We start from the raw sequence: 72,089 nt of genomic DNA on the forward strand, positions 1-72,089 counted from the left end.
CGAAATCATCTTGCATTATAATAAAACCAAAGGAGGAGTGGACAAGATGGACGAAATGATTGGAGAGTATACGTGCAAGAGGCAGACAAAACGTTGGCCTGTAGTTCTTTTTTATAATATGCTAGATGTGTCAGCCCTCAATACCTATATTGTTTATAGTGAGAATCATCCAGAATTCCATGCCAACAGAAAGGACAAGACACGTCTATACTTGACAGAACTTTGCTATGAACTTTTAATGCCTAACGTGATGGAGAGAAGCAGAACAAAATGCTTACAAAGGCAAACAACAGAAGCTATGATCCGATGTGGTATACGTTTTCAGGAACATCCAGAGCCAAGAGATAAAAAAAGAAAGCGATGTTATATTTGTCCAGCAAAGAAGGACAGGAAATCCGAGCATGTCTGTACTACTTGTGGACAAAATGTCTGCAAGGAGCATTCTTCCGAACAGATAACGTGTAAAAGTTGTTGCGGTCATTAGTAAAGTAGAAAAGGAACCTTTGAAAAGAGATATTCCTGCAGCATGTTTACTGCAACTTTTATATAACAAACTTTTAGACAAAAAACATTATTATAAGGAGTTATATCGAATACGTATATTGGGCGTTTTAAGCCCGTTCAGTTACTCTTTTCTTTTTTTTTTGCACATAGTAATGTTTTGAATTATTCACATCTTAGGCTGTGTTCCCACTGGCGCTGGGGTCTGCCAGGAGGTGATCCGTAATGGATCTGATCTCTTGGTAACTCCAGTTAAGGCTGCTGGAATGCCGGGATTCCGCCAGCCTTAGCTGGGGTCACCAGGAGGACAGATCCATTACAGATCTCCTCCTGGCAGACACCAGCGCTAGTGGGAATGCATCCTTACCTTGCAATTTTCAAATAAACTTTGAAACTTATTTTTGTTTGAGTTATTCCATGTTATTTGCACACGGGCCTAAAAGGCCCCAGGTATGTGAAAGTGTAGATTTTTATGGTCATGCGTTCTAGGGTTAACAGAACAGGAGAAATTGCAAACTCGTTTTTTGCTTATCTCTTAGCTCTGCTGTATTGCAACAATATTACAACCCTGTCTGACGGACACCTATTGTCCATTACCGAACCCCGAACATGGACTTTTTACTGTATGTACAGTTTCCTGTTTGGGTTTGCAGTCTAATAAGGGTATGTTCACACCTAGTTTTTTTGGTGTGCGGATTTTGGAGAGAAAACCACAAGTAAATCAGCAGGTCAAAAGTCCTGCGGTTTATCTGCGGTTTTGCCTGCGGTTTTGCCCTGCGGTTTTACACCTCATAATGGATGAGGTGTAAAACTGCAGCGTTTCTGCACCAAACAATTGACATGCTGCGGATTGTAAACCGCAGCAAAACCGCTCTGAAAAATCCACAACATGTGCACTGCGTTTTTGAATTTCCATAGGAAATAAAGGTACTGTACAACGCAGCAGAATCTGCTGTGGACCTGCAGCTGCAGAAACGCTGCGGAACCGCAGCAGAATCCGCACCGTGTGCACATACCCTAAAGCTTTTAGAAAGGGTGCAGCACATCCAATCAACATGCTTTTAGACTGTGGGCACTTCTGGAGCCATCATAACCATGACAAGTATGTAGAAATGTACACCAGACCACTGAATACTGTATGGGTGAGTAATTTAATCCAAAAAGACAGTGAATCACAGGCAATCCTTGCATGCTTATTGGCTGTGTAACAGGTACCAAACATGCAGGCCAAGGTTTCGAGTTTGAAATGAAGCATCATCCAATGCTCGTCTGCTCACCGAGTAACGAGCACATCGAAGTGTAACACAGGTACACAGATGCAGTGACACAGACACACATAGCAAGGGTTAAACAATTATTCACTTTTATCTATACAGGAATAAACCCTGGCAGGGAGTAAACAAGGGGAAATACAGTCAAAGGGTTGAGGGTTAAACATGGTAACAGTTATTCAGGTTAACAGTCTATCAGTTTCATTTTTCGTGACTCGGTCATCCGTCTGTTTCTCTCTCAGAGTACAATGGCTGTTTGGCTGCCGGCTGAGGCCGGTGCTGAGTCTTCAGGCTTCCCTGTCTAACAAACGGTCCTACTTCTGGTGGAGCGGGAGGTCACCAGTTTTGCCCACTGAGCGCCTAGTCACTTACGCTGCTCCTGCAGCCGGGAGCCTTTCCCAACAATATCCCGCTCGGAGTGCTCTGCAGTTAGGAATCTTGCACAACAATCTCCTGACCAGCACGCTCTGCAATCAGGAGTCCCGTACAACAGTCTCCCGCCCGGTGTGCTCTGCCCTGCACGCCTGGAGGCGCTCTCCAGTCCTTCTTGCGCTCATCCTCTTTTGCTGCCGAGCGGTCTAACGCTGCCCGTAGCATGATGCAAGTCTGCCCTCTTGCCTCTCGCTGGTGGGAACTCTCTCGCTTCCCGCGCACACAATCCTTATCCCCCTTCGGTTCACCATGCCTCCGCTCTGAAGGTCATGGGTCTCCTCCATTCTCAATTTCCTTCCCCCCCCTGCAACAAGAAGCATGGCCCCAGCAGTTCCAGACCCGGTGCTCTGTCAGCACCCACGGCCCGGTCTTCCTTCTTACACAAGCACCAAGACACTCTAGTGATATCTGAGTATCATCGAGCACATTCGCTTATCCCTAATGAAAAAGTGTCTGGAGGAAGTAGTATGTTCAGGCTTATACACGTGATGTACTTGTATATACTTTTTCCATTTCTTTAATAGTTGTGCTGCTTTATTTTTTTCTGTTTAATTGTATAGAAGCCACCATGGTGTGAGAAGTAAATCTCAATCACAGTTTTGTCTATCAAGTATTGTACATTTGAATACTTGTAATTATCAGAACTGCTGTAAGACAGGATGTTATGTAAACTGCTTGACACATTGGCATATTATGTACTGATGACAAAATATCATTTTGTGCAACTACTGAAAGTGTGGCACGCTGCTTTTCTTTATGTGGTACTTAAATAATTATTTCCAAAACCAATTTTTAAAAAAAAAACTGTATTCTTGAAGTAAAATGAATTTTGCACTATTACAAAGAATATGTAATACGTGCTATTCAGAGGAGCATTTTTCTACCATCGCCTTTTCAAAGTACAAAATGTTTTGTTCCTAAAGAGCCGGAAATCATTACTGTGCAAAGTTTGGTCATATAAGTTGTGCAGATAAAGAATATAAAACGGTTTTGCCGTTTTACATAGTAAAGCATTGCTTTGGCATTTCCTTCGCTGTTTGTCCTACACAGTAACCCTCCCACCACCCAGTATGGCAGCACTTCAGCACTTCAAAGGCCAGTAATTTGGAAATGCTGTCTTTTAGGACCATGGTTCGTGGGTGGGTAGGGGGTGATCGCCTCATTCTCTCGACGGTTTGGGGGATGTAGAGCTGAACACTTCAATAGGAGGATGTGGAGGTGGACGCTCGTGACAATGATGCTGTCACATCCTCTCTTTGCAGGAAGGCAGGTGTCCCTGTTGATCATGAGCAGGAGGAAGAGGCTAAGACTGCAGCACAAGAGGGAACAGGAGGAGGCTCAGATCTGTCATGCTTTTTAAGGTGTGTACTCAACTGCACCTCGTACTTGGAATTTTGATGCCTCTTTATGCAGGTGGTGCTCAGGTTCACAACATTTATACCTTGCTTCAGGTTCTGATGTCACAAAGCATAGAAGCAGCCAATGTACTGGTTAGGGGCAGCGAGTTGTGCCTTTGCACCTAGCTTCCTTATTTGCTGTGCTGCTGGAGCAACGTGACAGTCTCCTCTTCCTTCAAACTGTATGTGTCACTAGGATGCAGTAGCGTAGCTACCGGGGGGCAGAGGGGGAGCTACAGATGCACTTTGCGGCAGAGCAGGGAGAGTCTGGCCGCTATGGGCCCTTGAGCAGGTGGGGGGGCCCGGAGCCAGCAGTGGGCCCCACGCCCGTCATCGCAGGGTCAGCGGTGTTGGCTACATGCCGACACAGCTGACCGCATTGATGACAGAAGGAGCGAGCGCTCCTTCTCTCATCATCCCCTTGTCAGCGTCTGACGTCACCGACACCGACAGGGGGCGCGATGACAGTACCCATCGCCTGCAGTCGGAGATGAGCGGGATCAGCGCAGGAACCAGGAGGAAGAGAGGTGAGTATTTAGTTTATGGGGGAGTGGTGCATTATCCTACAGAGGGTGGCTATGGGGGTGCATATGTATAGGGTAGCTAGGGTGCATATACAGAGGATGACTATGGGGGTGCAATACAGAGGGTGGTTATGGGGGTGCATATACAGAGGATCGCTATGGGGGGTGCATATACACAGGATCGCTATGGGGGTGCATATACAGAGGATGGCTATAGGGGGTGCACATACAGAGGGTGGCTATGGGGGTGCATATACAGAGGATCGCTATGGGGGGTGCATATACAGAGGATCGCTATGGGGGGTGCATATACAGAGGATCGCTATGGGGGTGCATATACAGAAGATGGCTATGGGGGTGCATATACAGAGGGTGGCTATGGGGGTACATATACAGAGGTTGGCTATGGGGGTGCATATACAGAGGGTGACTATGAGGGTGCATATACAGAGGGTGGCTATAAGGCTGCATATACAGAGGGTGGCTATGTGGTTGCATATACTACAGAGGATGGCTATGGGGGTGCATATACTACAGAGGGTGGATATGGGGGTGCATATACAGAGGGTGGCTATGGGGGTACATTATACTACAGAGGGTGGCTATGGGGGTACATTATACTACATATGGTGGCTATGGGGGTGCATTATACTACAGAGGGTGGCTATGGTGGTACATTATACTACAGAGGGTGGCTATGGGGGTACACTATACTATAGAGGGTGGCTATGGGGGTGCATATACAGAGGGTGGCTATGGGGGTGCATTATACTACATATGGTGGCTATGGGGGTGCATTATACTACAGAGGGTGGCTATGGGGAGTGAATTACACTACAGAGGCTGCCTATGTGGAATTCATTATACTATAGAGTCTGCCTATGGGGAGTGCATTATACAATATAGAGTAAAAAAAAAAAAACATTATTACATTCTAGGGGACGAAATGTGGACACTGTTTTCTAGGGCACTTGCACCCAGCTTTAGTATTTTCTAGAGGGTTGCTTTAAAATTTAGAGGTCACACAGGGCCACACAGCAGGTGCATTAATAGGGTCACATACGATAGCAGCGGATCAGCATTGGGGCATCAGCAGGTTGAGGAGTTTGTGCAGGTTGGGGATAGTCCCGTTTTGGACAGTGCTGAAAATGTGAGAAGTGAAACATGTCTTTGTTGTATTCTCTGTAGCCGAGTCCTGGCTGGAGAAGTTGTCATGTCGGTCTGGGCCAGATGGAAAAGATGTGAAAAGTGAACGGTTCCTTCAGAAAGACAGTCAGCGGTAGGTCATTTTCTGTAGCTGTGCTGTGATCTCTTATACAGTATGTTCTGTAGGACTGGTATCTACCACTGACCATATGGCGGTAATATCAATGTTGGTCTTTATATAGCAATTATTTTCAGTAACAGCGCGGTCATCTGCTGAGGTTCTCCTCCACTATTAAGGTGCGTCACCCAGTTAAAATCAAGGTTACCTGGTTAGGGGCCCACTCAGAAGTTTGGCCCCCCTGAACCAAAACCCTAGCTACGCCTCTGCTAGGATGGCATTTGCTTCATGTGGGGTCTAGGATCTCATCGTCTCCCTCACCATCTTCCACCCAGTCCTCACCTCTGCTTTCCTGCCACAGCTTCAGTGACTTGTGGTAACCTCAATGACGTCACCGCAGGTCACTGAAGCTGTGCTCTGATGCTCAGCTCAGTGTCTACTGGATGTTATTCTGAACAGTCGCATCATGCTACCATTCAGCAAGTCATCCAGATGAAGTAGAGATGGATTAGGCATATTACAAATGGATTATCATCGGACAGGAGAGGAATATGATGTTTTTTTTACATTTAGTTTTACACTAATAAATAGGTAAAAGAGGGTGGGGATTGCTTATTTCAAATAAAGAAGTCTGTGTCTTTCTTTCAATTAAAGGACTTTATTCTGGCTATGTATTTCTTCAATCTATGAGGTTAGTAATGAGGAGTCTTATAGACTGCCATAAAAAATCTGACATCAACTTCAACTCTGTAACTCCACTTGACACTGCACCACGAAAAGTGGGAATAGTGAGGCCTAGCACCAGATTTGATGCATCTTATTAATGCGCCAGTTCCTGGGCCACTGAGGGCTGATGCTATAAGCCTCGGAGGCACCTTTCCTGGTTATTAGTATCAGCATACAGCTGTCTGTTTAGCCATTGATGGTGAGAACTTATAGGGGAGCCCAACTTCATTTTCTTTCTGGGATCCCCCTATAAACTAACCAGTATAGGTTAAGTAAACAGCTGTGAGCTGTTATTAATAGCCTGGGAACATTTAGGAATAATGGCCCGTTTCCCAGCTTGTTACTGTCATCCTCCAGCAGTGAGCTTTCCTTTTGCTGGTTATATGGTTATAAAAAACTAGATGTGTGCCCGATGATATCGCATTGGGAGGGCAGTAACATCATGATGGGGGCAGCTTTGTGGCACTGGGGGTGGTGGCCCACCCACCTCCGTGCAGTCACAGCCGGCAGGAAAGATGGTGCTTTGCGGCCTGTGCTGGAGATGGTGTGTGGCACCACCACAGGGTGACCACACCCAATCTCCATCACAGAACTCAAGCCGCGGTCTTTCCTGCCGGCTGTGATTGCACGGAGGTGGGTGGGCAGGCAGCGGTGGGATCCAGCGCGTGTAGTCAGGTGGTGGGTCCTGGCGGGGGTCCGGCGGCGGCATCCTTCTCATTACTCCCCCCTCATTACACCCTCTCATTATACCCTATTCATTACACCTCTCTTGTTATATCCTCTCATTACACCCCTTTCACAGCCTCGTAATCGCAGCGGCGGCTGGGAACCAAGCAGCGGCCGGGATCCCAGCGGCGGTCGGGATCGCAGCGGCGTTTGGGATCTGAGCGGCATCACTTGGGTGTTCCAAAATGGCGGTTGGCGTACTTCTGGTGCGGCGCAGTGGATTGTGGGATTCAGGGCCATCCAGACGGAAGTGGATGACGGACAATTTAAGGAAATTATATATATAGTTACGTGGAAGCTTACTCTGTTTTTATTTAATACACACTAGACACATGCTGGCTGATGACAAAAACTATCAGTGTCGCCTGATCGCAGTGACAGCAGTTGACAATGATGACAGATGTTAGTGAGATACACACACCGGCCGCTGACTACAGCATTCATCAGAGTATCCTGCTCTTGCAGATCGCAGGGTGATCAGGCAACAATGATGACAGTTGTAGTAAACGAAATATGAAGAGAGAAGGAAGATCCGGCACTGGAGACTTAATAAAATCCACGATAAGTTTTATTCACATAATTTCATGATAAAACCATAAAGGGGAAAACAGACCCCCCCACGCCTGACGCGTTTCGAACCTTACACCAGGTTCTTCCTCAGAGACATGAAACAAAACAGTTCACAAAATGATTATAAACATTCCTAATCAGCAGAGGGACTCCACACATGTGTATAATCAAAGAGGCAGACAACTAAGCCCTCAAATCACTGGTGGAGTCACTCCCTTGCAAGAAGAAAGAAAAAAAAAAAAAAAGGAAAAGACCAATACAACAATGGACAAGACATAGAATAAATAAAAACATGTGCAATACACACGTATAAATGCATAAATACATAGCAACTATCAAATGACAAACAGAAAAAAAAAAAAAAAAACCCCAAAAAAAAAAATAAATAAAAAAAAAATATATTTTTTTATTTTATTTTTATTTTTTTTTTGGGGGGGGTTTTTTTTGGGGTTTTTTTTTTTTTTTTTCTGTTTGTCATTTGATAGTTGCTATGTATTTATGCATTTATACGTGTGTATTGCACATGTTTTTATTTATTCTATGTCTTGTCCATTGTTGTATTGGTCTTTTCCTTTTTTTTTTTTTCTTTCTTCTTGCAAGGGAGTGACTCCACCAGTGATTTGAGGGCTTAGTTGTCTGCCTCTTTGATTATACACATGTGTGGAGTCCCTCTGCTGATTAGGAATGTTTATAATCATTTTGTGAACTGTTTTGTTTCATGTCTCTGAGGAAGAACCTGGTGTAAGGTTCGAAACGCGTCAGGCGTGGGGGGTCTGTTTTCCCCTTTATGGTTTTATCATGAAATTATGTGAATAAAACTTATCGTGGATTTTATTAAGTCTCCAGTGCCGGATCTTCCTTCTCTCTTCATGTTTGCAACACATGGTGGTCAGCCATTTGATCCCTAGGCACGACCGGCTTACAGGACTATTTTGGTGAGCACAAATTTCCCTTTCCCCTTCCTAATTTTCTAAGTAAACGAAATACACACATGCCAGCTGCTGACTACAACTATCATTAGAATTGCTTGCTCTCGCTGATCGCTGGGAGAGCAGGCAACATTGAGGAGAGCAGCCTTTAGCACCTGGCACCTGGGAACAGCTCGAACTGTACTGCTTTCCCAGCCGCCGCTACGTGTCACACTGATCACCCACTGATGTCTTCCATATGTCATCAGGGTGCACGTGCGGCATGCATTTCGTCCATGGCGCTGGTTATGTCTATGGGTTTTTCCACACAGAAACATGGTCTAAAACCTGAAATTTGCGCACCGCCTTTGATTACATTGCGGTCCTTAAAAAACATACCGCACACGGACATTAAAAATGGACGTGTGTAGGGGGCCTTATTCTGTTTATATACACTGCACAGTACCGCTTCTCCTGTCCAGTATACTGGGTGTAATGCTCAGTATCTGTATTACTCTACATATACACTGCACAGTACCACTTCTCCTGTCCAGTATACTGGGTGTAATTCTCAGTATCTGTATTACTCTACATATACACTGCACAGTACCGCTCCCCTTGTTTTGGATAATGGTTGTAACTCTCAATATCTGCATTATTCGGTATATGTACAATGCACCGTACCACTTCTGTAATTCTCAGCATTTGTATTATTCTCTATATATACACTGCACAGTACCACTTCTGTTGTCCTGTATACTGGGTGTAATTCTCAGTATCTGTATTATTCTGTATATACACTGCACAGTACCACTTCTGTCCTGTATACTGGGTGTAATGCTCAGTATCTGTATTATTCTGTATATACACTGCACAGTACCACTTCTCCTGTCCTGTATACTGGATGTAATGCTCAGTATCTGTATTATTCTGTATATACACTGCACAGTACCGCTTCTCCTGTCCTGTATACTGGGTGTAATGCTCAATATCTATATTATTCTGTATATACACTGCACAGTACCACTTCTCCTGTCCTGTATACTGGGTGTAATGCTCAGTATCTGTATTATTCTGTATATACACTGCACAGTACCGCTTCTCCTGTCCAGTATACTGGGTGTAATGCTCAGTATCTGTATTACTCTACATATACACTGCACAGTACCACTTCTCCTGTCCAGTATACTGGGTGTAATTCTCAGTATCTGTATTACTCTACATATACACTGCACAGTACCGCTCCCCTTGTTTTGGATAATGGTTGTAACTCTCAATATCTGCATTATTCGGTATATGTACAATGCACCGTACCACTTCTGTAATTCTCAGCATTTGTATTATTCTCTATATATACACTGCACAGTACCACTTCTGTTGTCCTGTATACTGGGTGTAATTCTCAGTATCTGTATTATTCTGTATATACACTGCACAGTACCACTTCTGTCCTGTATACTGGGTGTAATGCTCAGTATCTGTATTATTCTGTATATACACTGCACAGTACCACTTCTCCTGTCCTGTATACTGGATGTAATGCTCAGTATCTGTATTATTCTGTATATACACTGCACAGTACCGCTTCTCCTGTCCTGTATACTGGGTGTAATGCTCAATATCTATATTATTCTGTATATACACTGCACAGTACCACTTCTCCTGTCCTGTATACTGGGTGTAATGCTCAGTATCTGTATTATTCTGTATATACACTGCACAGTACCGCTTCTCCTGTCCAGTATACTGGGTGTAATGCTCAGTATCTGTATTACTCTACATATACACTGCACAGTACCACTTCTCCTGTCCAGTATACTGGGTGTAATTCTCAGTATCTGTATTACTCTACATATACACTGCACAGTACCGCTCCCCTTGTTTTGGATAATGGTTGTAACTCTCAATATCTGCATTATTCGGTATATGTACAATGCACCGTACCACTTCTGTAATTCTCAGCATTTGTATTATTCTCTATATATACACTGCACAGTACCACTTCTGTTGTCCTGTATACTGGGTGTAATTCTCAGTATCTGTATTATTCTGTATATACACTGCACAGTACCACTTCTGTCCTGTATACTGGGTGTAATGCTCAGTATCTGTATTATTCTGTATATACACTGCACAGTACCACTTCTCCTGTCCTGTATACTGGATGTAATGCTCAGTATCTGTATTATTCTGTATATACACTGCACAGTACCGCTTCTCCTGTCCTGTATACTGGGTGTAATGCTCAATATCTATATTATTCTGTATATACACTGCACAGTACCACTTCTCCTGTCCTGTATACTGGGTGTAATGCTCAGTATCTGTATTATTCTGTATATACACTGCACAGTACCAATTCTCCTGTCCTGTGTACTGGATGTAATGCTCAATATCTATATTATTCTGTATATACACTGCACAGTACCACTTCTCCTGTCCTGTATACTGGATGTAATGCTCTGTATCTGTAGTATTTTGTATATACACTGCACAGTACCGCTTCTCCTGTCCTGTATAATGGATGTAATGCTCTGTATCTGTATTATTCTGTATATACACTGCACAGTACCACTTCTGTCCTGTATACTGGGTGTAATTCTCAGTATCTGTATTATTCTGTATATACACTGCACAGTACCACTTCTCCTGTCCTGTATACTGGATGTAATGCTCAGTATCTGTATTATTCTGTATATACACTGCACAGTACCGCTTCTCCTGTCCTGTATACTGGGTGTAATGCTCAATATCTGTATTATTCTGTATATACACTGCACAGTACCACTTCTCCTGTCCTGTATACTGGATGTAATGCTCTGTATCTGTATTATTCTGTATATACACTGCACAGTACCACTTCTCCTGTCCTGTACACTGGGTGTAATGCTCTGTATCTGTATTATTCTGTATACACACTGCACAGTACCACTTCTCCTGTCCTGTATACTGGATGTAATGCTCTGTATCTGTATTATTCTGTGTACACTGCACAGTACCACTTCTCCTGTCCTTTATACTGCACGTAATCCTCAGTATCTGTATTATTCTGTTCATACACTGCACAGTACCACTTCTCCTGTCCTGTATACTGGGTGTAATGCTCAGTATCTGTATTATTCTGTACATACACTGCACAGTACCGCTTCTCCTGTCCAGTATACTGGGTGTAATGCTCAGTATCTGTATTACTCTACATATACACTGCACAGTACCACTTCTCCTGTCCAGTATACTGGGTGTAATTCTCAGTATCTGTATTACTCTACATATACACTGCACAGTACCGCTCCCCTTGTTTTGGATAATGGTTGTAACTCTCAATATCTGCATTATTCGGTATATGTACACTGCACCGTACCACTTCTGTAATTCTCAGCATTTGTATTATTCTCTATATATACACTGCACAGTACCACTTCTGTTGTCCTGTATACTGGGTGTAATTCTCAGTATCTGTATTATTCTGTATATACACTGCACAGTACCACTTCTGTCCTGTATACTGGGTGTAATGCTCAGTATCTGTATTATTCTGTATATACACTGCACAGTACCACTTCTCCTGTCCTGTATACTGGATGTAATGCTCAGTATCTGTATTATTCTGTATATACACTGCACAGTACCGCTTCTCCTGTCCTGTATACTGGGTGTAATGCTCAATATCTATATTATTCTGTATATACACTGCACAGTACCACTTCTCCTGTCCTGTATACTGGATGTAATGCTCTGTATCTGTAGTATTCTGTATATACACTGCACAGTACCGCTTCTCCTGTCCTGTATAATGGATGTAATGCTCTGTATCTGTATTAATCTGTATATACACTGCACAGTACCACTTCTGTCCTGTATACTGGGTGTAATTCTCAGTATCTGTATTATTCTGTATATACACTGCACAGTACCACTTCTCCTGTCCTGTATACTGGATGTAATGCTCAGTATCTGTATTATTCTGTATATACACTGCACAGTACCGCTTCTCCTGTCCTGTATACTGGGTGTAATGCTCAATATCTATATTATTCTGTATATACACTGCACAGTACCACTTCTCCTGTCCTGTATACTGGATGTAATGCTCTGTATCTGTATTATTCTGTATATACACTGCACAGTACCACTTCTCCTGTCCTGTACACTGGGTGTAGTGCTCTGTATCTGTATTATTCTGTATATACACTGCACAGTACCACTTCTCCTGTCCTGTATACTGGATGTAATGCTCTGTATCTGTATTATTCTGTGTACACTGCACAGTACCACTTCTCCTGTCCTGTATACTGCACGTAATCCTCAGTATCTGTATTATTCTGTTCATACACTGCACAGTACCACTTCTCCTGTCCTGTATACTGGGTGTAATGCTCAGTATCTGTATTATTCTGTACATACACTGCACAGTACCACTTCTCCTGTCCTGTATACTGGGTGTAATGCTCTGTATCTGTATTATTCTGTATATACACTGCACAGTACCGCTTCTCCTGTCCTGTATACTGGGTGTAATGCTCAGTATCTGTATTATTCTGTATATACACTGCACAGTACCACTTCTCCTGTCCTGTATACTGGATGTAATGCTCTGTATCTGTATTATTCTGTGTATACACTGCACAGTACCACTTCTCCTGTCCTGTATACTGGGTGTAATGCTCAGTGTCTGTATTATTCTGTATATACACTGCACAGTACCACTTCTCCTGTCCTGTATACTGGATGTAATGCTCTGTATCTGTATTATTCTGTATATACACTGCACAGTACCACTTCTCCTGTCCTGTATACTGGGTGTAATGCTCTGTATCTGTATTATTCTGTATATACACTGCACAGTACCGCTTCTCCTGTCCTGTATACTGGGTGTAATGCTCAGTATCTGTATTATTCTGTATATACACTGCACAGTACCACTTCTCCTGTCCTGTATACTGGATGTAATGCTCTGTATCTGTATTATTCTGTGTATACACTGCACAGTACCACTTCTCCTGTCCTGTATACTGGGTGTAATGCTCAGTGTCTGTATTATTCTGTATATACACTGCACAGTACCACTTCTCCTGTCCTGTATACTGGATGTAATGCTCTGTATCTGTATTATTCTGTATATACACTGCACAGTACCACTTCTCCTGTCCTGTATACTGGATGTATTGCTCTGTATCTGTATTATTCTGTATATACACTGCACGGTACCACTTCTCCTGTCCTGTATACTGGATGTATTGCTCTGTATCTGTATTATTCCGTATATACATTGCACAGTACCGCTTCTCCTGTCCTGTATACTGGATGTAATGCTCTGTATCTGTATTATTCTGTATATACACTACACAGTACCGCTTCTCCTGTCCTGTATACTGGATGTAATGCTCTGTATCTGTATTATTCTGTATATACACTGCACAGTACCGCTTCTCCTGTCCTGTATACTGTATGTATTGCTCTGTATCTGTATTATTCTGTATATACACTGCACAGTACCACTTCTGTCCTGTATACTGGGTGTAATGCTCCGTATCTGTATTATTCTGTATATACACTGCACAGTACCACTTCTGTCCTGTTTACTGGGTGTAATGCTCAGTATCTGTATTATTCTGTATATACACTGCACAGTACCGCTTCTCCTGTCCTGTATACTGGGTGTAATCCTCAGTATCTGTATTATTCTGTATATACACTGCACAGTACCACTTCTCCTGTCCTGTGTACTGGATGTAATGCTCTGTATCTGTATTATTCTGTATATACACTGCACGGTACCGCTTCTCCTGTCCTGTATACTGGATGTAATGCTCTGTATCTGTATTATTCTGTATATACACAGCACGGTACCACTTCTCCTGTCCTGTACACTGGGTGTAATGCTCTGTATCTGTATTTTTCTGTATATACACTGCACAGTACCACTTCTCCTGTCCTGTGTACTGGATGTAATGCTCTGTATCTGTATTATTCTGTATATACACTGCACGGTACCGCTTCTCCTGTCCTGTGTACTGCATGTAATGCTCTGTATCTGTATTATTCTGTATATACACAGCACGGTACCACTTCTCCTGTCCTGTACACTGGGTGTAATGCTCTGTATCTGTATTATTCTGTATATACACTGCACAGTACCACTTCTCCTGTCCTGTATACTGGATGTAATGCTCTGTATCTGTATTATTCTGTGTATACACTGCACAGTACCACTTCTCCTGTCCTGTATACTGCACGTAATCCTCAGTATCTGTATTATTCTGTACATACACTGCACAGTACCACTTCTCCTGTCCTGTATACTGGGTGTAATGCTCAGTATCTGTATTATTCTGTACATACACTGCACAGTACCACTTCTCCTGTCCTGTATACTGGGTGTAATGCTCTGTATCTGTATTATTCTGTATATACACTGCACAGTACCGCTTCTCCTGTCCTGTATACTGGATGTAATGCTCAGTATCTGTATTATTCTGTACATACACTGCACAGTACCACTTCTCCTGTCCTGTATACTGGGTGTAATGCTCTGTATCTGTATTATTCTGTATATACACTGCACAGTACCGCTTCTCCTGTCCTGTATACTGGGTGTAATGCTCAGTATCTGTATTATTCTGTACATACACTGCACAGTACCACTTCTCCTGTCCTGTATACTGGATGTAATCCTCAGTATCTGTATTATTCTGTATATACACTGCACAGTACCACTTCTCCTGTCCTGTATACTGGGTGTAATGCTCAGTATCTGTATTATTCTGTATATACACTGCACAGTACCACTTCTCCTGTCCTGTATACTGGATGTAATGCTCTGTATCTGTATTATTCTGTGTATACACTGCACAGTACCACTTCTCCTGTCCTGTATACTGGGTGTAATGCTCAGTATCTGTAGTATTCTGTATATACACTGCACAGTACCACTTCTCCTGTCCTGTATACTGGATGTAATGCTCTGTATCTGTATTATTCTGTATATACACTGCACAGTACCACTTCTCCTGTCCTGTATACTGGGTGTAATGCTCTGTATCTGTATTATTCTGTATATACACTGCACAGTACCGCTTCTCCTGTCCTGTATACTGGGTGTAATGCTCAGTATCTGTATTATTCTGTATATACACTGCACAGTACCACTTCTCCTGTCCTGTATACTGGATGTAATGCTCTGTATCTGTATTATTCTGTGTATACACTGCACAGTACCACTTCTCCTGTCCTGTATACTGGGTGTAATGCTCAGTGTCTGTATTATTCTGTATATACACTGCACAGTACCACTTCTCCTGTCCTGTATACTGGATGTAATGCTCTGTATCTGTATTATTCTGTATATACACTGCACAGTACCACTTCTCCTGTCCTGTATACTGGATGTATTGCTCTGTATCTGTATTATTCTGTATATACACTGCACGGTACCACTTCTCCTGTCCTGTATACTGGATGTATTGCTCTGTATCTGTATTATTCCGTATATACATTGCACAGTACCGCTTCTCCTGTCCTGTATACTGGATGTAATGCTCTGTATCTGTATTATTCTGTATATACACTACACAGTACCGCTTCTCCTGTCCTGTATACTGGATGTAATGCTCTGTATCTGTATTATTCTGTATATACACTGCACAGTACCGCTTCTCCTGTCCTGTATACTGTATGTATTGCTCTGTATCTGTATTATTCTGTATATACACTGCACAGTACCACTTCTGTCCTGTATACTGGGTGTAATGCTCCGTATCTGTATTATTCTGTATATACACTGCACAGTACCACTTCTGTCCTGTTTACTGGGTGTAATGCTCAGTATCTGTATTATTCTGTATATACACTGCACAGTACCGCTTCTCCTGTCCTGTATACTGGGTGTAATCCTCAGTATCTGTATTATTCTGTATATACACTGCACAGTACCACTTCTCCTGTCCTGTGTACTGGATGTAATGCTCTGTATCTGTATTATTCTGTATATACACTGCACGGTACCGCTTCTCCTGTCCTGTATACTGGATGTAATGCTCTGTATCTGTATTATTCTGTATATACACAGCACGGTACCACTTCTCCTGTCCTGTACACTGGGTGTAATGCTCTGTATCTGTATTTTTCTGTATATACACTGCACAGTACCACTTCTCCTGTCCTGTGTACTGGATGTAATGCTCTGTATCTGTATTATTCTGTATATACACTGCACGGTACCGCTTCTCCTGTCCTGTGTACTGCATGTAATGCTCTGTATCTGTATTATTCTGTATATACACAGCACGGTACCACTTCTCCTGTCCTGTACACTGGGTGTAATGCTCTGTATCTGTATTATTCTGTATATACACTGCACAGTACCACTTCTCCTGTCCTGTATACTGGATGTAATGCTCTGTATCTGTATTATTCTGTGTATACACTGCACAGTACCACTTCTCCTGTCCTGTATACTGCACGTAATCCTCAGTATCTGTATTATTCTGTACATACACTGCACAGTACCACTTCTCCTGTCCTGTATACTGGGTGTAATGCTCAGTATCTGTATTATTCTGTACATACACTGCACAGTACCACTTCTCCTGTCCTGTATACTGGGTGTAATGCTCTGTATCTGTATTATTCTGTATATACACTGCACAGTACCGCTTCTCCTGTCCTGTATACTGGATGTAATGCTCAGTATCTGTATTATTCTGTACATACACTGCACAGTACCACTTCTCCTGTCCTGTATACTGGGTGTAATGCTCTGTATCTGTATTATTCTGTATATACACTGCACAGTACCGCTTCTCCTGTCCTGTATACTGGGTGTAATGCTCAGTATCTGTATTATTCTGTACATACACTGCACAGTACCACTTCTCCTGTCCTGTATACTGGATGTAATCCTCAGTATCTGTATTATTCTGTATATACACTGCACAGTACCACTTCTCCTGTCCTGTATACTGGGTGTAATGCTCAGTATCTGTATTATTCTGTATATACACTGCACAGTACCACTTCTCCTGTCCTGTATACTGGATGTAATGCTCTGTATCTGTATTATTCTGTGTATACACTGCACAGTACCACTTCTCCTGTCCTGTATACTGGGTGTAATGCTCAGTATCTGTAGTATTCTGTATATACACTGCACAGTACCACTTCTCCTGTCCTGTATACTGGATGTAATGCTCTGTATCTGTATTATTCTGTATATACACTGCACAGTACCACTTCTCCTGTCCTGTATACTGGATGTAATGCTCTGTATCTGTATTATTCTGTATATACACTGCACAGTACCGCTTCTCCTGTCCAGTATACTGGGTGTAATGCTCAGTATCTGTATTATTCTGTATATACACTGCACAGTACCACTTCTCCTGTCCTATATACTTGGTGTATTGCTCTGTATCTGTATTATTCTGTATATACACTGCACAGTACCACTTCTCCTGTCCTGTATACTGGATGTATTGCTCTGTATCTGTATTATTCTGTATATACACTGCACAGTACCACTTCTCCTGTCCTGTATACTGGATGTATTGCTCTGTATCTGTATTATTCTGTATATACACTGCACGGTACCACTTCTCCTGTCCTGTATACTGGATGTATTGCTCTGTATCTGTATTATTCTGTATATACACTGCACAGTACCGCTTCTCCTGTCCTGTATACTGGATGTAATGCTCTGTATCTGTATATACACTGCACAGTACCACTTCTCCTGTCCTGTATACTGGGTGTATTGCTCTGTATCTGTATTATTCTGTATATACACTGCACAGTACCAATTCTCCTGTCCTGTATACTGGGTGTAATGCTCAGTATCTATATTATTCTGTATATACACTGCACAGTACCGCTTCTCCTGTCCTGTATACTTGGTGTATTGCTCTGTATCTGTATTATTCTGTATATACACTGCACAGTACCACTTCTCCTGTCCTGTATACTGGGTGTAATTCTCAGTATCTGCATTATTCTGTATACACACTGCACAGTACCACTTCTCCTGTCCTGTATACTGGGTGTATTGCTCTGTATCTGTATTATTCTGTATATACACTGCACAGTACCGCTCCACTTGTTTTGGATAATGGTTGTAACTCTCAATATCTGCATTATTCGGTATATGTACACTGCACCGTACCACTTCTGTAATTCTCAGCATTTGTATTATTCTCTATATATACACTGCACAGTACCACTTCTGTTGTCCTGTATACTGGGTGTAATTCTCAGTATCTGTATTATTCTGTATATACACTGCACAGTACCACTTCTGTCCTGTATACTGGGTGTAATGCTCAGTATCTGTATTATTCTGTATATACACTGCACAGTACCACTTCTGCTGTCCTGTATACTGGGTGCAATGCTCTGTATCTGTATTATTCTGTATATACACTGCACAGTACCACTTCTGTCCTGTATACTGGGTGTAATTCTCAGTATCTGTATTATTCTGTATATACACTGCACAGTACCACTTCTCCTGTCCTGTATACTGGGTGTAATGCTCAATATCTATATTATTCTGTATATACACTGCACAGTACCACTTCTCCTGTCCTGTATACTGGATGTAATGCTCTGTATCTGTATTATTCTGTATATACACTGCACAGTACCACTTCTCCTGTCCTGTACACTGGGTGTAATGCTCTGTATCTGTATTATTCTGTATATACACTGCACAGTACCACTTCTCCTGTCCTGTATACTGGATGTAATGCTCTGTATCTGTATTATTCTGTGTACACTGCACAGTACCACTTCTCCTGTCCTGTATACTGCACGTAATCCTCAGTATCTGTATTATTCTGTTCATACACTGCACAGTACCACTTCTCCTGTCCTGTATACTGGGTGTAATGCTCTGTATCTGTATTATTCTGTATATACACTGCACAGTACCGCTTCTCCTGTCCTGTATACTGGGTGTAATGCTCAGTATCTGTATTATTCTGTATATACACTGCACAGTACCACTTCTCCTGTCCTTTATACTGGATGTAATGCTCTGTATCTGTATTATTCTGTGTATACACTGCACAGTACCACTTCTCCTGTCCTGTATACTGGGTGTAATGCTCAGTGTCTGTATTATTCTGTATATACACTGCACAGTACCACTTCTCCTGTCCTGTATACTGGATGTAATGCTAAGTATCTGTATTATTCTGTATATACACTGCACAGTACCACTTCTCCTGTCCTGTATACTGGATGTATTGCTCTGTATCTGTATTATTCTGTATATACACTGCACGGTACCACTTCTCCTGTCCTGTATACTGGATGTATTGCTCTGTATCTGTATTATTCCGTATATACACTGCACAGTACCGCTTCTCCTGTCCTGTATAATGGATGTAATGCTCTGTATCTGTATTATTCTGTATATACACTGCACAGTACCGCTTCTCCTGTCCTGTATACTGGATGTAATGCTCTGTATCTGTATTATTCTGTATATACACTGCACAGTACCGCTTCTCCTGTCCTGTATAATGGATGTATTGCTCTGTATCTGTATTATTCTGTATATACACTGCACAGTACCACTTCTGTCCTGTATACTGGGTGTAATGCTCAGTATCTGTATTATTCTGTATATACACTGCACAGTACCGCTTCTCCTGTCCTGTATACTGGGTGTAATCCTCAGTATCTGTATTATTCTGTATATACACTGCACAGTACCACTTCTCCTGTCCTGTATACTGGATGTAATGCTCTGTATCTGTATTATTCTGTATATACACTGCACGGTACCGCTTCTCCTGTCCTGTATACTGGATGTAATGCTCTGTATCTGTATTATTCTGTATATACACTGCACGGTACCACTTCTCCTGTCCTGTACACTGGGTGTAATGCTCTGTATCTGTATTATTCTGTGTATACACTGCACAGTACCACTTCTCCTGTCCTGTATACTGCACGTAATCCTCAGTATCTGTATTATTCTGTACATACACTGCACAGTACCACTTCTCCTGTCCTGTATACTGGGTGTAATGCTCAGTATCTGTATTATTCTGTACATACACTGCACAGTACCACTTCTCCTGTCCTGTATACTGGATGTAATGCTCTGTATCTGTATTATTCTGTGTATACACTGCACAGTACCACTTCTCCTGTCCTGTATACTGGGTGTAATGCTCAGTATCTGTAGTATTCTGTATATACACTGCACAGTACCACTTCTCCTGTCCTGTATACTGGATGTAATGCTCTCTATCTGTATTATTCTGTATATACACTGCACAGTACCACTTCTCCTGTCCTGTATACTGGATGTAATGCTCAGTATCTGTATTATTCTGTATATACACTGCACAGTACCACTTCTCCTGTCCTATATACTTGGTGTATTGCTCTGTATCTGTATTATTCTGTATATACACTGCACAGTACCACTTCTCCTGTCCTGTATACTGGATGTATTGCTCTGTATCTGTATTATTCTGTATATACACTGCACAGTACCACTTCTCCTGTCCTGTATACTGGATGTATTGCTCTGTATCTGTATTATTCTGTATATACACTGCACAGTACCGCTTCTAGTGTCCTGTATACTGGATGTAATGCTCTGTATATACACTGCACAGTACCACTTCTCCTGTCCTGTATACTGGGTGTATTGCTCTGTATCTGTATTATTCTGTATATACACTGCACAGTACCAATTCTCCTGTCCTGTATACTGGGTGTAATGCTCAGTATCTATATTATTCTGTATATACACTGCACAGTACCGCTTCTCCTGTCCTGTATACTTGGTGTATTGCTCTGTATCTGTATTATTCTGTATATACACTGCACAGTACCGCTTCTCCTGTCCTGTATACTGGGTGTAATTCTCAGTATCTGTATTATTCTGTATATACACTGCACAGTACCACTTCTCCTGTCCTGTATACTGGGTGTAATGCTCAGTATCTGTATTATTCTGTATATACACTGCACAGTACCGCTTCTCCTGTCCTGTATACTGGGTGTAATGCTCTGTATCTGTATTATTCTGTATATACACTGCACAGTACCACTTCTGTCCTGTATACTGGGTGTAATGCTCAGTATCTGTATTATTCTGTATATACACTGCACAGTACCGCTTCTCCTGTCCTGTATACTGGGTGTATTGCTCTGTTTCTGTATTATTCTGTATATACACTGAACAGTACCAATTCTCCTGTCCTGTATACTGGGTGTAATGCTCAGTATCTATATTATTCTGTATATACACTGCACAGTACCACTTCTCCTGTCCTGTATACTGGGTGTAATGCTCTGTATCTGTATTATTCTGTATATACACTGCACAGTACCACTTCTGTCCTGTATACTGGGTGTAATGCTCAGTATCTGTATTATTCTGTATATACAATGCACAGTACAACTTCTCCTGTCCTGTATACTGGGTGTACTGCTCTGTATCTGTATTATTCTGTATATACACTGAACAGTACCAATTCTCCTGTCCTGTATACTGGGTGTAATGCTCAGTATCTATATTATTCTGTATATACACTGCACAGTACCACTTCTCCTGTCCTGTATACTGGGTGTAATTCTCAGTATCTGTATTATTCTGTCTATATATACTGCACAGTACCACTTCTCCTGTTCGATATATATACATTGTAAGCTACCACTTCTGTCCTATTGTTGGAGAGGTGGCATTGGACTTCAAGAAGGTCATTATTGGTTTATTATTTTCTATAATCCTATGGGCAAACAAAAATAAGGTAAATGTTAGGTGCAGGGATTCTCCCTCTGCACAGGGTACTGTAGATCTCAAGCCTTGTCTGCCTTTGCGGTGTCCCGTTCTGCTCCGGCCGCAGTGGAGGCTCTTCAGCAAAGACGTCAGTCTCAGCGTCTTGCTCAGACCTGTGTGGTTCGCTTGGGTACTGCTGCTCTTCCAGCCAAAGCTATGGTAATCAGCAATAGGCAGAGGCTAACAGATGCTCCGAAGGCTAGGTTCAGAAATAACTCTACTGAGCATGCTCGTCAGGTGGCGAGCTCTCATTGATGGTCGGTTGTCAGCTGCTCAGGTGATGTGGCAGTTCCGGATTGGTCCGTGTGGCGCCCCTGAGGATTCAGTTGCCACAGAGGTACTGCACCTCCTCCTGAGGTGTGGTACCCCACCATCCAGGTAGTTTGGAGGCTCCTGACCACGCTCCAACACCTGCACCAATCATCACAAAGTAGTGTAGCAAAGCCACATTGCGGCTCCCTGCTTGGAGTGTAGCAGAGCACCTTTGGTGGCTCCCTGCTTGGAACACAAAACGTGCTGGGAGGCAGGTGGAGTTAGTATACATAAAAGAGCGGGAAGGTTTAGGATTTCAGTCAGTGAGTCAGTGAGTGAAGTGAAGTGAGGAGAGAGGATCCCTGAGAGGGATGGAGGAAGGAGGGGCTGCAGCAGATCACAGTGACCTGGGTCTGCTGGCACGGGAAAGGAAAGAAGGAGAAAGACATTGAACTGAAACCTGATCTTCTATAAGAAGGAAAGACTAGTACGGAACATAGGAGTAAAAGAGAACAGAGGACGTGGGTTAGAGGAGAACCCTACCTAGAAGTTCTAAGCGCAAGGCCGGGGCCAGATCCCCGAGGTTGTATGGATACTAATGGTCCTGCAGCAGACACCGGAGGAGTAGTGGGCTGTAAATGCACTACTCCCATATAATAATAATAATAATAATAATAATAATAATAAATTTTATTTTTATAGCGCCGACATATTCCGCAGCACTTTACATTTCAGAGGGGATTTGTACAGACAATAGACATTACAGCATAACAATAATCACATACAGTAGATTATAACAAATACCAAGAGGAGTGAGGGCCCTGCTCGCAAGCTTACAGTCTATGAGGAAAGAGGTAGACACGAAAGGTGGGTGGTAACAGTTGCCCTGATTGTATGGACCAGCCATAATGTTAAGTGTGTAACAGTACAGACACAGAGGGCTAATGGATGCATAAAGCATGTGGGAACATGATGCTGGGAACCTGGTTATGGTAAAACTTTTGGCTCTGCCACACAGGGATAGGTTAGGTTAATGTGTTGAGGCGATAGGCCAGTCTGAATAAATGCGTTTTCAGGACACGCTTAAAATTGTGGGGATTGGGGACTAATCGTATTGACCTGGGAAGTGCATTCCAAAGAATTGGCGCGGCACGTGTAAAGTCTTGGAGACGGGAGTGGGAGGTTCTGACTATTGAGGATACTAAGCTCAGGTCATCAGCAGAACGGAGGGCGCGGGTAGGGTGGTATACTGAAACAAGGGAGGAGATGTAGGGTGGTGCTGAGCCATGGAGGGCTTTGTGGGTGAGGGTAATAAGTTTATACTGAATTCTGGAGTGGATGGGTAGCCAGTGTAATGACTGGCACAAGGTAGAGGCATCGGTGTAACGATTGGTGAGGAATATGATCCTGGCTGCAGCATTCAAGACAGATTGGAGAGGGGAGAGTTTTGTAAGAGGGAGACCGATTAGAAGAGAGTTACAATAGTCGAGACGAGAATGAATAAGAGAAACAGTAAGAGTTTTTGCAGAGTCAAAAGTAAGAAAAGGTCGAATTCTAGAAATGTTTTTGAGGTGCAGATGACAAGAGCGAGCCAGTGATCGAATGTGGGGGGCAAAGGAAAGCTCGGAATCAAGTATGACCCCAAGACAGTGGGCATGTTGCTGGGGAGTAATAGTGGAACCACAGACGGAAATGGCAATGTCGGGTGTAGGTACATTAGTAGCGGGAGGAAACACAAGGAGTTCAGTCTTTGACAGGTTCAGTTTCAGATATAGTGAGGACATGATATTAGACACAGCGTTTAGACAATCGCCAGTGTTTTCTAGAAAGGCTGGCGTGATGTCAGGAGAAGAAGCGTATAATTGGGTGTCATCAGCATAGAGATGTTACTGGAAACCAAATCTACTGATTGTTTGACCAATAGGGGCAGTGTACAAGGAGAAGAGGAGGGGGCCTAGAACCGATCCTTGAGGAACCCCAACAGTAAGGGGAAGGTGAGAGGAGGAGGAACCGGCAAAAGAAACAGTAAAGGAGCGGTCGGAGAGATAGGAGGAGAACCAGGAGAGAACGGTGTCCTTGAGGCCAATGGAATGGAGCATAGTGAGGAGGAGCTGATGATCCACAGTGTCGAATGCTGCAGAGAGATCCAAGAGAATTAGCATGGAGTAATGACCATTTGATTTAGCTGTTAGCAGATCATTAGAGACTTTAGTGAGGGCAGTTTCAGTGGAGTGTAAAGAGCGGAAACCGGATTGGAGAGGGTCGAGAACAGAGTTTTCTGAGAGATAGCGGATAAGACGGGAGTGGACCAGGCGTTCCAGGAGTTTAGAGATGAAGGGAAGATTAGAGACAGGTCTATAGTTAGCGGCACAGTTTTGGTCGAGGGATGGTTTTTTAAGTAGTGGATGTATGATGGCATGCTTAAATGAGGAGGGAAAAATACCAGAAGATAGAGAGAGAGGTTAAATATTTTAGTTAGGTGAGGGGTGACAGCAGGGGAAAGGGACTGGAGGAGATGTGACGGAAATGGGTCACTGGTGCAAGTAGTTGGGCGAGAAGATGCAAGGAGCCTGCTTACTTCTTCTTCTGTGACTGGTTCAAAATCAGAGAGTGAGTTAGATGCAGTGGGGGAGGGAGGACAGTGCATGGTATGAGGGGATTTGGAGATAATTTCCTGTCGGATCTGGTCAATTTTTTCTTTGAAGTAATTGGCCAGATCGTCAGCTCGGAGCTCCGTGGTTGGGGCCTGTACTCTTGGATTGAGTAGAGAATGAAAAGTGTCAAAGAGACGTTTCGGGTTATTGGACAGTGAGATGATGAGGGTGTTGAAATAGGTTTGTTTTGAGAGGTGAAGGGCAGTGTTGTATGTTCTAAGCATAAACTTAAAATGGATGAAATCTTCGTGTAGATTGGATTTTCTCCACAGACGTTCGGCGCACCTGGAGCACCGCTGCAGGAAACGTGTTTGCACCGTGTGCCAGGGTTGTCGCCGTCTGCGTTGTGGTGTTCTATTTATAGGGGGTGCAAATTCATCCAGGGCAGTTTGAAGTGTTTCATTGTAATGCTTCAATGCAGAATCAGGACATGAGAGGGAGGAGATAGGGGCCAATGAAGACTGCAAGTTCTTCAGAAGTTTCTGGGTGTTAATGGCCTGTGTGTTTCTATAAGTCTGGACAGTGGGGGTGACCTGAGCAGCCTGGCAGTTCTTTATAGAGAATGAAAGAAGATTGTGGTCAGAGAGCGGGAGAGGGGAGTTTGCAAAATCATCCACTGCACAAAGCCGAGAGAAGACCAAGTCGAGGGAGTTTCCGTCTTCATGCGTTGGAGAATTAGTAAGCTGCGAAAGGCCAAATGAGGAGGTTAGAGATAAAAGGTGAGTAGCAGATGGGGAGAGGGGAAGAGCAATGGGGATGTTGAAATCTCCCATGATGAGGGTAGGGATGTCACCCTCATATAAGACTTGAGGGCACAACAGCAACATTGATAGTGAGCCGGGACTTAGGAGCAAGGAGTCCCCGAAGCAGGCAACAGCTGTCTGCCTCACAAGGATAGTTCTTGGGAACATCTGTTCGGAGGAACTCCAGTGTAACTCAGTACTAGGAGTACTTCACTTACGGGCGCTATAGAGGAGACATTCAGAAAGGCACACGTTGGCGGAGCGTTGGAAGGGAGGATTCCATCTTGCCTGGAGGTTGACTGAGTCCCTGACCCGGAGGACACAGCACGGAGGCAGGCACCTGTGTGTACTACAGACTGTGAGTAAAGCTTTGGAACTACAAGCCCTGGTGTCCTCCACTCATTCCGGCGCCAACACCCTCAGCACTGCTACATTTCTGCACCATCCACGTCTCCCATCTATCCTCTCCATCTACACTGCCCTGGGACTACAGCTTCACCTGTGGGGAGCTTTTACATCTTTGCTGCACCATACCATCAGTCCCAGCGGATCTGCATGCAGCGTCGGCTTAACACCTCAATTACCGAACACCACAGGTGGTGTCACGAACTATTCATTCAATTAACTGCATTCCACCATTCAATCTCACTATTACTTGGGTGCCCAGGGCCACGGACCGGGTCACTGCTGCTGTGACACATTGCGCTGATACCGGCCCAGTACCGAGTACCCTACAGCCCTGGGAGGGCTACCCATCCGCGAGCAAGGTCCTGTCTGGCTGGACTTAAGTGAAGCATATAACAGGGTCTTTGGGGGTGCACATCGGCATTCTAAGATCCTTTATGCTATATGTGTGTCAGTGGATAGGTTACCACACTGTGTGCATGTGTGCCACTTCTAGCACGGCGATTGTGTGTCTAGCAGGCAGTGTAGGGAGGGAACTCCCGCTTGGCTTAGCATCTGACTCGGGGCGTCCTAAGTTGCATGTGCAGTTAGCACAGCCGAGTGTCAGAGTGAGCACAACCACCAGCCTAGTGTGATGTCCGTCTGGACTGCAATTGTGACAGCACCCCGAGCAACCCCGAGACCCTTTAACCCTATACAGGGATCTGAAATTACAGCGGAGTCCAGGAGGTAGCTGTCTGTGTAAGCGTACCAGGCAGGACGGTCGCCAGAGAGGGATAAATTAACGGTACCGAAAGCGTAGTCTAAACCAGACGGGCAGCAGAGGTACAAAATCGGCAGGCAGTAGCAGAGTCGGAATCCTGGCCAAGGTCAGAGTCATTAACTGGGAGGGCAGCAGAGGTACAAAATCAGCAGACAGTAACAGAGTCAGAATCCAGGCCAAGGTCAGAGTATTAAACCAGGAGGGCAACAGAGGTACAAAATCGGCAGGCATTAGCAGAGTCAAAATCCAGGCTGAGGTCAGGGATAGCAATAGGAAATAACACAATAGCACACTGGGGAAACCAAGACTATATCTGGTGGTCTGCAAGACAGGCCCCAAGGTATTTGAAGGATCATGCTATCCCTCACAGGCTCACAGTCTGATGATGTCATTTGGACCGCCCCCAGGACCAGGCCAGATGGTGATGCACCAACCCCTTCATGACTGACAGAGGAGCGGAGCCTGCGCCCACTGGATGCCTGCGCAGGAGCCCCTTCTCTGACACCACCACCCATGGGCAAACCACGGCACCCCCTAGTGGCCGAGGCAGGAACAGCCGTCCCCGAGTCTGACGGCGACGTGACAGTCCGGCGCCTCCCAGTGGCCGAGACCGGAACATCAGTCCTCGAGTCTGATGGCGACGTGACAGTCTGGTGCCTCCCAGTGGCCGAAGCAGGAACAGCAGTCCCTGTATCTGACGGCAACGTGACAGTTCGGAGCCTCCCAGTGGCCGAGGCAGGAACAGCAGTGACACCTAGATTTCCCTCGGGGGTAGCTGTAGGGATCCCATCTAGTGTTTTTATTTGCTGTACTACTGTGATGTATAACAGGGTATAACTCCGAGTGCTCTTAAAGCACTCTGTACTTACTTTGCACTCGGAGTGTCTGCAAGGAGTGACCTTTGCACTCCGTGTGTCTGCGGTGCTTGCACGCAGCATCACCCTGCCATTGTATTTTAGCTGTGGTTTCTCCATCACCGCACAGTGGACCCCGAGTTGCAATCTCACTTTTTTATCTTTTATATTTAGAGAAATCCTCAAACCCTAACAGTAAAACTTGGAAAACCTGTTTGAATGGTTTATTCCAAGTAATCTCCTATCTCCTGGAATGGGGATAACTTTATATTTGCTGTGTATATGACAGCTGTGACCCCCACGATCTCACAAACAGGAGCTCTAAAAAGGAGCTGTGGTCTATCATACATACTGCTACACCATTCTCATGAGGCTTTTTAAATAACTCCTTTAACCCCTTTACTACCAAGGGTGGTTTGCACGTTAACTCCCGGGTCAATTTTTACAATTCTGACCACTGTCCTTTTATGAGGTAATAACTCAGGAACGCTTCAACGAATCTAGGCGATTCTGAGAATGTTTTCTCATGACATATTGTACTTTATGTTTGTGGTAAAATTTCTTCACTATAACTTGTTTATTTATGAAAAATACGGAAATATGGCGAAAATTTTGAAAATTTAGCAATTTTCAAACTTTTAATTTTTATGCCCTTAAACCAGAGAGTTATGTGACACAAAATAGTTAATAAATAACATTTCCCACATGTCTTCTTTAGATCAGCACAATTTTGGAAACAAATTTTTGTTTTGTTAGGAAGTTATAAAGGTGAAAAGTTGACCAGCGATTTCTCATTTTTGCAACACCATTTTATTTTTAGGGACCACATCACATTTGAAGCCACTTTGAGGGGTCTATATGATAGAAAATACCCAAAATTGACACCATTCTAAAAAGTGCACCCCTCAAGGTGCTCAAAGCCACATTCAAGAAGTTTATTAACCCTTCAGGTGCTTCACAAGAATTTTTTGAATGCTTAAACAAATGAACATTTAACTTTTTTTCACAAAAAAAATTACTTCAGGTTCATTTTTTTTATTTTACCAAGGGTAGCAGGAGAAATTGGACTGCAAAAGTTATTGTGCAATTTGTCCTGAGTACGCTGATATCTGATATGTGGGGGGAACCACTGTTTGGGTGCATGGCAGAGCTCAGAAGGGAAGGAGCGCCGTTTGACTTTTTTACTGCAAAATTGGCTGGAATTCAGATCGGACGCCATGTCACGTTTGGAGAGCTCCTGATGTGCCTAAACAGTGGAAACCCCTCACAAGTGACCCCATTTTGGAAACTAGACCCCCAAAGGAACTTATCTAGATATGTGGTGAGCACTTTGAACCCCCAAGGGCTTCACAGAAGTTTATAACGTACAGCCGTACAATTAAAAAATCATATTTTTTTCCACAAAAAATGATCTTTTCACCCCCCAATTGTTATTTTCCCAAGAGTAACAGGACCCCAAAAGTTATTGTGCAATTTGTCCTGAGTACGCTGATACCCCATATGTGGGGGTAAACCACTTGTTTGGGTGTATGGCAGAGCTCGGAAGGGAAGCAGCGCCATTTGTCTTTTTTGTCTGGAATTGAGATCGGTCGCCATGTCGCGTTTGGAAAGCCCCTGATCAGCGATCTGTCACAGGCAGTGCTGCAGGCTTCCTCATGCTGGCACTTTGCAGGCATGAGGAAGCTGCCCCCCTGCAGGCCCCCGAAGGTCCCTGCCACCATTTTGGATTTGGGGACCTGCAGGGAAGGAGACCCCCACAGCAGTGCTGCTGTGGGGGTCTCAGGGAAGTACTTAGGGAGCCCCCTCCCTGCCGATGCTTCCCTAAACCCCGGTACACTGCGATCATGTTTGATTGCAGTGTGCCAGGGGTTAACGTGTCGGGGGTGGTCCGTGACCGCCCCTGACACATAGTGCTGGGTTTCAGCTGTGATAATCAGCTGACACTCGGCCGCGATCAGCTGCGCTCCCTCCGTGAGCACAGCTGATCACGCTAGACGTATTCATCCGTCCTTGGGACTTAGGTCCCAGGTCACATGGACGGAATAGTACGTCTAATGTAGGAAAGGGGTTAAGAGAGTGTTGAGGGGAATATAGTATAATCTCGGTTCCCCCCAACTATATGCCCCCCTGTGATCTGTGCCCCTCAGTTATGTGCACCCCTGTGATCTCTCTGGCTCCCAGCCTTCTGCCCCCGGTGATCCTGTGCCCCTCTGATATGTACCCCCTGTGATATTTGTGCTCCCATGTGATTGCTGTGTCCCCCAGCTATGTGCCCCTTTGTGATCTGTGTCCTCCAGCTATGTGCCCTCCTGTGATTTCTGTGCCCCCCTGTCTTCTTGCCACCCCTCGGTGATCTCTATGCCCCCCAGATATGTGCCCCCTGTGATCTTTGTGCTACCCCATTGATCTCTGTACCCCCTGTGATCTCTGTGCCCCCCAGCTATGTGCCCCCTGTGATATCTGTACCCCCCAGTGATCTTCATGGCACCCCCCTATGATCTTTTTGCTGACCCTGTGATCTCTGTACCTCGCCCCTGTGATCCTCGTGCCACACTCTGGTGATCTGTGTCCCCCCGGAGATCTATGAGCCCCACCTGGTGATCTATAATGCCTCCCCAGTGATGCCTGTCCCCTCCAGTGCTGTATATCCCACTTTTTTTGTTTCCTGCTCTAATCACCTTCCGAGCCAGGGACCGGCTCCTGTGCATGCCCGACGATGGACGCACCTCAGCTGTTCATCCTCCCCCCATCTGCATACCTGGGTGAGTCCCAATATGGAAACATGGTTTTATGTATGTTCAGCACTTGTACTATCATCTGTATACTGTATATAGACTACTGTGTATACAATATATAGGTGATGCTGGCTGCTAAATCTGTGTATAATCACAGTATCAATTATATAATGTATGTACAGCAGTCTATATACATTATATAGGGGATACTGTGACTTAGGCTGGTTTCACACTAGCGTGTGTGAGGCGAGAAACTCACATGAGTCTCTCGCATCAATACCCGACACTGCTGCTGGCACTCAGACCGAAGTGTGCGGATGCATACAAATAAATGTAGCCGCACGCTCCAGTCTGAGTGCCAGTAGCAGTGCCAGTGTTGATGCGAGAGTTTGAAACCGGCCCTATAAATACAATATATGGGTGATACTGCTGTAAATATGTTACATAGGTGATACTGCGACTAAACACTTCAGTCACAGTATCACTTATATAATGTACACACAGCAGTCACCTATATGATGTATGCAACATAATATAGTATAATGTCTTAATGTAGTGTATAATGTAGAGTTGTGTGTATATATATATATATATATATATATATATATATATATATATATATATATATATATATATATATATATATATATATATATACATACAGTTCTTCCAAAAATTAAGAGAACATCACATCAAAACCCATTCTCCAGACCTGAACCCCATTGAAAACCTCTGGAATGTAATCAAGAGGATGATGGATAGTCACAAGCCATCAAACAAAGAACTGGTTAAATTTTTGCGCCAGAAGCAGTGTGAAAGACTGGTGGCAAGCATGCAAAGACACATGAAAGCTGTTTTTAAAAATCATGGTTATTCCACAAAATATTGATTTCAGAACTCTTCCTGAGTTAAAACATTAGTATTGTTGAAAACATTAGTATTGTTGTTTCTAAATGATTATGAACCTGTTTTCTTTGCATTATTTGAGGTCTGAAAGCACTGGGTTTTTTTTTTAATTTTGACCATTTTTCTTTGTCAGTAAAAAAAAATACAAAGTTTATTGCTTGGAAATTCGGAGACATGTTGTCAAAAGTTTGTAGACTAAAAGAACAATTTACATTTTACTCAAAAATATACCTATAAAGAGAAATATCAGACAAACTGAACATTTGAAAGTGGTCTCTTAATTTTTGCCAGAGCTGTAAATATATGTTCAGTTGTTTATATAGTACATTGCTATGTATATAGTATATAATGTGCAATCCACACTATATACACTGGCCCATCTCTATACTAATACTGTATACACAGCTCCACTCTACATTCCTTACCATAGAGGGAGGACTTGGAGCTGCCACGAGATGAATCCAAACTAGACGAGCCAATTCACATGTGGAGGGTGCACGTCCAAGCTAGTTAGCATAGCGGAATCAGGAAAAAAGGAGACTGATGGCACTCCAGGAATACAGAAAAAAATATATTTTATTGTGGCAAATTAAGCCATAATAAAATCAAGTTGTCTGACGCGTTTCGAGTGCCTGGTGTGCACTCTTAGGCTATGTGCACACACTGCGGAATCACCTGCGGGTTTTTCCCTGCGGAACCGCCGGTAAAACTGCAGGTAAAGTGACCTGCGGTTTTCCTGCGGTTTTGCCCTGCAGTTTCACACCTCTACTATGTTAAAGGTGTGAAACCGCAGCGAAATCCACAGAAACAACTGACATGCTGCGGTTTATAAACCGCAGCAAAACCGCACGGAAAAAAACGCAGTGTGAGCACTGCGGTTTTGAAAACCCATAGGGTTACATGATACTGTACCGTGTCTGCGGAACTGCTGCAGTTCCGCAGGGCCAAAACAGCAGCAGAACCGCAGCAAAAACCGCATATGACTAACAGTGCACACCAGGCACTCGAAACGCGTCAAACAACTTGATTTTAATATGGCTTACTTTGCCACATTAAAATATATTTTTTTTTCTTTATTCCTGGAGTGCCGTCAATCTCCTTTTTTCCTGATTCCTTACCACAGTATATATTGTGGAGCCATGTATACTGTGTATACATCTCCTGTATACATGGTGTAATTCTCAGTTTCTGGTCTTATTATGTGTGTGTACGTGTGTGTGTATGTTCAAAAGTTAGGGGTCCCCAGACAATTTTGTGTTTTCCATGAAAACTCCTACTTTTATTAATCAAATGTGTTGCCAAACGAAGTTAAAATCTAGTCCAGTCATTGACAAGATTCGAAAAAAGATTTTTATTTGAAATAATAATTTTCTCCTTCAATCTTTGCTTTCATCAAAGAATGTTCCCTTTGCAGCAATTACAGCACTGCAGACCTTTGGCATTCTAGCAGTTAATTTGCTAAAGTAATCTGGAGAAATTTCACCCCATACTTCCAGAAGCCCCTCCCACAAGTTGGCTTGGCTTGATGGGCACTTTCTGCGTACCATACGGTCAAGCTGCTCCCACAACAGCTCAATAGGGTTGAGATCTGGTGACTGCACTGGTCTCTCCATTACAGATAATTTACCAGCTGCCTGCTTCTTCCCTAAATAGTTCTTGCAAAATGTGGAATTACACTTTTTATGCAATTTCACTGCACTCGGATTTTGTTGTACTTTGCCAGTACACGATATGGTAAAACCAATAGTGTGGTTCAAATGTAAAACTGGTACCACAAAACACAAGCCCTCACATGGCTATATTGATGGAAAAATATAAAAGTTATGGCTCTGTGAAGAAGGTAAGTAAAAAACAGAAAAGTAAAAATGGAAAATGGCCCCGGGGTTGAAGGGTTAATAGGACTATACAGTATTGTCATCAAGAAAAATCATCAGCTACTCAAAATCCAGTCCACACTCGAATCACAACTCCTTAAAGAAGTTGTCCACTGCTTGAACAACTCTTTGTCATATCACATGGTTGTCCCTGATAATAAATAAAATAAAGCTTAAAATAAAAAAAGCTTATACTTACATTCTCGCTCTCCCCAGGGCTCCTGTATGGTTGTTGTGACTGTTGTGACACGTGCCCTGGTGCCATATCAGCACTGGCATCATTGTTCCTACCTTTCGTGAAATTGAACATGAAGAGGAAGTCAGAGATCAGTCCACACATTATATTTATTATATTATTTTATATATATTTTATTTTTCCATTTTTTAATACATTTCACAAGAAATGTTTTTTCTCTATTTTTTTTTATTCTCTATCCATCCAAGAAAAAGAATTGCATTGTTATTATTTACCAAAGTACTACATTTTTCTCATGTATACCTTATCGTGGGTTCACACAGACTAGCTCTCAGCACATTCATAGTATATGTAAAAAGTAAATGTTCTTTTTTTTTACCATGATATGACTGCCCCTTTTAAAGTGAGAATGAAGAACACTGACACAGGTCACTAAATTTTTAAGATTACACAATAAACACTGATAGAAGCCAATCTATTGTATCCTTCTGTGATTGCTTTTTAGAATACGTTTTACACTCTCCATTATTTGAATCTTATTTAACACTTTACTTTTACTATATATATATATATATATATATATATATATATATCTAATATATAAAGCTCAAGTGTGTGTATGTATGTGTGTGTGTCTGGGATTGGCATCCGCACCGTCGCAGCTACAGCCACAAAATTTGGCACAGTCACATATCTGGACCCCGAGAGCGTCCTAAGCCATGTTGCAAGGCGAAATTTTAACCCCGCGCGTTCCAATTCACCAAACAATTTTGCCCCTTTCTACATACTGGGGAAAAGTGTGTGCGTATCAAGCCCCGCCCCTCATTATGATGTCACAATGGTTGCCATGGCAACGCTGATGTCATCATAGGTTGCAAGCCCCGCCGCTCATTATGATGTCATAATGGTTGACTATGGGATGGAGGATATGTGATGGGTATATGGGCACTGGACTATGGGATGAAGGATATGTATGATGGGTATATGGGCACGGGACTATGGGATGGAGGATGTGTGATGGGTATATGGGCACTGGACTATGGGATGGAGGATATGTATGACTGGTATATGGGCACGGGACTATGGGATGGCGGATATGTATGATGGGTATATGGGCACGGGACTATGGGATGGAGGATGTGTGATGGGTATATGGGCACTGGACTATGGGATGGAGGATATGTATGACTGGTATATGGGCACTGGACTATGGGATGGAGGATATGTATGACTGGTATATGGGCACGGGACTATGGGATGGCGGATATGTATGATGGGTATATGGGCACGGGACTATGGGATGGAGGATATGTATGACGGGTATATGGGCACGGGACTATGAGATGAATGATGTGTGATGGGTATATGGGCTTTCGACTATGGGATGGCGAATATGTATGATGGGTATATGGGCATGAGACTATGGGATGGAGAATATGTGTGATGGGTATATGGTCACGGGACTATGGGATGGAGGATGTGTGATAGGTATATGGGCACTCGACTATGGGATGGAGGATGTGTGATGGGTATATGGGCACGGGCCTATGGGATCATGCATATGTATGATGGGTATATGGGCACGGGACTATGGGATGGAGGATAATTATAATTTGCTATAACTAAGCACAGTTAGTTACTATGCCCGGGCAGTGCCGGGCTCTTCAGCTATATATATATTTATCTATATAATATAACGCTGCAAGCGTCACTCTGTCCAAAGCCTTTATAGATTGTGCAAGCGCGACGTGCCTGCGCAGTCTGGCTCCAGACAGAATGAGGCATCCAGCGGTGAGGAGTGTGCATGGCGCCGGAGATGGCGGTATGCGTACACACTGCATACCGCCATGTCCGACGCCATACTTACCTGACCGGGAGGAGCGCTGCCGTGGCACTTCTCTTCGGCCGGAGACCAGGGCAGGAGTGCGGCCGGAATCGCGCAAGCGCATAGCGCGATCCGGCGCCATTTTACTGAAAACACACTTGCAGTGTGTCTTCAACAATATGGCACCGGACAGTGCTATGGGCATGCGCGTACTCCGGCCCCAGACTCTTCCCCCGGCCTCCAGCAGAACGTGGTGACAGCGCTGGAGCACAGGAAAGAAGGGTGAGTATAAATGTTTTTTGGGTTTTTTTTGGGTATGTGTGTAGTTTTAATAGGAGTGAGGGGACCATGCATACCAGGATTTGGGGATGAGGGGACCATGCATACCAGGATTGGGGGATGAGGGGTTCCATGCATACCAGAATTGGGGGGATGAGGGGACCATACATGCCAGGATTGGGGGCGAGGGGACCATGCATACCAGGATAGGGAGTGAGGGTGACCATGCATGCCAGTATTGGGAGATGAGGGGTACCATGCATACCAGGATTGGGGGATGAGGGGTACCATGCATACCATGATTGGGGGATGAGGGGTACCATGCATACCAGGATAGGGGGGTGAGGGGACCATGTATACCAGGATAGGGGGTGAGGGGACTATGCATACCAGGGTAGGGATGAGGGAGTACCATGCATACCAGGATTGGAGGATGGGTAACATGCATACCAGGATTGGGGGATGAGGGGTACCATACATACCTGGATAGGGATGAGGGAGTGCTATGCATATCAGGATTGAGGGATGGGTGCCATGCATACCAGGATTGGGGGATGGGTACCATGCATACCAGGATAGGGGGTGAGGGGACCATGCATACCAGGATTGGAGGTGAGAGGACCTTGCATACAAGGATAGGGGGTGAAGGGACCATGCATACCAGGATTGGGGGGTGAGAGGACCATGCATACCAGGATTGGGGGATGAAGGGTACCATGCATACCAGGATTGGGGGATGAGAGGTCCATGCATACCAGGATAGGGGGTGAGGGGACCATACATACCAGGATAGGGGGTGAGGGGACCATACATACCAGGATAGGGGGTGAGGGGGCCATGCATACCAGGATTGGGGGTGAGGGGACCATGCTTACCAGAATAGGGGGTGAGGGGACCATGCATACCAGGATAGGGATGAGGGAGTATCATCCATACCAGGATTGGGAGGTGAGGGGACCATGCATACCAGGATGAAGAATCGGATGCCATGCATACCAGGATTGGGGGGTGAGGGTACCATGCATACCAGGATAGGAATGAGGGGTGCCATGCATACCAGGATAGGAGGTTGGCAGCACATACCAGGATGAGAGACCATATACCAATAAAAATGCTCGCCACCTGGGCGTAGAACGGGTTCATAGCTAGTATATATACCGTTGTGGCCAAAAGTGTTGACACCCCTGCAATTCTGTCAGATAATACTCAGTTTCTTCCTGAAAATGATTACAAACACAAATTCTTAAAAGAAAAAACACAAAAGAGAATGAAGCAAAAAGCAAAACATTGATCATTTTACACAAAACTCCAAAAATGGGCCAGGCAAAAGTATTGGCACCCTCAGCCTAATACTTGGTTGCACAACCTTTAGCCAAAATAACTGCGACCAACCACTTCCGGTAACCATCAATGAGTTTCTTACAATGCTCTGCTAGAATTTTAGACCATTCTTCTATGGCAAACTGCTCCAGGTCCCTGATATTTGAAGGGTGCCTTCTCCAAACTGCAATTTTTAGATCTCTCCACAGGTGTTCTATGGGATTCAGGTCTGGACTCATTGCTGGCCACCTTAGAAGTCTCCACTGCTTTCTCTCAAGCAATTTTCTAGTGCTTTTTGAAGTGTGTTTTGGGTCATTGTCCTGCTGGAAGACCCATGACCTCTGAGGGAGACCCAGCTTTCTCACACTGGGCCCTACATTATGCTGCAAAATTTGTTGGTAGTCTTCAGACTTCATAATGCCATGCACACGGTCAAGCAGTCCAGTGCCAGAGGCAGCAAACTAACCCCAAAACATCAGGGAACCTCCGCCATGTTTGACTGTAGGGACCGTATTCTTTTCTTTGAATGCCTCTTTTTTCTCCTGTAAACTCTATGTTGATGCCTTTGCCCAAAAAGCTCTACTTTTGTCTCATCTGACCAGAGAACATTCTTCCATCACGTTTTAGGCTTTTCAGGTAAGTTTTGGCAAACTCCAGCCTGGCTTTTTTATGTCTCGGGGTAAGAAGTGGGGTCTTCCTGGGTCTCCTACAATACAGTCCCTTTTCATTCAGACGCCGACGGATAGTACGGGTTGACACTGTTGTACCCTTGGACTGCAGGGCAGCTTGAACTTGTTTGGATGTTAGTCGAGGTTCTTTATCCAACATCCGCAAAATCTTACGTTGAAATCTCTTGTCAATTTTTCTTTTCCGTCCACATCTAGGGAGGTTAGCCACAGTGCCATGGGCTTTAAACTTCTTGATGACACTGCGCACGGTAGACACAGGAACATTCAGGTCTTTGGAGATGGACTTGTAGCCTTGAGATTGCTCATGCTTCCTCACAATTTTGGTTTGGTATATATATATATACACTGCTCAAAAAAATAAAGAGAACACTTAAACAACAGAATATTACTCCAAGTAAATGAAAGTTCTGTGAAGTCAAACTGTCCACTTAGGAAGCAACACTGATTGACAATCAATGTCACATGCTGTTGTGCAAATGGAATAGACAACAGATGGAAATTATTGGCAATTATCAAGACACCCTCAATAAAGGAGTGGTTTTGCAGGTGGGGACCACAGACCACATCTCAGTATCAATGCTTTCTGGCTGATGTTTTGGTCACTTTTGAATGTTGGTTGTGCTTTCACACTCATGGTAGCATGAGACGGACTCTACAACAACACACAAATGGCTCAGGTAGTGCAGCTCATCCAGAATGGCACATGAATGTGAGCTGTGACAAGAAGGTTTGCTGTGTCTGTCAGCGTCGTGTCCAGAGGCTGGAGGCGCTACCAGGAGACAGGCCAGTACACCAGGATATGTGGAGGGGGCCGTAGGAGGGCAACAACCCAACAGCAGGACCGTTACCTCAGCCTTTGTGCAAGGTGAAACAGGAGGCGCACTGCCAGGGCCCTGCAAAATTACCTCCGGCAGGCCACTGCAGAGGACTCGGGAGACAGAGCGGCATGCTGCAATGGAAAGGGGACAGGTGAATATCCCCGTTGCCGGGGGCCTGAGCCTGCGACGACACCGGCACCTGGCCCACATAGTGCGCCAGTGTCCCCGCCTGCTCAGGACACCGGCATCTGGCCCCCAGTGACTAGAGGTGAGTATGTCTTTTTTTAATTGCAGCATCAGTGGCAGTAGCAATATATGGGCAGTATTTATCTATGGAGCATCTTCTTGGGCCACCATTAACCCTTGTGCAGCATTTTTTGAGGGTATTTATCTATGGAGCATCTTCTTGGGCCACCATTAACCATCGTGCAGCATTTTTAGGGGGGTATTTATCTATGGAGCATCTTTTTGGACCACCATTAGCCCTTGTGCAGTACCACCCTAGGCTTATACTCGAGTCATAAAGCCTTCCCAGCTTTCTGTGGAAAAATTAGGGGTCTCGACTTATACTCGGGTCAGCTTATACTCGAAAATAAATATATATATATATATATATATATATCCAAAAGGCAGGAACAGCACGCCGGTGTGTTATTCCTGCTGTTTGGATTTTTAGCATCATAAAGGTTTTGTACATGCCTTTGGGAGCTTTGCACCTGGACTCTCTTTTGTATTTTTCTGCTGCTCTATTTCTTGTCATATATTGAAAAACAATTCAAAACCTTCATAGCTATTAAATGTGGTCGGGAGATAGTTAAATAACCATCATAATTCCCCCACCCATTAATAAGGACAGATTAAATAATAATGGAGTACTCAAAATATCATATAATTCAAAAGAAAAATAGAGTAACCATAAACCACAATAGAATATAAGAAAAATATATAAATCTTTATTGATACAATTTAAAAGCAAAATCACACATATGTCAACACATAATAGAGGTAGATATAAAAGGAAAAATCCCAGTATAGCACAGAATAGAGCCCCCTTACATATAAAGTGGCAGCGGGCAAAAAAGTCCTATACTACCAATATAAAGCATAAACTGGATCATCAGGCATGCTGTGCTTAATATCAGAGACCAAAGTCCGTATACGCCTGAGGCATCCAAGTATAATGTAAAGCATAAAGCTCAAAGTATAATGAATAATTCAAGATCAGACAAATACTGCATCAATCAGAACTGGGATCATACCCAGTACCTGTAATGTACATGCCACTTACCCATAAGGGATATAAATTACAAGGAGGATACTGCGCTCAACCCCGACGTGCGTTTCACCTCGGCTTTCTCAAGGGGAGGTGCCTATCTATCCTCAAAGTACCCATATATAAACGCCGCAGGCCAGGTGTTACCGATCAGAGTCGGCGCATGCGTGGTGCAGCCACGCGATGATCCGTCGCCGTCAGAGAGCGGCGCGCGTGTGTGGTAATACGTGTGTGGTCATCCTGTGCGGCTCACAGGATGACGGCCGGAGCATCGCGACCAGTGAAAAAACACCGCGCATGCGCACAGGATCGGCGCCATTTTCTCGAAGACCTATTGTGGGTGGCCATAGTAATATGGTCTGGACGGGTCATCAGACTATTTCAAAGACCGGATAAAGATGGAAGGGAAAAGAAAGGCGTCACAGGGGGAAAGGAAGCAATCCATAGTTATTAGGACAAAAAGGGGTCAAAGAAGGCTCTCAATATATAATATATAATAATATATAAGTTGTCATAGAAAGAGTGTCGTATAGAAAGAAGGCAACAGTCCAAAAAGATTCACTAAAAATATGGCAGAGGGATCAAAAAAATCTCCTAAATGATCCCAAAATGTAATTATAGTAATATTCGAAATATCATAATAGAATGCCATATGCAAAAAATACAAGATAATAGCCTAAATAGACTCACTAAGGATATAATATTATACATCAATTATAGATAAAATTCACCTCGTATAGCCTACATCCCGAAGAGGGAGGGAAAAATTCCCAAGCACCACAGGTCGTATATATAAATACCGCTTTGTTACAAAAATTAAGTGTTAGAGTTAGAATGTCATTAACATGATGATATATCATAGTACAGGTATCATGTGATCGCCATTAAGTGGTAATCCAAAAAAAAATTTTTTATAGATCCCTCATTGAAAACTTGACACACTACGATCAACAATACATAAAAAATTGAGAACACTCCCAACCCCTCTCCCTCATATCCATAAACCCCCCCAAAAGAAAATGACAATTCTTCAATGAAAGATCGGAAGTTCAAAATCAGAATATACAATATTGTTTGTCCTCCAGATGTCCAAATCCTCCACGTTTCAGGAAAATCTCGGGCAGCATGATTTCCTAGAGAAAAACGACTGCCGATCCGGCTAGTTGTAAGAGACGCTGTTAAACCAACTCTTCCGCATTCAGACATGGGCGTCAAAGAAAAATGAAACTAAAATGAACAAAGAAAAGGACAGACACAAAAATTAAAAAACAGTTCTAAAAAACACAGCTAAGGACACAGACACATAAATGTAAGCCATGACAGAATCGGAAAGGGAGCCTTAAACTGCAATTGAAGTAACCATAATCCCAATAAAAGAGTCATAATAATAGTTAGAAATCCAAGTTAAAGTGCTTCGGGAGAGTTTTTAAGCTGGAAATGTCCTGAATATCTCTAGATGCCACTATGCCCCTAACATGTTCGCGTACCCGAACTTTGAGTTCTCGAGACGTGAGTCCAACATAAATTTTGTTGCAGGGACACGTGGCGTAGTATACCACATTTGAAGTGTTACATGTAATATAACTCTTAATGGAAAAAGTCTTTGTCCCATCAGAAGTGGTAAAAGATGCAATTTTACAAATATTAGGACACGCCACACATCTCCCACAGGGAAAACATCCCTGTATACGGGTTGAACCACGAACTGACGGTATTATGGGTACATAGTGACTTTTTACTAGGTGATCTTTCAAATTCCAGCTACGTCTAGGGATGATTTTAGGCCGTGGAGGTAAATGTGCTGCCAAAGTAGTATCTGTATGTAAAATAGGCCAGCACTTATCAAAAATTTCTTGCATACGATCCCACTGGCAGTTTGATGTGGATACAAAACAAATAGTATCCTTATTAGTGTCTCGCCGAATACTAATGGGTTTCGCTAATAAATCATCACGCGATGCCTGCTTGGCCCTCCTATACCCATATTTGATACATCTATTGCTATACCCTCTAGCCTTAAATCGGTGCCCCAAATCTTTAGCCTGTTTTTCAAACATTATCTCTGTAGAGCAGATACGCCTTGTTCTTAAAAATTGCCCCCTAGGAATGGCACGAATTATAGGTGGAATATGGGCAGAAGACGCGTGCAGCAGAGAGAAAATGGCGCCGATCCTGTGCGCATGCGTGGTGTTTTTTCACTGGTCGCGATGCTCCGGTCGTCATCCTGTGAGCCGCGCGCGTGTTTATGACGTCTAGTGGTATTACCACACACGCGCGCCGCTCTCTGACGGCGACGGATCATCGCGTGGTTACCATGTGGCTGCACCACGCATGCGCCGACTCTGATCGGTAACACCTGGCCTGCGGCGTTTATATATGGGTACTTTGAGGATAGATAGGCACCTCCCCTTGAGAAAGCCGAGGTGAAACGCACGTCGGGGTTGAGCGCAGTATCCTCCTTGTAATTTATATCCCTTATGGGTAAGTGGCATGTACATTACAGGTACTGGGTAGGATCCCAGTTCTGATTGATGCAGTATTTGTCTGATCTTGAATTATTCATTATACTTTGAGCTTTATGCTTTACATTATACTTGGATGCCTCAGGCGTATACGGACTTTGGTCTCTGATATTAAGCACAGCATGCCTGATGATCCAGTTTATGCTTTATATTGGTAGTATAGGACTTTTTTGCCCGCTGCCACTTTATATGTAAGAGGGCTCTATTCTGTGCTATACTGGGATTTTTCCTTTTATATCTACCTCTATTATGTGTTGACATATGTGTGATTTTGCTTTTAAATTGTATCAATAAAGATTTATATATTTTTCTTATATTCTATTGTGGTTTATGGTTACTCTATTTTTCTTTTGAATTATATGATATTTTGAGTACTCCACTATTATTTAATCTGTCCTTATTAATGGGTGGGGGAATTATGATGGTTATTTAACTATCTCCCGACCACATTTAATAGCTATGAAGGTTTTGAATTGTTTTTCAATACTGTTTGTTACTGTGTTATTCACAGCTGGTGATTCAAAACAGATGGACTTTCGTGCCCGTGACCAATCGTGGCTGACGCGGCTTAATGAGGTGTTTAAGGATGAATCCCCGTTGATTTTAGATTCACAGCACAAGGACACCAAGGAACAGACTATACGGTTAAAAAATCTTTTATTAAAAAGAACCAAGCTATGGTGGAACAAAGCGTTCCTGGAAAAATATCTCAGCAAGGGACTGATTCCTCGGGGATTACGCATTCAGTTATTCCCAGCTTTCCCTATAGATGATGTCTCCTTTAGAGACAATTGGAAAAGGATCTCAACAAGATCCTCTAAGGAATATATGGAACTATTAGTCCAACTCGATAGCACCAAACTGGGTATATTGGAGACTGAGATAGAAGCGGTACAATTAGAATTAAAAAAGAATTTATCTCCTGACGCTTTAACTAAATTTCAGGAGGAGCTGGATGGAGATTTTACTAAGTGGGAACAAGATATTTGTAAGAACAAATCACAAAAGTTCCAGAGGGATGTTCTTGATTTCCAGGACAACAGAGTATATAGGTGGAAGGCGACGCCTAAACGGGATCGATCTCCGTCTGCAGTTAGGTCTGATTCCATGTCCTCATTTGCCTCTGCCGAGGAATCAAGGCAGACATCCAAATCTGGAGCTAAAACGAAAGACTCTTCTGGTAGGAATATTCGTAATACTAGAAGTCGTTATACAGGAAGAAGGAAGGTGTACCCATCACCTACTTATGGGGCCAAGACTAAGCCCAAAGGCATGGAGGTAATTAATCTTTCAAATCATGTTATTTCTAATGACCAACTTGACCTCCTGAGTTTGGGCTTGTCTTTCACGCCTAGTAACGGCTTTAATTTCTTCACAGCCGTGAAAGATGTACACCTTTTTTGTCGAAAACTAATTTTAACCAAGTTGCACAATGCACGTCGTTTGCATACAGGTGTGGATAATGATATTGAGCATCAAGCATTGTTGGCTCTTGAGGACCTTTTGAGAGAACAACAAATGGAATCTACAGGTACGTTCCCTAACAGTGATGCCCAGATCTACGACATTTCCTGCCTTATCGATATGCCCACAAGTTGAGATATTTTGCAAAATGGTGATTGAGGAATTCAAAAAAATTCCTACAAATATCTATAGAGACAATCTATCATTTAAGCAAAGAAAGGCACTGAAAGAGTTACAACAGATTAACGATGTGGTTATTAAGGCTGCCGATAAGGGCGGAAATGTTGTTATCTCGCCCATCGATAAGTACGAAAAGGAGGCCTTTCGGCAGTTAAAAAATAAGGATACTTATCAGCAACTAATAAACAATCCCACTATATCATTTGCTCAGTCCTTGGAGAAAATACTGTTTAATGCATTGGAGTCAGGTTTGATTCCCAAAAAAATCTTTGATGGACTCATGACTAGGAATCCAAGGGTCCCAACCTTTTATTTGTTACCCAAAGTACACAAGGATCTAGTCAATCCTCCGGGTCGTCCCATTGTGGCTGGCATAGGGGGGCTATGCGATATGACATGTAAATTTATTGATTATTATTTGAAACCTATTGTCGAGACGCTGCCCTCCTATGTCAGGGATACCACTGATTTGTTGAACAAGATCAATGGGATCACCCTGGAGGATGACATGATCCTTGTGGCCATCGACATTGAGTCACTGTATACGTCCATTAATCATGTGGACGGATTGGCGGCAGTGCGCTTCTATTTGGAGATGTTGAGTCAGGATGGACATTGGTGTGAATTTCTTATGGAACTCTTGGAATTTGTCCTGTCTCACAACTACTTTGTCTTTAAGGACTGGTTTTTTTTGCAGAGGCGTGGCACTGCCATGGGTGCGGCTTGCGCCCCGTCCTATGCTAACCTGTTTCTCGGGTACTGGGAGAGGCAGGTTTTCTTTGGGGGCGGGGCGCTCGCCGTAAACCATGTGCAGTGCTGGTATCGCTATATTGATGACGTTTTTGCCATTTGGCAGGGGTCGTCATCTGATCTCCAGGTCTTCATGCATCATTTAAATTTGAATACTTTTAATCTCAAATTTACTTATAAATGGCATAGATCTAGTATTGAATTCCTGGATGTTCTAATCAGGACCGATGTGGGAGGCCTGATTCAAACGGATTTGTTCCGTAAAGAGACAGCGGTGAACTCTCTGCTGCACGCGTCCTCGGCCCATATTCCACCTATAATTCGTGCCATTCCTAGGGGGCAATTTTTAAGAACAAGGCGTATCTGCTCTACAGAGATAATGTTTGAAAAACAGGCTAAAGATTTTGGGCACCGATTTAAGGCTAGAGGGTATAGCAATAGATGTATCAAATATGGGTATAGGAGGGCCAAGCAGGCATCGCATGATGATTTATTAGCGAAACCCATTAGTATTCGGCGAAACACTAATAAGGATACTATTTGTTTTGTATCCACATCAAACTGCCAGTGGGATCGTATGCGAGAAATTTTTGATAAGTGCTGGCCTATTTTACATACAGATACTACTTTGGCAGCACATTTACCTCCACGGCCTAAAATCATCCCTAGACGTAGCTGGAATTTGGAAGATCACCTAGTAAAAAGTCACTATGTACCCATAATACCGTCAGTTCGTGGTTCAACCCGTATACAGGGATGTTTTCCCTGTGGGAGATGTGTGGCGTGTCCTAATATTTGTAAAATTGCATCTTTTACCACTTCTGATGGGACAAAGACTTTTTCCATTAAGAGTTATATTACATGTAACACTTCAAATGTGGTATACTACGCCACGTGTCCCTGCAACAAAATTTATGTTGGACTCACGTCTCGAGAACTCAAAGTTCGGGTACGCGAACATGTTAGGGACATAGTGGCATCTAGAGATATTCAGGACATTTCCAGCTTAAAAACTCTCCCGAAGCACTTTAAATTGTTTCACAGTGCCAATCCTAAGGGCCTACTGGTCCGTGGGATTGACAGGTATGATTGTGGCGTTCATGGAGGTAACATTAAGAAGATTCTCGCACAACATGAGTGTAGATGGATTGTGATGTTGGATACTTTAGCCCCTGCAGGCTTGAACGAAACTAATACTTTTGCCTCTTTCCTTAACTAGAGATTTATCTATTAGTCCTTTTTTCTTGGATTTCTAACTATTATTATGACTCTTTTATTGGGATTATGGTTACTTCAATTGCAGTTTAAGGCTCCCTTTCCGATTCTGTCATGGCTTACATTTATGTGTCTGTGTCCTTAGCTGTGTTTTTTAGAACTGTTTTTTAATTTTTGTGTCTGTCCTTTTCTTTGTTCATTTTAGTTTCATTTTTCTTTGACGCCCATGTCTGAATGCGGAAGAGTTGGTTTAACAGCGTCTCTTACAACTAGCCGGATCGGCAGTCGTTTTTCTCTAGGAAATCATGCTGCCCGAGATTTTCCTGAAACGTGGAGGATTTGGACATCTGGAGGACAAACAATATTGTATATTCTGATTTTGAACTTCCTATCTTTCATTGAAGAATTGTCATTTTCTTTTGGGGGGGTTTATGGATATGAGGGAGAGGGGTTGGGAGTGTTCTCAATTTTTTATGTATTGTTGATCGTAGTGTGTCAAGTTTTCAATGAGGGATCTATAAAAAAAATTTTTTGGATTACCACTTAATGGCGATCACATGATACCTGTACTATGATATATCATCATGTTAATGACATTCTAACTCTAACACTTAATTTTTGTAACAAAGCGGTATTTATATATACGACCTGTGGTGCTTGGGAATTTTTCCCTCCCTCTTCGGGATGTAGGCTATACGAGGTGAATTTTATCTATAATTGATGTATAATATTATATCCTTAGTGAGTCTATTTAGACTATTATCTTGTATTTTTTGCATATGGCATTCTATTATGATATTTCGAATATTACTATAATTACATTTTGAGATCATTTAGGAGATTTTTTTGATCCCTCTGCCATATTTTTAGTGAATCTTTTTGGACTATTGCCTTCTTTCTATACGACACTCTTTCTATGACAACTTATATATTATTATATATTATATATTGAGAGCCTTCTTTGACCCCTTTTTGTCCTAATAACTATGGATTGCTTCCTTTCCCCCTGTGACGCCTTTCTTTTCCCTTCCATCCTTATCCGGTCTTTGAAATAGTCTGATGACCCGTCCAGACCATATTACTATGGCCACCCACAATAGGTCTTCGAGAAAATGGCGCCGATCCTGTGCGCATGCGCGGTGTTTTTTCACTGGTCGCGATGCTCCGGCCGTCATCCTGAGTGTGTGTTTATGACATCTAGTGGTATTACCACACACGCGCGCCGCTCTCTGATGGCGACGGATCATCGCGTGGTTACCATGTGGCTGCACCACGCATGCGCCGACTCTGATCGGTAACACCTGGCCTGCGGCGTTTATATATGGGTACTTTGAGGATAGATAGGCACCTCCCCTTGAGAAAGCCGAGGCGAAACGCGCGTCGGGGTTGAGCGCAGTATCCTCCTTGTAATTTATATCCCTTATGGGTAAGTGGCATGTACATTACAGGTACTGGGTATGATCCCAGTTCTGATTGATGCAGTATTTGTCTGATCTTGAATTATTCATTATACTTTGAGCTTTATGCTTTACATTATACTTGGATGCCTCAGGCGTATACGGACTTTGGTCTCTGATATTAAGCATAGCATGCCTGATGATCCAGTTTATGCTTTATATTGGTAGTATAGGACTTTTTTGCCCGCTGCCACTTTATATGTAAGGGGGCTCTATTCTGTGCTATACTGGGATTTTTCCTTTTATATCTACCTCTATTATGTGTTGACATATGTGTGATTTTGCTTTTAAATTGTATCAATAAAGATTTATATATTTTTCTTATATTCTATTGTGGTTTATGATTCTTGTCATATATATACAGTTGTGGCCAAAAGTATTGACACCCCTGCAATTTTGTCAGATAATATTCAGTTTCTTCCTGAAAATGATTGCAATCACAAATTCTTTGGTATTATTATCTTCATTTAATTTGTCTTAAATGAAAAAACACAAAAGAGAACAAAAAAGCAAAATATTGATCATTTCAATAATGAGCCAGACAAAAGTATTGGCACCCTCAGCCTCATACTTGGTTGCACAACCTTTAGCCAAAATAACTGCGACCAACCACTTCCGGTAACCATCAATGAGTTTCTTACAATGCTCTGCTGGAATTTTAGACCATTCTTCTTGGGCAAACTGCTCCAGGTCCCTGATATTAGAAGGGTGCCTTCTCCAAACTGCCATTTTTAGATCTCTCCACAGGTGTTCTATGGGATTCAGGTCTGGACTCATTGCTGGCCACCTTAGAAGTCTCCAGTTCTTTCTCTCAAACCATTTTCTAGTGCTTTTTGAAGTGTGTTTTGAGTCATTGTCCTGCTGGAAGACCCATGACCTCTGAGGGAGACCCAGCTTTCTCACACTGGGCCCTACATTATGCTGCAAAATATGTTGGTAGTCTTCAGACTTCATATTGCCATGCACACGGTCAAGCAGTCCAGTGCCAGAGGCAGCAAAGCAACCCCAAAACATCAGGGAACCTCCGCCATGTTTGACTGTAGGGACCGTGTTTTTTTCTTTGAATGCCTCTTTTTTTTCTCCTGTAAACTCTATTTTGATGCCTTTGCCCAAAAAGCTCTACTTTTGTCTCATCTGACCAGAGAACATTCTTCCAAAACGTTTTAGGCTTTTTCAGGTAAGTTTTGGCAAACTCCAGCCTGGCTTTTCTATGTCTCGGGGTAAGAAGTGGGGTCTTCCTGGGTCTCCTACCATACAGTCCCTTTTCATTCAGACGCCGACGGATAGTATGGGATGACACTGTTGTACCCTCGGACTGCAGGGCAGCTTGAACTTGTTTGGATGTTAGTCGAGGTTCTTTATCCAACATCCGCACAATCTTGCATTGAAATCTCTTGTCAATTTTTCTTTTCCTTCCACATCTAGGGAGGTTAGCCACAGTGCCATGGGCTTTAAGCTTCTTGATGACACTGCGCACGGTAGACACAGGAACATTCAGGTCTTTGGAGATGGACTTGTAGCCTTGAGATTGCTCATGCTTCCTCACAATTTGGTTTCTCAAGTCCTCAGACAGTTCTTTGGTCTTCTTTCTTTTCTCCATGCTTAATGTGGTACACACAAGGACACAGGACAGAGGTTGAGTCAACTTTAATCCATGTCAACTGGCTGCAAGTGTGATTTAGTTATTGCCAACACCTGTTAGGTGCCACAGGTATGTTACAGGTGCTGTTAATTACACAAATTAGAGAAGCATCACATGATTTTTCGAACAGTGCCAATACTTTTGTCCACCCTCTTTTTTATGTTTGGTGTGGAATTATTTCCAATTTGGCTTTAGGACAATTCTGTTTGGGTTTTTTCATTTAAGACAAATTAAATGAAGATAATACCAAAGAATTTGTGTTTGCAATCATTTTCAGGAAGAAATTGAGTATTATCTGACAAAATTGCAGGGGTGTCAATACTTTTGGCCACAACTGTATATATATATATATATATAGTGGGGGAAATAAGTATTTGATCCCTTGCTGAATTTGTAAGCTGATTTTGTAAGTTTGCCCTCTAACAAAGACATGGACAGTCTATATTTTTTAACACTGAGAGATAGAAAATCAGAAATACAATTCAGAAAATCACATTGTATAAATTATGTAAGTTTTGTTTGCATTTTGCGGTAAGAAATAGGTATTTGATCCCTCTGGCAAACAAGACCTAATACTTTGTGGCAAAACCCTTGTTGGCAAGAACAGCATTCAGATGTTTTTTGAAGTTGATGATGAGGTTTGCGCACATGTCAGGAGGAATTATAGCCCACTCGTCTTTACAGATTATCTCTAAATCATTAAGATTTTGATTCTGTCGCTCGGCAACTCGGAGCTTCAGCTCCCTCCATAAGTTATCTATGGGATTAAGGTCTGGAGGCTGGCCAGGCCACTCCATAACCTTAATGTGCTTCTTTTTGAGCCACTCCTTTGTTGCCTTGGCTGTATGTTTTGGGTCATTTTCTTAATGGAAGACCCAGACACAACCCATTTTTAATGTCCTGGCGGAGGGAAGGAGGTTTTCACTCAGGATTTTATGGTGCATGGTTCCATCAATTCTCCCATTGATGCAGTGAAGTAGTTGTGTACCCTTAGCAGAGAAACACCCCCAAAATATAATATTTACACCTCCATTCTTCACAGTGGGGACAGTGTCCTTTGGGTCTTAGACAGCATTTCTCTTCTTCCAAACATGGTGAGTTGAGTTAATGCAAAAGACCTCAATTTTTGTCTCAACTGACTACAGCATCTTCTCCAAATCACTCACAAAATCATCCAGGTGTTCTTGAGCATGGGGACCTTGCGGGCACTACAGGATATTAAACCTTTACGGCGTAATGTGCTACCAGTTGTTTTCTTGGTGACTGTGGACCCAGCTGCCTTGAGAGCATTAACAAGTTCCCCCCGTGTAGTTTTAGGCTGATTTCTCACCTTCCTCATGATCAAGGAAACCCCACGAGGTGAGATTTTGCATGGTGCCCCAGATCGATATCGATTGACAGTCTTTTTGTATATCTTCCATTTTCTTACTATTGCACCAACAGCTGTCTCCTTCTCACCTAGCGTCTTACTTATGGTTTTGTAGCCCATTCCAGCTTTGTGCAAGTTTATGATCTTGTCCCTGACATCCTTAAAAAGATCTTTGGTCTTGCCCATGTTGTAGATGTTAGAGTCTGACTGATTAACTGAATCTGTGGACAGGAGTCTTTTATAAAGGTGACTATGTAAGACAGCTGTCTTTAATGCAGGTAACAAATTGATTAGGAGCATATAAATGGTCTGTAGGAGCCAGAACTCTTAATGGTTGGTAGGGGATCAAATACTTATTTCTCGCTGCAAAATGCAAATAAATTTAAATACAGTCATATGTTAAAGTTTGGGCACCCCTATTAATGTTAACCTTTTTTCTTTATAACAATTTTGGTTTTTGCAACAGCTATTTCAGTTTCATATATCTAATAACTGATGGACTCAGTTATATTTCTGGATTCAAATGAGGTTTATTGTAGCAACAGAAAATGTGCAATCTGCTTTTAAACAAAATTTGACCGGTGCAAAAGTATGGGCACCCTTATCATTTTCTTGATTTGAACACTCCTAACTACTTTCTACTGACTTCCTGAAGCACTAAATTGGTTTTGAAACCTCATTGAGCTTTGAACTTCATAGCCAGGTGTATCAAATCATGAGAAAAGGTATTTAAGGTGGCCACTTGCAAGTAGTTCTCCTATTTGATTCTCCTATGAAGAGTGGCATCATGGGCTCCTCAAAACAACTCTCGAATGATCTGAAAACAAAGATTATTCAACATAGCTTTTCAGGGGAAGGATACAAAAAGTTGTCTCAGAGATTTAACCTGTCAGTTTCCACCGTGAGGAACATAGTAAGGAAATGGAAGAACACAGGTACAGTTCTTGTTAAGCCCAGAAGTGGCAGGCCAAGAAAAATATCAGAAAGGCAGAGAAGAAGAATGGTGAGAACAGTCAAGGACAATCCACAGCCCACCTCCAAAGACCTGCAGCATCATCTTGCTGCAGATGGTGTCACTGTGCATCGGTCAACAATACAGCGCACTTTGCACAAGGAGAAGCTGTATGGGAGAGTGATGCAAAAGAAGCCGTTTCTGCAAGCACGCCACAAACAGAGTCGCCTGAGGTATGCAAAAGCACATTTGGAAAAGCCAGTTACATTTTGGAAGAAGGTCCTGTGGACTGATGAAACAAAGATTGAGTTGTTTGGTCATACAAAAAGGCGTTATGCATGGAGGCTAAAAACCACAGCATTCCAAGAAAAACACTGGCTACCCACAGTAAAATTTGGAGGATGTTCCATCATGCTTTGGGGCTGTGTGGCCAATGCCGGCACCTGGAATCTTGTTAAAGTTGAGGGTCGAATGGATTCAACTCAGTATCAGCAGATTCTTGACAATAATGTGCAAGAATCAGTGACGAAGTTGAAGTTACGCAGGGGATGGATATTTCAGCAAGACAATGATCCAAAACACCGCTCCAAATCTACTCAGGCATTCATGCAGAGGAACAATTACAATGTTCTGCAATGGCCATCCCAGTCCCCAGACCTGAATATCATTGAACATCTGTGGGATGATTTGAAGCAGTCTGTCCATGCTTGGCGACCATCAAACTTAACTGAACTGGAATTGTTGTGTAAACAGGAATGGTCACAAATACCTTCATCCAGGATCCAGGAACTCATTAATAGCTACAGGAAGCGACTAGAGGCTGTTATTTTTGCAAAAGGAGGATCTACGAAATATTAATGTCATTTTTATGTTGAGGTGCCCATACTTTTGCACCGGTCAAATTTTGTTAAAATGCAGATTGCACATTTTCTGTTAGTACAATAAACCTCATTTAAATCCAGAAATATAACTGAGTCCATCAGTTATTAGATATATGAAACTGAAATAGCTGTTGCAAAAACCAAAATTGTTATAAAGAAAAAAGGTTAACATTAATAGGGGTGCCCAAACTTTAACATATGACTGTATTTATACAATGTGATTTTCTGGATTTTATTTTTGATATTCTATCTCTCAATGTAAAAATTAACCTACCATTAAAATAATAGACTGTTCATGTCTTTGTCAGTGGGCAAACTTACAAAATCAGCAAGGGATCACATGCTTATTTCCCCCACTGTGTGTATATATATATATATATATATATATATATAATCTATATTTGTATGTATTTATACCCACCATCGCAATTAGCTGCTAAAGAAGTCCATAATTAGAGGAACTTTAGAAGATGTTCAATAACTCTTAATTAATCACACCATTAAAAGCTTACATTACCAAGTTAGCAATGAAACATGGCATATAAAAAGAGAAAGGCAAGTAATTAATAGGTAAAAACTCTTTTTCTGGTTTTAAAAAAGAAACAGTTTTATTATATGGGGGCTGTGGATAAATATGGAGAGAGGATAATTCAAGCATGCTCCAAATGTCATTACATAGAAAAGTTGCACTTGACTTTAATTAAAATGTAGTATCAAAAGCTAATAGGGCATTGAAATTGCGAGTTTATCGTGCATTTTTTATATCGAAGTATGGAAACTATGGAAAATAGCAGCCTAAAATTCCTTACCTATTCTTTACATGTACTGGGCCCTCAGCAATTCTTCACCCATCATTTACTGGGTAACTTTTGGCATTCTCTTAAGGCTCAAATTTATTGAGAGAATGTGGGATAGATAAAGGCTGCATGATCTAGTCACCAGACAGTATTTGTGGTGTGTTTGGGTGCGGTGCAGTTGGATTGAGAGTTATGTTCAGAGAAGTAGTGGATGGGCTATATATAAAATGACTTTGAATATGGAACATGATAGGATGCTCTAAACAGATGTGTTTTTTGGGAGCGCCTAAAACTGTATAAGTTGTGGTTACTTTAGTGCTAATTTCTTGGGGTAGAGCATTCCAGAAGATTGGCACAATTCGGAAGCTGAAGCAGGAAGTGGAGGTAAGGATGTTAGTATGCATAATGGGATAATAAAATCAAGTACAGTAATCTTAAATAATAGAAGTCCCGATGCATAAGACCTCTATAATGTATCTGTTGGTTCCATGCAAATCCAAAATGGAGCATGTCTCTTTACTTCTAGGGGAGAATCTAGTAAGTATAACAGTCATAGTGAGGCAAGGCTCCCGTCCTTTCCAAAGAGCTCTATTAAGCTCTGTACACCATGGAACAGCTTAGTGCCCAGGCTCAGCAGTTCTCACTGAGCACCAAAGTTCTGTTTTTATTGAATGCATTTGTTGAATCAATGGATTTATTACCCCTAAATATATACAAAGTATAAATGCAAATACTTAGAGTCCATGCAGTTCCTCAATAAAAAGTCATATTGCTCTGCACCTGTCATGGCTAGGCCATGCTCTTCTATAGCTGACACCCTTGCCGTGCTCCAATTCAAATTTTACAAGTTTCCCAGTGTGTTTCAGTGACATCATCTTTCTAGGTATCTTCAGGCCCATTTAGGGACACAACCAGTTCTTAATACTGAGTCTTAGTGATGGGCGAGCACTAAAATGCTCGGGTGCTCGTTGCTTGGGTCGAGCAAATTGGAATACTCGGGTACTCGGACAGAACAACGAGCCCAATGTAAGTCTATGGGGGACCCCAGCATTTTTACCGCAATCTCCCCCGGGGGTCCTTGTAAGGTCTAAAAACATCAGAAAATGTTGGAAACACTGATCAAATGACACAGGGACATCATGGGGATTGCCTCTGGAAGCATTCCTGACTCCTAGTTCACAGCTTTAAACAATGTTGTCAGAGTTTCATGCCATTTTTAACGGTGCACCAAAAAACATACAAAAACGAAATCAAAACGGATTTTGCTAGGAAATATGTTAAAGTACATCCTTTCCTGGTTAATGACTTGTATATTAGGCAAAATAATTAACCCCAGACCAAAATGTTCCCACCCCCCACTTGGGCTATGTTCAGATGCAGCATTTTTGAAGCGTTTTTCAACTTTAACATTGCTTTCATCCAAAACACATGCATTCACTGGGAAATGTCATTGTAACATTTACCAACCCTAGCTGGCCATGTGGTGTGTGACACATAAGCAGACACATCTTGTTTCATTTATGAAGGAGGAACTCTTAAAGTCACAGAGTCTATTTTTACAGGGGCATCAGGCAGCATTAATCTGCAGAAAGGGCCATTATTAAACAGTGGGTCTCCGAAACTGGTATAGCCTATGAGGTGAGTGGATGGGCTGCCAAGAATTATGACGCACCCCAATACCCCTTTCACGAGATGTCCAGGAGGGCTTCAATAAAAAAGTTGCATTGAATGCAAGGCCTGCTCTGCTGCCAAGTCATATGCACCCCAATAAGCCTTTGAACCCACATACTGGATGGGCACAGGAAAATCCACATCACATTATTCATTTTGTGCTCCCATTCTGTTTTCTTATGCATTGACAGCAAGGCCTGCCCTGCTACCAAGTCATATGCACCCCAATAACCCCAATCCCACCTTGGAAGAAACATGTCTTATTAAAAAGGAGTGGGTCTCCTAGACTTGTAATGCCCATACACTAAGTGCATGGGCTGACAAATATTTCCCCATGGGGGGTAAATTTTTTAAAAATATACTATGGGCATCATAGACACCCTTGCCAAAAATTGGACTGTCTGTAGCAGCGCAGAACCCGTTAACCCTGGAGATCTAGTGGTGGAGAATGAGGAGACATAATGATAAATCAAACTGAAATCAAACAAATTAAAAATGTGAATCCACTTATAAAAGAAAATAACAAAAGGGAGGGGTGAACACGGGTTCATAGATATGAAGCCAGAATATGTTCAGCGAGATATGTTTGTCCCTAGCAACAGCTCAGAGACAGGGATATAAATAAAAATATAATATAATATAATATAATAGGATTTAACTATTTTTATATTGGAGTGGTATACACTAGGTCATAAGAGGATGTTCCACAAGTAGTAAAAATGGAAAATATAAGAATAAATGGGAAGAATATACGTACATCTCTTTTTTATACTATGGGCATCATAGACACCCTTGCAAAAAATTGGACTCCCTGTAGCAGCACAGAACACGTTAACCCTGGTCATCTAGTGGTGGACAAGGAGGAGACATTGATGAAGGCCTCAGTAAAAACTAGGCCCAATGTAAAGGAGCGGGTCGCCTAAACTTGTAATGCCCATGCATGCAGTGCATGGGCTTACAAACATTTCCCCATGGAAGCTATATTTTTTTAAAATATACTATGGGCATCATAGACACCCTTGCCAAAATTTGGATTGCCTGTAGCAGCACAGAACATGTTAACCCTGGTCATGCAGTGGTGGAGAATGAGGAGACATAATGATAAATCATACAGAAATCAAACAAATAAAAAATAAAAATTAATCCACCTATGAAAGAAAATGACAAAAGGGAGGGGCGAACACAGGTTCATAGATATGAAGCCAGAATGTGTTCAACGAGATATGTTTGTCCTAGCAACAGCTCAGAGACAGGGATATAAATAAAAATATAATAAAATAAGATTTCACTATCTTTATTTTGGAGAGGTATACACTAGGTCATAAGAGGATGCTCCACAGATAGCAAAAATGGAAAATAAGAATAAATGGAAGAATATACGTACATCTCATTTTTATGAGATTTCACCCTGGGGGAGTAACATTTGTTTTGGTTTCAAATTATTAACGGGCATCATAAAAAAAAGCCTTGCCAAAAATTGAGTGATTTTTTTATCAGGAAATACATTCACCCTGGTGTTCTACTGGTTGTGGATAATGAAGATGAGGATAAGGAGGAGGATAACACCAAACAGACCTAATCAGGAAGCGGATACTCATGTGTGATTGTGAAGAGGTGCATGAGAATACACCTCCCCAAAAAAACAAAAATATTATTGGAGGTTATGTTTTGCTGTTTTCATTCGGTGGTGTAGAAAAGTCTTGCCCAATCCAGCCCTTGTTCATTTTTATAAGGGTCAGCCTGTCAGCATTGTCAGTTCACAGGCGGATGTGCTTATCTGTTATTATTCCACCAGCGGCACTAAAAACCTGCTCTGGCAGAATGCTAACAGCAGGGCAGGCCAGGACCTCTAAGGCATAGATAGCCAGTTCATGCCATGTGTCCAGCTTGGATACCCAGTAATAAAAAGGCACAGGGGAATCCCGGATGACGTTTGTATGATCTGCAAGGTATTCCCTCACCATCTTCCCAAACATTTCACTTCTTGTGCCAGCACCCCTTGCCTCTGTGCTGGCACGATGGGAGGATCTGAGAAATGTGTCCCAGAACTTTGCCATTGTTCCCCTGCCTGAGCTGGATTGTACTTCTGTCTCGCTTGGACTCCTTGGCTGTACAGCAAACTCTGACGTCTGCTGCCAGCGTTCTCACATGGGAATTTTTTCATTAATTCCGATACAAGGGCCATCTGATACAGCAACAGTTTTGTACACTTCTCTGCCTCTGGAAGAAGAGATTGAAAGCTCTCCTTGTAGCGTGGGTCTAGAAGTGTCACTAACTAGTAATGAGTGTCACCGAAATTTTTTATAATGCGAGGGTCACGAGAAACGCAGCGCAACATAAAGTCAGCCATGCGTACCAGACTGGTAACAGGCAAGAATTCTGTGTCCTCACCAACAGGATGACTGACTATGCTGTCCCCCTCCTCCTCATCCTCATCCTCCCTGTCCTTAGGCCATCCTCGCTGAACAGACGGTATGACAGCTGTGCTTGTAGTACCATCTATAGCGCATGAAAGTAGCTCCAGTTCTTCCTCCTCCTCATTGTCTACCAAACCCCGTTGCAACGACTTGAGGCTGTGCTGAGTTTAATCAACCAGTATGTTTCCTTGCGCCATGTCCTCTTGCTCTGCCTGCCATGCATCATCTTTAATTGTGTGCAGAGAGGTTATCAGAATGCTGAGAAGTGGGATGGTGATGCTAATTATGACATAATCACCATTCACCATCCTGGTACAGTCCTCAAAGTTCTGGAGGATGCTACTTATGTCTGACATCCATGTCCACTCCTGAGGTCTTATGTGTGGAGTTGGAACTCAATATCGACTGCCTTGTTGATGCTGCCCTCTTCTGCTCACAAATTCTTTCCAACATATGCAGGGTAGAGTTCCAATGCGTGGGGACATCACACACCAGTTGGTGAGTCGGAAGCTGCAAACGCTGTTGAAGCCTGGCAAGGGCAGCTGAAGCTGTAGCTGACTTGCTAAAATGGACAGACAGACGGCGTACTTTCACTAGCATCTCCGGGTAGCTTGCTAGCTTGAGAAAACGATGAACCACGAGGTTAAGCACATGGGCAAGGCAAGGTACATGTGTGAGCTCACCTTGCCTCAGAGCCGCCACCAGGTTCCGGCCATTGTCACACACGACCATGCCTGGCTGTTGGTTCAGCAGTGTCAGCCAAATATCTGACTGCTCTTTCAATGCTGTCCACAACTCTTCTGCATTGTGTGGTTTGTCACCTGTGCAGATTAGCTTCAGCACAGCATGTTGCCGCTTGGCTGAGGCAGTGCTGCAGTGCTTTTGACTGATGTGTTCATTTCAGAGATGGAGGCTGAAGAAGAGGAGGAGGTTCAGGAGCTGTAGACTGTGGGGGCAACCCTGATTGACACAGGGCCCGCAATCCTCGGCGTTGGAAGGATGTGTTCCATCCCAAGGTCCGACAGGGTCCCAGCTTCCACTATATTAACCCAGTGTGCCGTCAGTGTGATGTACCGTCCCTGCCCACAGGCAGTTGTTCACATGTCCATGGTTAGGTGGACTTTCCCAGTAACAGCATTGTTGAGGGCATGGGTAATGTTGTGGGACACATGCTGGTGTAATGTCGGTATGGTACAATGAGAGAAATAGTGGCAACTAGGTACAGAGTACCTTGGGACGGCCGCTGCCATCAGGTTGTGGAAAGCTTCCATCTCAATGTGCCTAAAAGGCAACATTTCCAACGCAAGCAGACTAGAAATGTGCAAATTAAGTACTGTGGCCTGTGGGGCATTGGCTGCGTATTTCTGCTTGTGTTCCAATGACTGGGGTATAGACAACTGAAGGCTGGGCTGGGACAAGGATGTGGATGGGCTTGATGATGGTGCTGGTTGATTATGGGCAACAACAGGTGCAGGGCCTGAGGCATCTTCACAGGCACGGCGAACTGGGGTTTGGCTTGGATGCAAAACAGTGGAAGAGACAGTGTTGTCACCTGCAGACAGTGTTCCTGGAGCCTGGGGTTCAGCCCACAAAGTCGGGTGCTTTGCTGTCATGTGCCTAATCATGGTGGTCAGGCTGGTAGTTTTGCTACCCCTGCTGATGCGGGCATGGCAAGTGCTGCAAATATCGAGAAGATCTAACAAATGGAATGGCAACTTCTGTCCTGTTTGTGTTACGGGGAACGGATGAACACCTTCTGTCTGTGGCCACCACACTGCTTCTTCCTGGCTGTTTGGGTGATATGCCTCCTTCCCCATGTGTGCTACTGTCCTGGCTCTGCATGTCCCCCTGCCAGGTTGGGTCAGTCATTATGTCATCCACCACCTCGACTTCCACATCCGCACCCGGCTCCTCCTCCTGACTTTCCGGCAATTGTGTCTCATCATCGTCCACCTCTTGTGACCGTGGCTGCTCAAAGATTTGTGCATTGCTACATGGAATATCATCTTGCCCCGCTTCAAGTGGAGCAGGCGAAAGGCACAAACCTCCAAATGGATAGCTGAACAGCTCTTCGGAGTGTCCGAGTGTGGTGTCAGTTGTCTCAGGGCACTTAGCATGGTGGGAGGAAGGAGGAAAAGGGTGTTTAATATCCGGTCCACACTCATGGCTACTCAGACTTGACCGTGTGGAAGACATGGTGGTGGTGGTGGCTAAGTGAGTGGAAGCATTACCCCTATCCAACCAACAATCGTTTCACACTGCTCTGGCTTCAATAGTGGTGTGGTCCCCTAGAAACTGGGACAGGAAGATCGAGCATGAAGATTTGGGTCATTGCTGTGGCCTACTTTCAGCTTGGCCATGGCCTCGTCCTCTGCATGCACCATCAGCATCACGTCCACTTCCACATCCCTTGCCCATTTTAAATGGACTACTGAAATATTTGAAAAGCTCAATACAAAAGGATTTATTTGGAGAAACATTAGATGTAATAAGTATGCCTGCAAAGCGAAGAATTTTCTACCACAGATACACCAGGCCTCAGCCTGAGATAACAGACTGTATTAATTTTTTTTTGTGGTTTTGTGTTATTTTTGGAAAAAACAAAATAATGAGTAGAGTTGAGCGAAACAGGTCGGTCAAATTCATAAGTCGCCGACTTTCGCTGAAGTCGGGTTTCATGAAACGAAACCCGACAATAGCGTGAGGTCGGCCACGAGGTCGGTGACCAGAGCGCCAAAGTCGCGTTTCAAATGATGCTTCCAGCGCCCTTTTTCAGCCAATGATGGAGGACGCACACTGTGGGCAACGCGATGACATGGGCATCGGTCACCACCATCTTTGAGAAGGGCATGCAAGTGATTGGCTTGCTTTGTGTGGCATCACAGGGGCTATAAAAGGGCGTGCACACCGACCGCCATCTTACGTCTGCGGATATTAGCATTAGGGAGAGGTTGCAGCTGCTGATTCTGAATAAGGGAGAGCGTTAGGCAGGGAAGAAGAACCAAAAAAACTGCTTCTGCTGTTAGCGATTTCCACTTACAACACAACACTTTGTGTGCAGTGACAGGGGAGGATATATTTTTGTGCATCAGCTCTGTTGGTTATTAGGCTGCCTTATAAGGCTCCCTGATAGCTGCATTACTGTTTGCACACTGCTGTGCAAACTGCTTTTTCAAAAGCAAAAATACTTTTCTTCCTCTTTTCTGCACAGTTACCAAACGTTCATTTTTCCACACTTTTGTGTGCAGCAGTCCTGCTTATTAGGCTGCCTGCTGCCATGCTTGGACTGAGAGCATCATTGTCAGCCTCCTAAAATCTCTAGGGAGCTTCCAATTCTCCCCAATACTATATACACACCTTGTACTTTGTCATACACCAGCCAATTTCTGCCTGTTAAATTGAGGTGTAATCTATATTGGGCCTGAGATAATAGTTCAGCCTCCTAAAATCTCTAGGGAGCTTCCAATTCTCCCCAATACTATATACACACCTTGTACTTTGTCATACACCTGCCAATTTCAGCCGGTAAAATTGAGGTGTAATCTATTGTGGGCCTGAGATAATAGTTCAGCCTCCTAAAATCTCTAGGGAGATTCAGATTCTCCCCAATACTATATACACACCTTGTACTTTGTCATACACCAGCCAATTTCAGCCTGTTAAATTTAGGTGTACTGTAATCTATAGTGGGCCTGAGATAATAGTTCAGCCTCCTAAAATCTCTAGGAAGTTTCCAATTCTCCCCAATACTATATACACACCTTGTACTTTGTCATACACCAGCCAATTTCAGCCTGTTACGTTGAGGTGTAATCTATAGTGGGCATGAGATAATAGTTCAGCCTCCTAAAATATCTAGGGAGCTTCCAATTCTCCCCAATACTATATACACACCTTGTACTTTGTCATACACCAGCCAATTTCAGCCTGTTAAATTGAGGTGTAATCTATAGTAGGCCTGAGATAATAGTTTAGCCTCCTAAAATCTCTAGGCAGATTCAAATTCTCCCCAATACTCTATACACCTTGTACCTTGTTTTACAGTACCATAAAGCTGGTGGTATTTTGGGTACATTTTTCCAAAAATGAGGAAGTATGGTGGAAGAGGCGTGGAAGTGGGTGGGGGTTGCCAGCTGGTACTGATGGTGGTGGGGGTGGGGGTGCATCTACTGGTAGTGGCAAAAGCACAATAGCACCTAAGGCACGAGGTGTTGAGCCTGCATCATCGTCTGGCTCCACAAGGCCTCGAAGGCTCCCTTTTCTGGGAGTAGGTAAACTGCTTTTAAACCCGGAGCTTCAGGAACAAGTTTTGGCTTACATTGCTGACACAGCCTCCAGCTCTATCGCCTCCTCTTCTGAAGTTTCAAAAAAAAAAAAAGCACTGAGTCATCAGTGGTGGCTCCTGGTCAGGAACAACACCTTTCCTTGTGTCCTTCACCCCTACCAAAAGTGAAGGATGTGGCAGGCCACACTACAGATTACTCCATGGAGCTCTTTTCACATACCATGCCAGGGTTATCAAGTCAAATCTTGAATTCCCCAGTCCAAGATGAATCGGACATGGAGTGCACTGATGCACAGCCACTGCTAGATTTTTCTGCTGGTACATTCACTCAGAGCACTACATTGTCCTCACAGTGTACTGAGCCAGAATCTGACCCTGAAGAATCTCAGGTGCCCCTTCCCGCATACTATACCACCTTACATGGTGACAGAGGAAGGTGCACATGAAATTGAAGAGGAGGTGATGGATGACCCAGTTGTTGACCCAGATTGGCATCCATTGGGGGAAGAGGGTGCCGCTGCCAATAGCTCAGAAGAGGAGGAGGAGGATCCGCAGCAGGCATCGACATCACAACAGCTGTTATCTGGCAGGCCCGTAGCAGTCCAAAAACCGTTTACAAAAACCCAATGAGTTGCAGGACAGCTTGGTCAGACGGTCAAATTAGCACAGCGTGCAAGGCCTCAAAATGTCTTCCATAGTAGGAAGAGTGCAGTGTGGCACTTTTTTGAACAAAATCCTAATGATCAGGCAAAGGTTATCTGTAAGAGGTGCGCAAAGACCTTTAGCCGAGGGAAAAATCTGAGAAATTTGAACACCAATTGTATGCTAAGACATTTAACCACCATGCCCTTTCAAGCATGGACGGACTACCAAACCTCACGTACCACATGTGCACCTGCTCCGAATGAAGGTAGTCAGCAATGCTACATTGCTTCCCCCACTGTAAGCCCACCGGTTAGCACACCACCAGCATCAAATGTTGAGGTGTCGTCGCAAGGCCAAAGCAGTCAGGGAATCACAATGTTATTGCTACGAAAGACTGAATCTAGGCCACCAACACTATCACCATCATCAACCCTCTCTCAGTCCGCCATGTCCACTGTTAGTTCCACCATCTGCAGCTCACAAGTCCAGCTCACCCTACCAGAGACTCTCAGTAGGACAAGAAAGTACTCATCCTCTTATCCGCGTACACAGTGTTTGAACGCCCACATTGCCAAACTAATCTCGTTAGAGATGATGCCCTACCGGTTGGTTGAAAGCGAAGCTTTCTGCGAGCTCATGGCCTTCGCATTACCACGCTATGACCTACCCAGTTGGCACTTCTTTTCTCGAAAAGCCATCCCAGCCCTCCACCTGCATGTTTAAGACTGTATTGTCCATGCACTCAAGCAATCAGTGAGTGGAAAGGTGCACCTCACAACAGATGCATGGTCCAGTAGGCATGGCCAGGGCTGTTACGTTTCCATCACTGCGCTCTGGGTTAATGTGGTGGATGCAGGGTCCACAGGGGACAACGGTGGTGGGACAGGGCTGCCTAGCCCACGGCATAGGAAACAGTTGACTGTCGGCGTTTGACCCTCCTCCTCCTCCAAATGCGAAAGCTCGCCAACAGAGCGCAGTTGCACGAACACTCCATCCGCAGCTGTCAGTGTTGCACACGAGGTGTCCCACTATTGAACAGCTAGTGGCAAGCATCAGCAGGCTGTGTTGAAGATGATGTGTTTGGGCGACAACAGACACACCGCGGAGGTACTGGCCGACTACTTGCAGCAACAAACTGAGTCATGGCTGGGCAGTCTAGACCTTGAGGCAGGCAAGGTAGTTAGTGATAACGGCCGGAATTTAGTGGCAGTCATAGCCCTTTCAAAACTCAGACACTTACCTTGCCTGGCTCACACCTTGAACCTGGTGGTGCAGTGCTTCCTCAATAATTATCCAGAGTTAACAGCCCTGCTCCATAAGGTGCGAAGACTGTGCACACCACATCCGCCGGTCGCCCGTACACTCCAGTCGTATGCAGAAGCTGCAGCGATTGCTCCACCTTCCCAAGCATCGCCTAATTATCGACATTGCAACAAGGTGGAACTCCACCCTGCACATGGTTCAGAGGCTGTGTGAACAGAGGCAGGCTGTAATGCATTTGTGGGAGGATACACGGGAAGGCAGTTTGAAGGCAGACATGGAGTGGTCTGGTGTGCAGTGGTCGAAGCTGAAAGACCTCTGTAAAGTCCTTCAGTGTTTTGAGGAATGCACATGGCTGGTAAGCACAGACGATGCCATCATAAGCATGAGCATCCCACTTATGCGTCTGCTCATGCAAACTTTGATGCACATTAAGGAGCAGGCGTCTGCAGCCGAGGAGGAAGAGGAGGAAGGAAGCCTTGATGACAGTCAGCCATTGTCTGCTCAGGGAATTCTCCTGGACGAGGTGGATGAAGAAGAGGAAGAGGAGGAGGATGATGGGGATAATTATTTAGGGGAGGAGGATGCTTCTAAGGGGCAAGAGAAAATGTTGTCGTGGCAAGGTCAGGTACAGGGTTTGTGCGTGACTGGAGGGATGTTGATTTGCCAGAAAGTGCTCCTCCACCCAGCACTCGAAGTGCATCATTGACACCTGGAACATTGGCTCACATGTGTGATTATGCCTTGCAGATCCTAAAAAGGGACCCCCGCATTGCCAAAATGATGAACAATGATGACTACTGGTTGGCCAGCATCCTGAATCCACGATATAAAGGCAAATTCCAAAACATCATGCCACAGGAGAACCTAGAGCTAATATTGGCTAACAAACAAGTAACTCTGGTAAACCGATTGTTTGAGGCATTCCCAGCACACAGCGGCGGTGATGGCTCTCCCACGAGCCGTAGGGGGCAACATGGAAGAGGTGTTCATGCTGCACACAGCCGAAGTGGCGTTGGACACAGGGGTTTCATGACCATGTTGTGGACTGATTTTTCAAGTACCGCTCACACGACTGGTAATACTGCATCGATTGAAAGTGACAGGAGACAGCAGTTGTCAACTATGGTTACAAACTACTTCTCTCCCATATCGATGTTCTCCTTCACAGGTCATTCCCCTTTGACTATTGGGCCTGTAAACTGGACACCTGGCCTGAATTGGCACAATATGCCTTACAGGAGCTTGCTTGCCCTGCTGCTAGTATGCTATCTGAAAGAGTCTTCAGTGCTGCTGGATCAATCCTGACAGAAAAAAGGACCCGTCTGTCGACCCAAAATGTTGATGATCTAACCTTCATTAAAATGAACCAAGCATGGGTATCAAAGGATTTTGTCCCACCTTCCCCTGTTGACACGTAGGTTGCCAGAAAAATAGATCACTTTTGTCCTCCTCTTCCTCGGACTTTTCCAATTCCTCCAATTTCAGCTGCTGAATGTCCAACATCAACATATGCCATTTTTCCAACCTCCCTAACTAGGCTGCCTCCCCCCAGGGCCGGGCGACGGTACTGGCATAGGGTCCCTCATAGTACAATCAAGTGTCTCTGACGGTGGCGGTGCACACCTGCCGTCAGACACACCGGCGTACTATGAGGGTCCCTGTGCCAATACTGCCACCCATGAGTGGGCCCCCCTGCTTGCTCAGGGCCCCAGCACTTGAAATACTTACCTCTCCCTGCTCCACCGCTGTGTAGTCTGGGCTGTTAAATCCTTTACTTGGACTGCCAATACAAATTTGGTGAACTGATAGATGATGGTTAAGACGTAGCTATGCCCTGTTCTGCTGTGCTCTATCTTCAGATGAGCAATGGCTTCCATTTGTTATGGACGTCGACTCACAATGAGATGCAGTGGTGGTTTATCATCAGCTTTCACGGTTTTCCGACTGACAGACGTGTGACATTCCTGCCCACATTTTTAAATGTGTCCTCTCATGCCAATCCAATAGAATCGCCTACGGCCTGTGGCTTCTGTCTTTTGCACTTCAAAGTTACCTGACAGATCATGATAGGCAGTGAGGACAGTGTCTACATCTCTCCCTGTGATCACAATTTGATGGAGATGAGTAACGGTGATGGGATCCATGGTCCTGCGATACAGCAAACCTTTCTTCACAAGAACTGTTTTTGCTGTCTCCACTATCAAAGTAATTGAGGGCCAGCGTTGCCTCTGAGAATTCTCCATGGAGTTTTTCCCATGATTAGTAATTCCCAAATTTCTGCAATCATTCAACTTTCCGTCTGTACTTGTATCCATCTCGTTTCCTCTTGCAGAGAGTCTGGACTGTCTTACTGAGACTGAAATATATATGAAGATTTAAAAATACCCCAACAGTGTATACTAGTGTACGCTTCAAATACATTACCCTTTTTATAGTTTTTAGATTCTTGTCTAATCCATACTGAGGCTGTGAGTGTCTTTGTCGGACTACGGAAATATACACGGAGATTTTAAATGTTTAAACTATGCTACATATACCTGGTATCCGGTGATACTGTACCCTTTCTCAGCTTTCTACAATCTTGTTGAGTCCATCGTGGGCCTGAGACCGTCTTGAGTCTGCCTCCTGATTAGAGATAAGCGGTGTTCGAGTCGACCTGTTCGCCAAGTTCAAATTCGAGCTGTTTTGGGCAGTGTTCGAGTCGTTCGTCGAACTCGAACACTTTGCTTAAAATTTGGCTCTTAGAGGTTCCGTTCGAGAACGGTTCGTTCACCAAAAGCGTAACTTTATTTTCACATTAATAATGGTTTTAAATTTAATAGACAGTTTCATGGCATAGTAGCGGTGTCTGGTAGCCAGCGGTGTAGTGCACCTGTCAAGGAGCTACACTGTGTGTGTTTCTAATAATTTTGCCCAGAAAATCCTTTTGGGCCTTGTAGCACTGTCTGCTACTCACAAGAGGAGCCCACCCGTGAACCTAGCTATGCCGCCTGTGTATGAAAGAACCAGTTTTTGACTGCATTTAGCCCAGTTAATACTTTGGGCCTAGTAACTGTGTCTGCTACTCACAAGAGGAGCCCACCCGAGAACCTAGCTATGCCGCCTCTGTATGAAAGAACCAGTTTTTGACTGCATTTAGCCCAGTTAATACTTTGGGCCTAGTAACTGTGTCTGCTACTCACAAGAGGAGCCCACCCGAGAACCTAGCTATGCCGCCTGTGTATGAAAGAACCAGTTTTTGACTGCATTTAGCCCAGTTAATACTTTGGGCCTAGTAACTGTGTCTGCTACTCAGCAGAGGAGCCCACCCATGAACCAAGCTGTGCCGCCTGTTTATGTAAGAACCATTTTTTAACTCCATTTATCCCAGTGAATACTTTGGGCCTAGTACCTGTGTCTACTGCTCAGCAGAGGAGCCCACCCGTGAACCTAGCTATGCCGCCTGCTTATGTAAGCACTGTCTGCTACTCAGCAGAGTTGCCCACCCGTGAACCAAGCTATGCCGCCTGTTTATGTAAGAACTGTGTGCTACTCAGCAGAGGAGCCCAGCTGTTAAGCAAGCTACAGCACCTGTGATTTGGACAATTATTTTTTCACATTCTTTCTGGAATGCCGGTTAGGCCTAATTCCGGAATTCCGGTTGACCTGCACTTACTGGGAAATTCTCGTTCGCGGGGAAGAATTGGAATCCCAGATCACCATCACTAACGGGGTTCAGCGGCTTATCCGCACCTGTAAGCAACACACGCTGGTCCTTTCAGTACAGCGTGCATAAAGCCCAGGACATGTAAGGGCATGACAGACCTGTTATTGCTCGATTTCGCATGCTAGAGCCTCACGTGTCCCTCTAGTAAGCTGGATGCGGGTCATGCCGGAGTCTCGTTCGTTAACGGAATTAAGCTGACAAATCACTAGCACAACTAAAAACGGCCATGCACCACCACCCACAGAATCGACAAAGCTTGCAATCTGTCCATCTTTTCTGTAGCTGGCATGGTTGAGGTTGCCCGTGTGGAGTCTAATTAATCCGCAGGTTCCACTCCTGGTGGTGCACCTTCTAGACATTCCTTTAAGGTTCAGCTTTGCAACCATACTGCCCCCCGAAACCAAACACTTTGCTGCTATGAGATCATTTTCTGCTCCACCAGCTGGGAGTTCTCCTTTCGTTCTTCCTCTGGTAGTGACAGGAGGTAGTGAGGTTAGTTTAAATGGTAATGGTCTGCCACCTGACGAGGAGGATAGTGATTGGATCTCCGGAGTATCAGACTGGATATAAGACAGCCAACGCCCTATCCTGTTGCTGGTGATTCAGTCTGTTTCTCAGGTCTTGGACATCAGCTCTGCTCCAGTCATCTCAAGTTAAGTTTGTTTTTTGCTAATGTTCACACTTGCTCTTGTTGGTCAGCTCAGTTTTTGTGTGGACAGCCAGCCCGGCTGGGCTGTGCTGAATTTCCACTCTTATTTATCTGTATTTGCCAATTTGCTTTTTTGTCCTTTATTAGATTGGCCTCTTTTTGCTCTTTCTCAGAATATTCCAGAGTGCTGATATAGTGGGAGAAGTCTAGTGACTTCAGAGTTAATTTTGTTATCAGAAGCGTTGGACATTATTTTTGGTAGGGTTTTTTGGCAGATAGCAGACAGTATCTTTCCTTTCCTGTCCTTTCAAGTTAGTTTGGCCCCATCGTTTCCACAGCCTATTTTTCTGCCTTTGTTTGTGTTTTCATCTTGCTTCACCGGCAATACATGTGGGGGGCTGTCTTTCCTTTGGCGTCTGCTTTGGGTAGTTAGTTTTCCGCTTTTCTTACTTTAGGCTTATTTAGCTCTCCGGTTGTGACGAGGCATCCAGGACCACCGTAGGCACGCTCCACGACTGCTTCTAGTTGTGTGTTAAGATCAGGGCTCTGCAGTCTGCAGTTACCAACCTCTCTGGTTTTCTGAGACTTAGCGTGTTTTGCTTATTTCCTCCTCGGTGACCCATTCATAAGGAATTGTTTAAGAAAAAAAAAGGGAAAGAAAAAAAAAGTGTCAGAATTTTTTTTTTTTTATATATTTTTTCCTCTTTTTCTCTGGGGCCATAGGAGGATTTTTTTTCTCCTAATGGGGATTAAGCAATTGTCTGATCGTGTGGAGCAACTTGCTGCAGAAGTGCAGGGAATTTCTACCTACCTCATTTAGTCACATGTTGATGAACCCAAGATCCCTACTCCTGATGTGTTTTCTGGGGATCGGTCTAAATTTCTGAATTTTAAGAATAATTGTAAATTATTTCTTGCCTTGAAGCCTAACTCATTGGGGAGCTCTGTGCAGCAGGTTAAAATTGTCATCTCCTTGCTGCGCGGCGATCCCCAGGATTGGGCATTTTCTCTGACACCTGAAAATCCTATTCTGACTAATGTGGATGCATTTTTTCAGGCTTTGGGGTTGTTGTATGATGAACCTAATGCCGTTGATCAAGCTGAGAGAACCGTGTTGGCATTAAGCCAGGGTCAGGATTAAGCCAAGGTCAGGATCCTGCAGAGTTATACTGTCAAAGATTCCGAAAGTGGGCGGTCCTTACTACATGGAATGATAGTGCACTGGCAGCTCTCTTTCAGAAAGGTTTATCAGAGACCGTAAAGGATGTTATGGTGGGATTTCCTGTTCCCTCTGGTTTGGATGGCTCTATGTCATTAGCCATTCAAGTTGATCGGCGCTTACGTGAATGTAAGACTGCACGGGAGGTGCTGCTACATTCTGAACAAATGTCTGAATCTATGCAATGTGATGGGGTGTTGTCTAGGGCGCAATGTCAGGAGTTTAGAAGGCATAATAAGCTGTGTTTTTTCTGTGGAGACGCCTTTCATACTATTTGTGTCTGCCCTAAACGAGAGAAATGTTTTGCACACACATTTGCTGTGGGCAGTGTACAACCTAAGTTCCTTTTGGCAATTACTTTGATCTGCTCCTTGTCCACATTTTCCACTAAGGCTTTTGTGGATTCAGGAGCAGCTCTGAATCTGATGGATTTGGACTTTGCTAAACATTGTGGCTTGCCCATGACGCCTCTGCAGACGCCTATTCCTTTGAGGGGTATTGATGCCACTCCTTTGGCAGAGAATAAACCTCAGTTTTGGACCCAGGTGTTAATGCGAGTTGCCCCAGACCACCAAGAAAATTGTAAATTTTTGGTTCTGCATAATTTACATGATACTATTGTTCTGGGTTACCCCTGGTTGCAAACTCATAACCCAGTTTTGGATTGGAAATCTGTGTCTGTGGTGAGTTGGGGTTGTCAGTGTGTTCTTAGGGACGCTCCTGTTTTCTCCACCTCTCATGATATTCCTGATTATCTGGCTGATTTCTCTGATGTATTTAGTGAGAGTAATTCTGCGTCTTTGCCTCCTCATAGAAGTTATGACTGTGCAATTGAGCTGATGCCTGGGTGTAAATTTCCCAAGGGTCGGCTTTTCAACTTATCTGTACCCGAACATGATGCTATGCGATCCTATGTTAAGGAGTCGTTGGAGAAGGGTCATATTAGACCATCCTCGTCGCCTTTGGGCGCTGTTTTTTTTGTGGCCAAGAAAGATGGTTCATTAATACCGTGTATTGATTATCGTTCCCTTAACAAGATGACGGTTAAATATCAGTACCCGTTACCTGTGATGTCTGATTGATTCTGCAGAGTTAAGAGTGCCTGCTGGTTTACTAAGTTTGACCTCAGGGGGGCGTATAATCTTATTCGCATCAAGCACGGGGATGAATGGAAGACGTCGTTTAATACTCCGGAGGGACATTTTGAGTACCTGGTGATGCCTTTTGGGCTCTCCAATGCCCCTTCTGTCTTCCAGTCCTTTATGAATGATATTTTTCGAGACTTTGTAGATAATTTTTTGATCATCTATCTGGATGATATTTTGATCTTTTCCAGTGATTGTGATTCCCATGTGGAACATGTCTGGACTGTGTTCCGGATTTTGAGGGAGAATTCCCTGTTTGTTAAGGGATCGAAATGCCTCTTTGGAGTACAGAGGATTTCATTTGTGGGATTTGTCTTCTCTCCATCGACTATTGAAATGGACCCGGCCAAGGTACAGGCCATTTATGATTGGGTTCAGCCTACTTCTTTGAAGGCTCTCCAGAAGGTTTTGGGTTTTGCTAATTTCTATCGTAAATTTATAGGTATTTTTTCTAGTATTGTCAAACCACTGACTGATCTGACCAAGAAGGGAGCTGATGTGCTGAATTGGTCTCCTGAGGCTGTCTCAGCATTTCAGGAGCTTAAGCGGAGATTTACTTCAACTCCAGTTCTACGGCAACCTGATGTCTGACTTCCATTTCAAGTGGAGGTAGACGCTTCTGAGATTGGTGCAGGAGCTGTTTTGTCCCAAAAAGATCCTGTGACTTCCAAGATGAATCCCTGTGCCTTCTTTTCTCGAAAGTTCTCCCCATCTGAACTCAACTATGATGTGGGGAATTGGAAATTGTTGGCCATGAAATGGGCATTTGAGGAGTGGAGACATTGGTTGGAGGGAGCTAGACATCAATTTGTGGTCCTCACCAATCACAAGAATCTGATTTATCTGGAGTCGGCTAAACGCTTGAATCCTAGACAGGCTAGATGGGCCTTGCTTTTCATGCGTTTTAATTTTGTGGTCTCTTTTCTTCCAGGCACTAAGAATGTTAAGGCAGACGCCCATTCTAGGAGTTTCTTTGCTGATTCTCTTAATGTGACTGAGCCTACCACTATCCTAGGTGAGGGGGTAGTTCTTTCTGCCATTTCGCCTGATTTGAGACGCGCCCTGGAGGAATTTCAGGAGGATAAACCTGAGCGTTGCCCTATGGGAAGATTGTATGTTCCTGACCTGTGGAGAAAGAGAGTGATGTCTGAAGTCCATTGCTCCGCATTGGCTGGTCATCCAGGTATTTTTGATACCAGAAATTTGGTGAGTCGGTCGTTTGGTGGCCTGCCTTGTCTCGTGATGTAAGGAATTTTGTACAGTCCTGTGGGACTTGTTCTCGGTCTAAACCCTGTTCTCGTTCTAGGGGGTTGCTGATGCCCCTCCCGGTGCCCAGGAGGCCATGGACCCATATTTCAATGGATTTTATTTCTGATCTTCCTGTCTCTCAGAGAATGACTGTTATCTGGGTGATTTGTGATAGATTTTCGAAGATGGTCCATCTTGTACCACTCCCAAAGTTACCATCTTCCGCTGAGTTGGTACCCTTGTTTTTACAACAGTTGGTTCGGTTACACGGGATTCCTGAGAACATTGTGTCCAATAGAGGGGTCCAGTTTGTTTCCAGATTTTGGAAAGCCTTTTGTTCCAATCTGGGAATTCAGTTATCCTTCTCCTCCACATTTCATCCCCAGACCAATGGGCAGACTGAGAGAACAAACCAGACCTTGGAGTCTTATTTAAGATGTTTTATATCTGCTGATTAAGATGATTGGGTCTCATTTTTGCCCTTGGCCGAATTTGCGCTGAACAATAGAGCTAGTTCTGCCACTTTGATGTCACCCTTTTTCTGTAATTTTGGGTTTCATCCTCGATTCTCTTCAGGACAAGTGGAATCTTTGTCCTGCCCAGGTGTGGACACTGTGGTTGTGAGAATGCAGCAGATATGGGACCAAGTGGTGGATAAGTTGTCACTTTCTCAAGAAAAGGCCCAGCGTTTTTCCTACCAGCATAGGACCATTGGTCCCCGGTTTAAAGTGGGTGATATGGTTTGGTTTTCGTCTAAGAATATTCCTATGAAAGTAGCATCTCCAAAATTTAAGCTAAGATTTATTGGACCTTATAAGATTTTGGAGATTCTTAATCCTGTCTCTTTTCGGTTGGCTCTTCGAGTTACGTTCAAAATCCATAACGTATTTCACAAATCACTGTTGAAGA

The 72,089-nt window shown here is 43.6% G+C and overlaps 1 protein-coding gene across 2 annotated transcripts; it reads left to right on the top strand.

Annotated features, from left to right (window-relative positions):
- Positions 1–8,145: 8,145 nt before the first annotated feature.
- Positions 8,146–47,617, top strand: LOC141083726 (uncharacterized). Of its 2 annotated transcripts, XM_073568108.1 has the most exons (4): positions 8,146–8,346; positions 42,737–43,503; positions 43,604–43,756; positions 46,040–47,617. In XM_073568108.1, the coding sequence occupies exons 2-3, from the start codon at positions 42,754–42,756 to the stop codon at positions 43,607–43,609; spliced, it is 756 nt and encodes a 251-aa protein (XP_073424209.1). In that variant the 5' UTR covers positions 8,146–8,346; positions 42,737–42,753; the 3' UTR covers positions 43,610–43,756; positions 46,040–47,617. The 2 variants fall into 2 exon arrangements, 1 of the variants encoding a protein (XP_073424209.1); XR_012230805.1 differs by lacking the exons at positions 42,737–43,503; positions 43,604–43,756.
- Positions 47,618–72,089: the final 24,472 nt, after the last annotated feature.

This window comes from Dendrobates tinctorius, unplaced genomic scaffold, assembly GCF_039654945.1.
Source record: "Dendrobates tinctorius isolate UK_male_01 unplaced genomic scaffold, ASM3965494v1 ptg000021l, whole genome shotgun sequence".
NCBI lineage: Eukaryota > Metazoa > Chordata > Amphibia > Anura > Dendrobatidae > Dendrobates > Dendrobates tinctorius.

What these genes read in the sequence shown, in the direction of transcription:
- LOC141083726 (XM_073568108.1), top strand. Translation starts at nt 42,754, where the DNA reads ATGGACTTTCGTGCCCGTGACCAATCGTGGCTGACGCGGCTTAATGAG.